This window comes from Camellia sinensis, chromosome 6, assembly GCF_055761805.1.
Source record: "Camellia sinensis isolate YWXY chromosome 6, ASM5576180v1, whole genome shotgun sequence".
NCBI classification, from domain to species: domain Eukaryota; kingdom Viridiplantae; phylum Streptophyta; class Magnoliopsida; order Ericales; family Theaceae; genus Camellia; species Camellia sinensis.
Window position 1 is genome coordinate 61,772,434 of NC_138966.1, and position 72,089 is coordinate 61,844,522.

Genomic DNA, 72,089 nt, shown 5'->3' on the forward strand with positions numbered 1-72,089 from the left:
ACCGGGAACCGGACTCCGAAATGGGCAAAATGGCCTACGGCCACCAAATGTAGCCTACGGACATTGAGAGATAGTCTACGGGACTTCTCCCTCCCCTCAGGAAAAGAAACAGAGAAAATCGAGTCTGGTTCGCAAACCGAGACGAGGCACAGAAAAGGATTCGGGAGTCCGGAGGCAGGGCTCACGGCCGCAACTCCGAAACTTCTGAACAAGCACATTATGCAACATCACGAAGTGCTCAATCGGTGACGTCTGAGTCTTAAGGTCGGTCAAAAATGGGGTGTCTACACCTTGGAGGTGGCATGTCACCTGTACCTGAAAATAATGTCTCAAATAGGGTGAGCCAACGCCCAGTAGAGATATGCTAAACATAGTGTGAGCAATAACAAAAACATTAGCACTTGATAAATGTTTAACTCATAAAAACCAACATACAGTACAATCCAGTTCCATAATCCTTTACTTAACCAATTCTCAACTTGTAAGCACGGCTCAGAACCTGGCCAAACAACTTAAATAAAGCTACATCTCATGCCAACAATACTTCAAACTGCCATTTTACGGAAATTGCGTCCGCGGGATTCGGCACCCATGTGTAATTATTTTTTTGTGGCCATTTTACGGAAATTTTATCCGCGGGACTAGGCACCCATGTATAGATATTTTCGAATTGCCATTTTACGGAAATTTCATCCGTAGGATTCGGCACCCATGTATTCAAATACTCATCATATATAATGACCAATCAATACACATATTCGTTGTATTATTCCAACCGTCATACTCAATGACATACTCGAATTGATTAGTTTTAATTCACCTACTCATCATGCCGTGTCTACAACAATCAAGACTATCCTCTACCGATAGCCCAAAGCAGTTATTTCTAAACAGATAATAAATGCACCAACAGATAAATTATCAATAATTCTCAAAGGTGAGTGATTATTAAATCCAACTCCACCATTCTTTCTTATAACTTCCCAATTTCACTATTTCACAATGAAAGTCATTAATTACACTAATGACCCACTAAAACCCAAATATGGCATTTTCTCCCTTTTTTCCAATATTGACCCAAAGGTCCTAATATTATTATTAAACAACTACAATCTTATTTTAGGACCCAAATAAACATGTATTGGCCCAAAAGAACAAAACCCCTCTTTTCATACTGAAACCCTAACACCCACAATTACCCAACTTCAACATTACATCAAAATGACAACAAGTTTATGTCAAAGACCATAAATATGAGTAGTTATCTCTACCTCAAAGTTTGAAGCCCAAAGGGAAAGATGAAGAAACCCAAAGATGCTCCAAATCAACACTTTTTCGGATGCAAAGATAGCCCAAGCCAAACTCTACCTATTATACAAAGGAACTAAGGTAGAAACACTCTAGATGGATTCTTAGAGAGAGAGATAGTAGAGAGAGAGGCTACCGAAATTAGGGTTTTGAAAAGTTAGAGAGAGAGAGAAAGTTAAAAAAGTGATTTAAAATGGCCCAGCTGCGATCTGATATACGTATGACCCGCTCAAGCGGATAATAGGACGCTCGAGCGTCAGACACAAAAACTTAACCCGTTCGAGTGCAAAAAGACCCGCTCGAGCGCCAAGGCACAACAGCAAAACGCTACCCGCTCGAGTGCAAAAGAAAACCCGCTCGAACATAAATTACACTCTTCTAGTACTTTTACAGACATCGAACACCCGCTCGAGCGCAAGGATACCCGCTCGAGCGTAAAGAAATCAGCTTAAGTGTGAAAAACACATCTGTAGTATTTTTGCAGATGGACAAACTACTGAAGGTATGCAAACTCCGCTCGAGCGCATGAATACCCGCTCGAGCGGATCACTAAAAATCTGGGCAACAAGAGTTGGGACAAAAGCTCAACTAACCTGTTTGAAACACGTCCAAGACAATTCTAAACTCAAATACAAAGAGTTAAAGGACGAAAATGAAATACAGACAACAACAACTATCAACGGAACCGAGTCCAGAATACAGTAAATATGAGAGGAAAAATCGAGATCGGTATAAGGTAGGGATAACTACTCATCTTTATGAGTTTTGACATAGATTTTGAGCATTTTGTATAAATGGTTCGATTTGGATGCTAGGGTTTAAGATTTGGAATATTGAGAAAGAGGGGTTTTGTTATTTTAACCCATAAATGTGTATTTTGGGTCTTAAAATGAGATTAATGATGTTAGTTGTTAATATTTGGACCTTGGGTCAATGTTGAGTAAAGAGGGAGGAAAGCCCTAATTTTGTTATAAATTAATTTATATAATTAATTTGGGAAAAGTTGTGGAAATATGAAATTGAGTTGAAAATAATGAAATTGGCTTATTATGAGATTTAATGGTGGAGTTGGATTTATTAATCGCTCACTTTTGAAATTGTCGATAAATTATCTGTTGATGCATTTATTATCTGTTTAGAAATAATTGCTTTGGGCTATCGGTGAAAGATAGTCTTCATTGTTGTAGACAATGCATGATGATTAGGCAAATTGAAACTAATCACGTTGAATATGTCATTGAGTATGATGGTTGGAATAATACATCGAATCTGTGTATTGACTAATTATGTATATGATAATTGTTTATATACATTGTATTGTGTAGGAGGAGATAGGGGATGTATTCCACGGTTTGGAAGGAGATAGAGGATGGACTCCTAAACCGGATATTGTTTGGGAGGATATAGGGGATGGACTCCATTGATATAGCAAATCTGAGTATCTATTGTGAAGTATGGAAGTGTTTTAATATGTTAATGATACAACAAATCTGTGTATCTATTGTGAAGTATGGAAGTGTCTAATATGAGTGTTATCTCATTTGAATTGTTGATAAATGGAAATATTGTTGATATGAGTTATAATCTCATTAAGTTGTTTGGCTAGGTTCTGAGCCATGTGTATGAATTGAAAATTGGTTAAGTAAATGAAAATAAAATGAACATGGACATTTTGTCATGAAACTGGAATGTGATATGTAACGCCCTCAAAAAAAATACATAAAACCCATCACTTTAGACATGCATTGATATTAAAGAAACTAACCATTTCTATTCATCAGAGTAATTCTTGCACCGTATTACATGTTAACAACAAAAGCAAATGCCCTATGGGTTTACAGCTTTCCAAGTCAACACTTGGTTACACAAAAGAAGAGTACTAACTCTATACAAAATAAGCCCTTGGCTTGATATACAAGTAATACAAACAAAATAAACAAAATATTCTTCAACTCTCATCATCATCCAAGCTATGTCCTTGGAGGTGGCATACTACCTGTACCTGAAAATAATGTCCCATAAAGAGTGAGCCAACACCCAGTAAAGATATGCTAAACACAGTATGAGCAATGACTAAAACATTAGCAATTGATAAATGTTCAATTTCTATAAGCCAATTCATAGCCTATTTCCATTTTATGACCACTATGTTCATGTTTCATTTCAGTTTCCATTTCTTATCAATTTCACAATTTACATCAACGACTCAGAACCTAGCCAACCACTTATATGAGACAGTGACTCATATTAAACATTTCCCATTTTTACAGTAGATAAACATGCTAGTTGTATCAACATCTCAACAGATAAGCATAGAAGTTGTATCCACATTTCAACAGATATGCATATTAGCTATATCAACACTTCCAAAGATAAGCATATGAGCTGTATCAACACTTCCAAAGATAAGCATATGAGCTGTATCAACACTTCCAAAGATAAGCATATGAGCTATATCAACACATTATCTGACAAGCATATGAGCTGTATCAGTGGAGTCCATCCCCTATCTCCTTCCAAACAACATCCGGTTTAGAGGTCCATCCTCTATCTTCCCCTAAACCGTGGAGTACATCCCTTATCTCCTCCCACATACACAACGTATATATACAAAGGTCATATATACAATCAATCAATACATAACGTTAATGTATTCTATCAACCGTTATACTCTATGACATATCCAATTGATTAGTTTTAGTTTGCCTAATCATCATGCATTGTCTACAACAATCAAAACTACCCTCCACTGGTAGCCCAAGCAATTATTTCTAAACAGATAATAAAGGCTCCAACAGATAAAATATCAATGTTTTCAAAAGTGAGCGATTAATAAATCTAACTCCACCATTCAACCATATAATGAGCCAATTTCATTATTTCCAACTCAATTCCATATAACCACCATTTTCTTAAATTAATCATACCAATTAATTTATACAACCAATTAGGGTTTTCTACCCCATTTCCCAATATTGACCCAATGGTCTATATTTCAACAACCAACAACAATATCATTATTTTGAAACTCAAAATACACATTCTTGAAATCAAAATAACAAAACCCTCTTTCAACATTTTGAAACCCTAAGTCCCAAAATTACCCAACTTCAACACTTTATCAAAACAACCAAAAATCTATGTTAAAGACCATAAGAGTGAGTAGGAATCCCTACCGCAAATTCGGAGTTCAAGGAAAGAAGATGAAGAAACTCAACGTGCTCCAAAACTTAATATTCTCGGATCAAAGTGTAGCCCTCGACGATCAACCCAACTTTTACAAAGGCCGAAGGAAAAGGAAACACTCTAACTGGATCAAACCCTAGAGAGAAGGGAGTTTCTAGAGAGAGGAACTCTCAAAAAGTCTTTTTAGAAAGTAAGAGAGAGAGAGAGAGAATGTAAAAAGTGATTTTAAAATGCCCAGCTGCCAACTGATATACGACATTCCCGCTCGAGCGGAGAACACAACGCTCGAGCGTCAAGAACAAAAAACTAGATCCGCTCGAGCGCCAAGACACAAGAATAAAGTACATCCGCTCGAGCGCGAAAACCAGTCCGCTCGAGCATGCCCTTCCAGAACTTACACCAAAAAGTACTACCCGCTCGAGCGCCACCGCTCGAGCGCAAAGAAACCCACTCGAGCGTGAAAAACATGCCTGCAGAAGTTCTGCAGAGCACCAAAATACTGGGAGCGTGCAATCTCCGCTCGAGCGTAAGAAGACCCGCTCGAGTGGACCTCATAAAAACTGGGCAACAAAGAATTGAAACCAAAGCCTAACCAACCTGTAACAACTCTGCCCAATACATCCTAAAACTCAATCAAGTGGAATTAAAGGATGACAACAAGGTATACCACCACCAACATCACGGAACCAAGTCCGGAATACAACAGAATAGCAAAGGGACAACCGGGATCGCTATATGATATATGTTGGTTTATAAGAGTTAAACATTTATCAAATGCGAATGTTTTAGTTATTGCTCATATTATGTTTAGCATATCTTTACTGGGCGTTGGCTCACCCTATTGGGACATCATTTTCAGGTGCAGGTGATATGCCACCTCCAAGGACGTAGCTTGAGAGGCATAGTGGCTGATAGACCTTTTTGATTACTTTTTGTATTACATGTATATCAAGCCAAGGGCTTATTTTGTGTAGAGTTAGTACTCTCCTTTTTGTAACCAAGTGTTGACTTGGAAAGTTGTAAGAGAGTAGGACATTTACTTTTGTTGTCAACATATAATACATTCTGTGAGAATACTCTAATTTATGAAATGTGATATCTATGTCATGGATGTCTGTTTCTTAGGTTTATTTTGAGGGCGTTACACTTTCCACATTGATACCCCAACTTTATATGGAAAAAATGAACCTACCTTTCTGGGTAAACGCCAAGAATATGGAAAAATTGAACGTATCTTTCACGATAAAAGCCAATCCCTCTCTAAAGCTGTGTAACAATCTCCGCATCTCTGCCTTTTTTCCCAAGAATTATAATGGATCAGAAAGTTCTTTTTACTCAACAACCACCACAATCCAAAAAATCCACAAAATTTTCTCAGTTTCTTCGATCCATTTTTGGCAACGAAGGCGGGATTTCGATCCAACACATCGCCAGCGCGAATCCTCCCACAAATTTGATCATAATTTATATGGATTTATACTTATCTTTAAAAAATATTTAAGATAATTACACTTTGGCCTAGTTTTCTAATATAACTATATAAATAAATCAATCCCCAATTAAATTACACTCTATTGTATACGAACAGAAAATTAATTAATTATTTTACTACCACACCCATTATTATTATTATTATTATTATTATTATTATTATTATTATTATTATTATTATTATTATTATTATTTCTATTTATTTACTCATACTTTTATATTTATTTATTTACTATCTTTAACTTTCACTTTGGCCCAACTAATATTATACTTCCATATTTCTATTAATTTGGCCCCAAATAATCTCTAATTAATCTCATATTTGATAATCGAATGCCAAATTAGATTCTGTATTTATTATTATATATTTAATAATATATCATCACATACAACCATAATACTAGTATAAAATTTAAGAGACAACTTAAATTTTCGGGTTGTTACAACTGTAAGGATTAGGCTCTATGAATTGCTTGTTTTTCTATGGAGAGTTACTAGTGAAGGAAATGAAGTTGAAATGGAAACGTCAAAACTTTCCACATTGATACCCCAACTTTACATGGAAAAAATGAACCTACCTTTCAGGGTAAACGCCAAGAATATAGACAAAATGAACCTCTCTTTCACGATAAAAGCCACTCCCTCTCTAAAGTTTTTTAACAATCTCAACATCTCTGTCTTTTTCCCGAAGAATTACAATGGATCAGAAAGTTGTTTTTTCTCAACAACCACCACAATCCAAAAAATCCTCAAAATTTTCTTAGTTTCTTCAATCCATTTTCGGTAACTAATGCGGGATTTCGATCCAACACGTGGCCAGAGCGAATCCTTCCATAGATTTGATCATAATTTATATGGATTTATATTTATCTTGAATAAATATTTAAAATAATTACACTTTGGCCCAGTTTTCTAATATAACAATATAAATAAATTAATCACTAATTAAATTACACTCTATTGTGTACCGACAGAAAATTAATTATTTATTTTACTACCACAACCATTATTATTATTATTATTATTATTATTATTATTATTATTATTATTATTATTATTATTATTATTTAATTGCTCATACTTTTATATTTATTTATTCGCTATCTTTAACTTTAATTTGGCTCAACTAGTATTATAATTCCACATTTCTATCAATTTGGCCACAAATAATAATCCCAAATTAATCCCATATTTGATAATCCAACGCCAAATTTGATTCTGTATTTATTATTATTTATTTAATAATATATCGTCACATACAACCATAGTACTAGTATAAAATTTAAGGGACAACTTAAATTTTCGGGTTGTTACAGCTCTAAAGATTAGGCTCTATGAATGACTTGCTTTTCTATGGAGAGTAACTAGTGAAAGAAATGAAGTTGAAATGGAAATGTCAAAACTTTCCACATTGATACCCCAACTTTATATGGAAAAAATGAACCTACGTTTTAGGGTAAACGCCAAGAATATGGAAAAAATGAACCAACCTTTCACGAGAAAAGCCACTCTCGCTCTAAAATTGTGTAACAATCTCTACATCTCTGTCTTCTTTCCCAAGAATTACAATGAATCAGAAAGTTCTTTTTTGTCAACAACCACCACAATCCAAAAAAATCTCAAAATTTTCCCGGTTTCTTCAATCCCTTTTAGGTAGCTGGGGAAGGATTTCGATCCAACACGTGGCCAGCACGAATCCTCCCACAGATTTGATCATAATTTATATGGATTTGTACTTATCTTTATTAAATATTTAAGATAATTACACTTTGGCCCAGTTTTCTAATATAACTACATAAATACATTAATCCCTAATTATTTATTTTATTACAACACCCATTATTATTATTATTATTATTATTATTATTATTATTACTATTATTATTATTATTATTATTATTATTATTATTATTATTATTATTATTATTATTTATTTATTTATTTACCCATACTTTTATATTTATTTATTTACTATCTTTACCTTTAATTTGACCCAACTAATATTATAATTCCATATTTCTATTAATTTGGCCCTAAATAATAATCCCTAATTAATCCTATATTTTATAATCCAACGACAAAATTACTTTCTGTATGAATTATTATTTATTACTTATTTAATAATATATCATCACATACAACCATAATAGTAGTATAAAATTTATGGGACAACTTAAATTTTCGGGTTATTACAACTGTAACGATTAGGCTCTATGAATTGCTTGCTTTTCTATGGAGGGTTACTAGTGAAAAAAATGAAATTGAAATGAAAATGTCTAAACTTTCCACATTGATACCCCAACTTTATATTAAAAAAATGAACCTACCTTTCAGGGTAAACGCCAAGAATATGGGAAAAATGAACTTACCTTTCACCATAAAAACCACTCCCTCTCTAAAGTTTTGTAACAATCTCTACATCTCTGTCTTTTTTCCCAATAATTACAACGGATCAGAAAGTTTTTTTTCTCAACAACCGCCACAATCCAAAAAATACTCAAAATTTTCTCGGTTTCTTTGATCCATTTTCGGCAGCAGAGGCAGGATTTCGATCCAACAAGTGGCCAGCGCGAATTCTTCCACAAATTTAATCATAATTTATATGGATTTGTACATATCTTTAATAAATATTTATGATAATTACACTTTGACCCAGTTTTCTAATATAACTATATAAATAAATTAATCCCTAATTAAATTACACTTTATCGTATACCAACAGAAAATTAATTATTTATTTTACTACCACACACATCATTATTATTATTATTATTATTATTATTATTATTATTATTATTATTATTATTATTATTATTATTGTGTTTGTTGTTGTTATCAATATTATTTATTTACCCTTACTTTTATATTTTGTTTATTTGTTATCTTTAACTTTAATTTGGTCCAACTAGTATTATAATTCCATATATCTATTAATTTGTCCCCAAATAATAATCCCTAATTAATCCCATATTTGATAATCCAATGCCAAATTAGATTATGTATTTATTATTGTTTATTTAATAATATATCATCACATACAACCATAATATTGGTATAAAATTTAAGAGACAACTTAAATTTTTGGGTTGTTATAACTGTAAAGATTAGGCTCTATGAATTGCTTGCTTTTCTACGGAGAGTTACTAGCGAAGGAAATGAAATTGAAATGGAAATGTCAAAATTTTCCACATTGATAACCCAACTTTTATGGAAAAAATGAACCTACCTTTCAGGGTAAACGCCAAGAATATGGAAAAAATGAACCTCCCTTTCACGATAAAAGCCACTCCCTCTCTAAAGTTTTTTAACAATCTCAACATCTCTGTCTTTTTTCCCAAGAATTACAATGGATCAGAAAGCTTTTTTTTCTCAACAACCACCACAATCCAAAAAATCCTCAAAATTTTCTTAGTTTCTTCGATCCATTTTCGGTAGCTAATGCGGGATTTCGATCCAACACGTGGCCAGCGCGAATCCTCCCATAGATTTGATCATAATTTATATGGATTTATATTTATCTTGAATAAATATTTAAAATAATTACACTTTGGCCCAGTTTCTAATATAACAATATAAACAAATTAATCCCTAATTAAATTACACTCTATCGTGTACCAACTGAAAATTAATTATTAATTTTGTTACAACACCCATTATTATTATTATTATTATTATTATTATTATTATTATTATTATTATTATTATTATTATTATTATTATTATTATTATTATTGTTAGTATTATTATTATTTATTTACTCATACTTTATATATATTTATTTACTATCTTTAACTTTAATTTGGCACAACTAATATTATAATTCCATAATTCTATCAATTTGGCCACAAATAATAATCCCTAATTAATCCCATATTTGATAATCCAATGCCAAATTTGATTCTGTATTTGTTGTTTTTTATTTAATAATATATCATCACATACAACCATAGTACTAGTATAAAATTTAAGGGACAACTTAAATTTTCGGATTGTTACAGTTCTAAAGATTAGGCTCTATGAATTGCTTGCTTTTCTATGGAGAGTTACTAGTGAAAGAAATGAAGTTGAAATGGAAATGTCAACACTTTCCACATTGATACCCCAACTTTATATGAAAAAAATGAACCTACATTTTAGGGTAAACGCTAAGAATATGGAAAAAATGCACCAACCTTTCACGATAAAAGCCACTCCCTCTCTAAAATTGTGTAACAATCTCTACATCTCTGTCTTCTTTCCCAAGAATTACAATGGATCAAAAAGTTCTTTTTTCTCAACAACCACCACAATCCAAAAAATCCTCAAAATTTTCTCGGTTTCTCCAATCCATTTTAGGTAGCTGAGGAAGGATTTCAATACAACACGTGGCCAGCGCGAATCCTCCCACAGATTTGATCATAATTTATATGGATTTGTACTTATCCTTATTAAATATTTAAGAAAATTACACTTTGGCCCTGTTTTCTAATATAACTATATAAATACATTAATCCATAATTAAATTACACTCAATCGTATACCAGCAGAAAATTATTTATTTATTTTATTACAACACCCATTATTATTATTATTATTATTATTATTATTATTATTATTACTATTATTATTATTATTATTATTATTATTATTATTATTATTAATTTACTCATACTTTTATATTTATTTATTTACTATCTTTAACTTTAATTTGGCCCAACTAATATTATAAATCCATATTTCTATTAATTTGGGCCCAAGTAAGAATCCCTAATTAATCATATATTTTATAATCCAACGCAAAATTAGATTCTGTATTTATTTTTATATATTACTTATTTAATAATATATCATCGCATACAACCATAATAGTAGTATAAAATTTATGGGACAACTTAAATTTTCGAGTTGTTACAGCTGTAAATATTAGGCTCTATGAATTGCATGATTTTCTATGGAGAGTTATTAGTGAAGGAAATGAAATTGAAATGGAAATGTCTAAACTTTTCACATTGATACCCCAACTTTATATGAAAAAATTGAACCTACCTTTCAGGGTAAACGCCAAGAATATGGAAAAAATGAACCTACCTTTCACGATAAAAGCCACTCCCTCTCTAAAGTTGTGTAACAATCTCTACATCTCTATCTTTTTTCCTAAGAATTACAACGGTTCAGAAAGTTTTTTTTTTTTCTCAACAACCACCACAATCCAAAAAATACTCAAAATTTTCCCGGTTTCTTCGATCCATTTTCGGCAGCAGAGGCGGGATTTCGATCCAACACGTGGCCAGCGCAAATTCTCCCACAGATTTGATCATAATTTATATGGATTTGTACTTATCTTTAATAAATATTTATAATAATTACACTTTGGCCCAGTTTTCTAATATAATCATATAAATAAATTAATCCCTAATTAAATTACACTTTATCGTATACCGACAGAAAATTAATTATTTATTTTACTACCACACCCATCATCATCATTATTATTATTATTATTATTATTATTATTATTATTATTATTATTATTATTATTATTATTATTATTATTATTATTATTGTCGTTGTTGTTGTGGTTATCAATATTATTATTTATTTACTCTTACTTTTATATTTATTTATTTATTATCTTTAACTTTAATTTGGTCCAGCTAGTATTATAATTCCATATATCTATTAATTTGTCCCCAAATAATAATCCCTAATTATTCCCATATTTGATAATCCAATGCCAAATTAGATTATGTATTTATTATTATTTATTTAATAATATATCATCACATACAACCATAATACTAGCATAAAATTTAAGAGACAACTGATGAGTATAATTCATGTATAAAGAATGGGTATAATTCTTAGTCAAAAAATTCTGCACAACATCACAAACTTTAAAAATCAAGAAACCGTATCAAACGAATGAATTTTCAACTGAAATTTTCACAGTAAATTAATTACATATTGAGTTGCATATCTGAAGTTTTTCAAAGTTTTTGGAAGTCAAAATCTATATAAACTGATGCGTTCAAATTTGTCCAGAAAATTGGTTTAAAACAGTAAATTCGGGAGTGTCGTTCTCTTTCGGTATAAATCCAAAAATTATCAAATTAATGTCATTATAACTGGTTACGAGTCTAGTTTCTTCTATTTTTGGCCTTGTGTTGATTTCTCGTGTATACTAAAAGAACCATTAATTTTTTTTAAAGTGCTGTAGAAAATGACCTGTTTAGATATAATTAATTGTAAATAATTATTTTGATAAGCAAATCAAGTGAGACCAATTGGGTTTGAAACTTAGGATATATTAGTTGTTATCTGGAGGATTTTGAAATTTTTTGAATAACGTGGAGTGGGTTTTTTAATTTTCAAAGTTATCGAATTGATTGGGAAAATTTGTTTAAAACTCTGCTTTATCTTAAAGTTACTTTTAATTAAGTTTCGATTTGAACCCATGTCTTGGGTAATTTTAGACCTTGAATAACATGAACTTAGGTATTATTTAAGAGTAACGATGAGTGGGGTTGAGCTGTGTTAGTACGCTTTAGTGTGGGATACATAATTTATTATTCTCTTTACTATTTTTAAATTAGTAGTGACGTGTAGTTTTCATACTTGGTTCAGGGCACTAGTTGGACTTTCATACTATATTCGAGGATTATATTATTTCATTTTCAGGTGAGTAGTTTCATGCTACAAATTTTTATAAATGTTCTCCTACCTTGAACAGTTGGAAAATTAAATTATGGTTTCAGGACTAAACTGTTTTGATAAAATTATTATATTATCAATGGAATCAAATTATTTCTGAAACATGTGTGAACTTAGCATACTGTAAACAATTGGTTTTGGTCTCATATTTATAATGTTGAACAACCACATTTTGCGATACCAATGTGTATTGATTATTGGGACCATCTGTGTACTTTAGTCCAGGGAAATTAGTCCACTGTGTGTGGTGACTCTGGCCACTAGGGAACAGATCTGGGTTGGGCCGTGAACTTCTGGATATTTTTTTTTTTTCATTTTTGATGAACTTTTTTTGAAAAAAGTTTGCGTTTTAGAATCTACGCGACTATATGGACCAAATAAGTTATAAAAAAAATGAAAAACAATTCATTAAAAATAAAAGTGAAAATAAGTTGGTGATGTTTTTAGATCATTCTACACTAGGTACACAAAAAATATAAAATCTTTGACGCAAATTTAAAAAATATAATATTCAAAAGAAAAAAAAAAAAGAGTTTTTTTGGTTAGTTGCCAACCCTACCAAATGTTATTGATTGAAATAGAAAAAATCATCATTTTTATGTTTTGTAATCATCACCAAGGACTGATCCACAGGGTGCGAAAGTATATTTAGATTTTTAAATTTTCAAGATCCATCCATGATCATAACAATACAATTTTTTTTTTATTTTTATACATGAAAAATAAAAGTTCATCCTTGATCATCACAATATTAATTTTTTTATTTTACTACACGTAAAAAAAAAGAAGAAAAAAAATAGTGGTTGTCCAATGACTTAAACTAAAGCTATAGCCCGAGAACCTACAGGTTCACTAGTTTAGCCTGAGTTCAACTATGCTGGCCACAACCTGAGTTCAAGCGTTGAAGCCATCTATCAACTTTACCATCATCCAACCACTTTGGTGCCCTCGCTTGAGTCGTAAGCTAACGCTTCTTAGCCCCACAATTATTAGATGTCTCAATCACCCCTTATATTCAAACATTATGCGTTGTTTTTAAATGACGTGGGATAAGTTTATGATTATACTACTACCAATATTTAAACTTTACACTATCTTTTTTCTAATTAGATTATGAACGATGTGGGATAGATTTACGATTCTACTACTACCAATATTTAAACTTGACACTATCTTTTTTTCTAATGAGATTATGTTTCTTTCTCTTCCGCAGTAGCCGCCATCGTCCGCCACCATCACCGAACCGTATTTTGTCTTCCCCACCTACAAGGACCATACGACACAGGGAGAGAGAGGTTGAGAGAAAAGAAAATGAAAAAAAAGGGGATGCAAACAGCGAAGAACTTTTGGGTGTGTGGTAGGTCTCTATCTTTCTTCTTCTCTTTGTTTTTGTTCTTTATCCTTACTCTATTATTATTTAGTTCATTGATGGAGAGGTTGTAGGTTTATGTATTTTGTATATATATATATATACGGTTTAATATTTTGATAATAATCATATATGTTAGACTTTTCAAGGAATTAAATGTCCTTTTTTTTTATTATATTATATTAAAGTTTAATATTTTGATAATAATCATGTGTTGGACTTTTCAAGAATTTTTTTTGTTATGCTTGTTCTTAATGCATTAAAGTGTTATTATGAGGGATAATAATCATATGTGTTGGAACTTTTCAAGGAATTCATATGTATTGGGACTTTTCAAGGAATTCATATGTGTTGGATTTCAAAGAATTTTTTTTTATACTTGTTCTTAATGCATTAAAGTGTTATTATGAGGGTAAGACTTAGGGGTTGGGAGAAGTTAATAAATGCAAAGTTTTTTTTTTTTTTTAAATCAAAAAATCAGGAAATTTAGATTGAGAGATTGGAGCTCCCACAAAGTTTGGGGTTAAAAACCCCCTTTTGCTTAATATACAGTAAGTATAGACTAGTGGTTACCCCTGCTATGCACGAGATTTTATAAATTAAAAAAAGTATTATAATTATTTTGAAGTAATTGAATATTTTATCTTGTGGCATATATGAAATTTATAAGTCAACTTTTTAAATTATTAGTTTAAAAAAATTTAAAAAGATATATACATTTAGTGCACTTTTGATAATTTGTATTAAAAAAAAAGTTAAACCTGATTAAATGAGATTAAATGAGTTATGACATGCCTCTTCTTGTTATGAAAATATACAAATTTAAAAGTTATAATTAAGACAAATATACAATTTTATTATTAAATGTGAAGTGAAGTGATATTTAACAATAATTAATATAGTGTTTCTGTTATTAATCTAATAATTTAAGTTACATTTGCTATGCACGGATTGTGTTTACAATTATCTATATATGTGAATTGTGATTTTTAAATGTTTTTTTATTTATAAAATGTCTTCTTTTTTATATGAAAAAATTAAACCTACCTTTCAGGGTAAACGCCAAGAATATAGAAAAAATGAACCTACCTTTCACGATAAAAGCCACTCCCTCTCTAAAGTTGTGTAACAATCTCTACATTTCTGTCTTTTTTCCTAAGAATTACAACGGTTTAGAAAGTTTTTTTTTTCTCAACAACGGCCACAATCCAAAAAATACTCAAAATTTTCCCGGTTTCTTCGATCCATTTTCGGCAGCAGAGGCGGGATTTCGATCCAACACGTGGCCAGCGCAAATTCTCCCACAGATTTGATCATAATTTATATGGATTTGTACTTATCTTTAATAAATATATATGATAATTACACTTTGGCCCAGTTTTCTAATATAACCATATAAATAAATTAATCCCTAATTAAATTACACTTTATCGTATACCAACAGAAAATTAATTATTTATTTTACTACCACACCCATCATCATCATCATCATCATTATTATTATTATTATTATTATTATTGTCGTTGTTGTTGTGGTTATCAATATTATTATTTATTTACTCTTACTTTTATATTTATTTATTTATTATCTTTAACTTTAATTTGGTCCAGCTAGTATTATAATTCCATATATCTATTAATTTGTCCCCAAATAATAATACCTAATTATTCCCATATTTGATAATCCAATGCCAAATTAGATTATGTATTTATTATTATTTATTTAATAATATATCATCACATACAACTATAATACTAGCATAAAATGTAGAAGACAACTTAAATTTTTGGGTTGTTACAACTGTAAAGATTACGCTCTATGAATAGCTTGCTTTTCTATGGAGAGTTACTAGTGAAGGAAATGAAGTTGAAATGGAAATGTCAAAACTTTCCGCATTGATACCCTAACTTTATATGGAAAAAATGAACCTACTTTTCAGGGTAAACGCCAAGAATATGGAAAAAATGAACCTAACTTTCACCATAAAAGCCACTCCCTCTCTAAAGTTTTGTAGCAATCTCTACATCTCTGTCTTTTTTCCCAAGAATTTCAATGGATCAGAAAGTTCTTTTTTCTCAACAACCACCACAATCCAAAAAATATTCAAAAATTTCTCGGTTTCTTCTATCCATTTTCGGCAGCTGAGGCGGGATTTCGATCCAACACGTGGCCCTCGCGAATTCTCCCACAGATTTGATCATAATATATATGGATTTGTACTTATCGTCAATAAATATTTAAGATAATTACGCTTTGGCCCAGCTTTCTAATATAACGATATAAATAAATTAATCCTTAATTAAATTACACTTTATCTTCTACCAACAGAAAATTAATTATTTATTTTACTACCACAGCCATTATTATTATTATTATTATTATTATTATTATTATTATTATTATTATTATTATTATTTATTTATTTATTTATTTACTCATGCTTTTATATTTATTTATCTACTATCTTTAACTTTAATTTGGCCAAACTAATATTATAATTCCATATTTCTGTTAATTCGGCCCCAAATAATAATTCCTAATTAATCCTATATTTTATAATCCAATGCAAAATTAGATTCTCTTTTTATTGTTATATATTTAATTATATATCATCACACAATCATAATAGTAGTATAAAATTTAAGGGATGACTTAAATTTTCAGGTTGTTACAACTGTAAGGATTAGGCTCTATGAATTCCTTGCTTTTCTATGGAGAGTTACTAGTGAATGATATGAAATTGAAATGGAAATGTCTAAACTTTCCACATTGATACCCCAGCTTTATATTAAAAAAATGAACCTACCTTTCGGGGTAAACGCCAAGAATATGAAAAATATGAACCTACCTTTCACGATAAAAGCCACTCCCTCTCTAAAGTTTTGTATGTAACGCCCTCAAAATAATAACAATAAACCCATCAGATAAGACATGCATTTACATTTAAACTAACCACATTCCTTTCATTCATTAGAATTCCATTACATAAGTATTACATGTTAACCTCATAACAAAATGCCCTACGGGCTTACAGCTTTCCAAGTTAACACTTGGTTACAACAAAGAGTACTAACTCGATACACATTAAGCCCTTGGCTTGAAGTTACATGTAATACATCACAAGTAAAACAACAAAACATGTCCGCTTCTAGCCTCCCAGCTATGTCCTTGGAGGTGGCATGCTTCCTGTACCTGAAAATGATATTCCCATATAGGGTGAGCCACAGCCCAGTAGAAATACACTAAACCAACCATGAACAATGACTAAAACATTAGCAATTGATAGATGGCCAACACTGATACATCCACATAAATCACATTTTTATGTCATCCGACTTATGAGTCCAAGTTACTTTTCATTTTCCCTTTTTCAACAGATAAGCATGTCAGCTCTATCATCATTTCAACAGATATGTATAAAAACTATATCTCACATTCAGATAAGCATAAAAGCTATATCCACATTCTCAACAGATATGTATATCAACAATATCCACAGATAAGCATACAAGCTGTATCCACATTCTACAACAGATATGTATATCAACAATATCCACAGATAAGCATACAAGCTGTATCCACACTTCACAAAGATAAGCATATGAGCTCTATCTTCACTTCTCTAGACAAGCATATGAGCTCTGTCTACGGAGTTCATCCCCTATCTCCTCCCAATACCTATCCGGTTTAGAGGTACATCCCCTATCTTCCCCTAAACCGCGGAGTACATCCCCTATCTCCTCCTCTACACATAACGTATACAAACACAAAGGTTCTATATACAATCACTCAATACATATAATTAATGTATTCAATCAACCGTCAAGTTCCAAGACACATTTTATTGATTAGTTCCAGTTTACTTAATCATCAAGCATTGTCTACAACAATCACGACTATCCTCCACCGATAGCCCAAAGCAGTTATTTCTAAACAGAAAATAAATGCACAAATGGATATTCAATCAACATTTCATTCCTCATTTCTCACAATTAATTATCTCAATTAATTAAACAATGTAATTAGGCCATTTTCCATAATTACCATTTCAACCCTTAGGTCCCATTTTCATCAATAATTCAACGTTAATTCCATTCTTCTATGCCAAACATGCATCTAGGTTTGTTATGAATAAAACCCCAACTTTTGTAAAATTACACAAAAGTCCCAATCTTTCACAAAATTACCAAACCAAGCCCAACATCTCAAAATACCAAAATTTAAAGACAAAACCCATAGAGAGGAGTAGGATATCCCTACCTCAAATTCGGAGTCCCAAAGGAGAAGACGACAAAACCCAACGTGCTCCAAAACCCGAGATTTTCAGATTAAAATGAAGCCCTCGACGATCAACAACTTTTTTGTAAAGGCCAAAGGTGAGTAAATCACTCCTACTAGATCAAAACCTAGAGAGAAGGTAGAGTCTAGAGTGAGAGGCTCAACAATGGTGATTTTGGAAAAGTAAGAGAGAGAAGAGAAAGTGAAAAAGTGATTTAAAAAGTCACAACTTCGAAACTTAAACCCAGTCTTCCGCTCGAGCGTAAAACACCCTGCTCGAGCGGCCAGTCACAGATTTCCGCTCGAGCGGCCAACCTCCTGCTCGAGCGCAGAATGCACTCGCCCAGCACTTTCGCAGAACCAGGCCTCCGCTCGAGCTCCCAACTCCCCGCTCGAGCGGCACTCACACAACCCCGCTCGAGCGGACAATCCCACGCTCGAGCGTACAACACTACACAGGAAAAACTGGATGGGTGTATTCCCCGCTCGAGCGCCAACACCTCCGCTCGAGCGGACAGGCCAAAAATCTGGGCAACTAGTTTTGGTTTCTAAACTCAACCAACCTGAAACAAATCCGCCCAACACATCCTATAACTCAAATACGAAGTAAAAGGATGTAAACACAATAATAACCAACTACCAACATCTACGGACACATGTCCGGATCACGGTATAACAAGGGTAAACCCGGGATCGCTATAACCTCCCCCCCTTAAAGAATTTCGTCCCCGAAATTAAGCACAAGTTTGCAAAACAAGTTTTTCTCCATTTACACAATGTTACACTTGAACATTCAACAATTCGACCCATTACCGGTCATCCCATCCCTTTAACAAGAGATATATCACAATGTGTAAACAACATATGTATTTTCAACATGCATTAACATTATGCACTATCTTTCCAATTTCAACAGTATATTCAACATATACATGCTACAATCAACTTCCATATGAGGCAAGTTCCAAACATACTTCCAATAAACCAAACATTCTCAATGTTTCACAACTTAAGACATACATAAAAGCTCTTAAGTTCAACAACATGCAAACTTTAAATACAAGATCACATATCAACAAACAAGTCCGGATATTTCTCACGGACTTCCAACTCACGTTCCCAAGTGGCTTCCTCCACTCCGTGATGTTTCCACAAGACTTTCACCAAAGGAATGGTCTTGCCACGCAGGACCTGATCCCGCCTATCCAAGACCCGAACCGGTCTCTCCTCATACGAGGCATCCTCATCTACCTCTAAATCGCTCCAATCCAGCACATGTGATGGATTTGGCTCATACTTCCGAAGCATACTCACATGAAACACGTCATGCACTCCGGACAACTGCGGCGGTAAGGCTAACCGATAAGCAACCTCGCCAATCCTCTCAAGGATCTCAAAAGGACCAATAAACCGAGGGGATAACTTCCCACTCTTCCCAAACCTCATCAGACCTCGTTTAGGTGATATCTTCAGAAAGACATGATCACCTACCTCAAACGCCAAAGGTCTCCTCCTACGGTCAGCATAAGATTTCTGCCGACTCTGGGCTGTAACAAGCCTCCTACGGATAAGCTCAACTTTCTCCGTCGTCTCCCTAACCAACTCCGGACCCAACAAAGGTGCATCACCCACCTCGGCCCAACAAACTGGAGACCTACACGGTCGACCATACAAGGCCTCAAACGGTGCCATACCGATGCTAGACTGAAAACTGTTGTTGTAGGCAAACTCTACCAATGGCAAGTGCCTCTCCCACGTCCCACTGAAATCAAGGACACAACCCCGAAGCATATCCTCGAGGATCTGAATAGTACGCTCGAACTGCCCGTCAGTCTGAGGATGATAAGCCGTACTAAAGGTCAACTTAGTGCCCAAGGCACTCTGCAAACTCTGCCACAACCTAGCAGTAAAACGAGGATCTCTATCTGAGACGATCGTCACTGGGACCCCGTGCAATCTCACTACGTCCCGAATATACAGGTCGGCAAGATGATCTACCGAATCTCTCACGCGTATAGGAATAAAGTGCGCCGACTTAGTCAACCGGTCTACAACCACCCAAATAGCATCACTACCCCGCTGAGTCCTCGGAAGACCTACAACGAAGTCCATAGTGACATGCTCCCACTTCCACTCGGCAATAGGCAAGGGTTGTAACAAACCCGCTGGCCTCTGATGCTCGGCCTTCACTTGCTGGCAAGTAAGGCACTTCGATACGAAAACAGCCACATCTCTCTTCATACCCCGCCACCAAAACTGGCGACCCAAATCCTGATACATCTTAGTACCTCCCGGATGCACCGCAAGGCGCGAATGGTGAAACTCTCGGAGTACTTCCTCTCGGCAAGACTCCGGTACAAACAAACGGTTTCGGTATCTCACACTCAGGTCGGGATACACCGTCAAACCCTTCTCAACTTTCCCACTGGAGATCTTCTCTCGAAGGGATTCTACCTCAAGGTCACCTCTCTGCGCCTCTAACACTCTAATCACAAGTGTAGGCTGCGCAACAACAGAAAACAAGGCCGCAGCCTCGACAGATTCGCCCAGTAGCAAATCAAACTCGCCAAGTGCTCCCAACATCTCCCATTCCCTGATGGCTATACTAGCTACATCACTAATGGTTTTCCTACTAAGGGCATCGGCCACAACATTGGCCTTTCCCGGATGATAATGCAACTCAAAATCATAATCCTCGATGAACTCCATCCATCTCCTCTGCCTCAAATTCAAGTCTTTCTGTGTAAACAGATACTTCAAACTCTTATGATCCGAGAATACCTCGAACTTCTCACCATAAAGGTAGTGCCTCCAGATTTTCAAGGCAAAGATCACTGCTGCTAACTCTAGGTCGTGTGTGGGGTAATTCTTCTCGTGTATTTTCAACTGACGTGAGCCATAAGCTACCACTTTTCCCTCTTGCATCAACACACAACCCAAACCCTCTCGTGAAGCATCACAATAAACCGCATAACCCAACCCTCTCTCCGGAATAATCAACACCGGAGCGGTGGTTAATCTAACTTTCAACTCTTGGAACGACTTTTCACAAGTCTCACTCCACACAAACTTGACTCCCTTCCGAGTCAGTCTCGTCAACGGTGACGCTAACCTGGAGAAATCTTTCACAAACCGACGGTAATACCCAGCCAATCCCAGAAAACTGCGGATCTCAAACACACTCTTAGGCTGTGCCCAATCTTGCACTGCCTCAACCTTGGATGTATCAACAGACACCCCTTCCCCGGATACCACGTGGCCTAAGAATTTGACTTCCCCCAGCCAGAACTCATACTTCCCAAACTTGGCATACAGCCTATGGGCTCTAAGTAACTCAAGCACCACTCTCAAGTGTGCCTCGTGCTTCTCCTCAGAAGACGAATAGATAAGAATATCGTCCACGAAGACAATCACAAATCGGTCTAAGAACTCCCGGAAAATCCGGTTCATCAAATCCATAAAAACTGCCGGTGCATTGGTAAGCCCAAATGGCATCACCAGGAACTCATAATGGCCATACCGCGTACGGAATGCCGTTTTCGGAATATCCTCATCCCTGACCCTCAACTGGTGGTAACCCGATCTCAAGTCTATCTTAGAGAAACAACGGGAACCCTTCAACTGGTCAAACAAATCATCTATACGGGGCATAGGGTACTTATTCTTAACCGTAGCCCGATTCAACTTCCGGTAGTCTATACACAATCTCAAGGCACCATCCTTCTTTTTAACAAAGAGGGCCGGTGCTCCCCACGGTGAAACACTAGGGCGAACAAAGCCCTTATCGAGCAATTCCTGGAGCTGAACTTTCAACTCAACCAACTCTACCGGAGCAAAATGGTAAGGTGCCATAGAAATCGGCGCCGTACCAGGCACTAAATCAATAGAGAACTCTATCTCTCGGTGAGGTGGCAAACTAACAAGATCTTCGGGAAAGACATCCGAATACTCACAAACCACCCTCGGTAACACAACCTGGGTCTCACCACTCTTACCACTCTCAAAGCTGGCAAGTAGACTACTAAGCTCACTTCGCCCTCGCGAATCATACCCCGGTGGCAAAACACTACCAACCCGGTCTCCCAAGAAATGGAACCACTCCCCGCTCAAGGTACACAATGTAACCCTCTGGCGGTAGCAATCAATAACAGCCCGGTATGACGATAACCAGTCCATACCCAAAATAACATCAAAACCCTTCATGGGCATGACAACAAACGGAAAAGGAAGCCTATAGTCGGCGACCTCTATATCACAACCTCTAACACCCTGTTTCAGAATCAACTCACCACCCAAAGGCGATACCACACAAATAGGAGATGCTAACTGTGCTAACTCCAATTCCAAAATAGATGCAAATGCAGCAGATACAAAAGAATGAGATGCACCCGTGTCTATCAACACATTAGCAACTGAGTTGCAAAACAGAAAAGTACCTCTCACCACTGATGGAGCCGGTACTAAATCCTGCGCGGTAACAGCATACACGCGCCCCGTTGGCCCCTGGTCTGCCTGCTCACCTCTCGGAGCAAAAGACTGCTGCACAGACTGGGATGACGAAGCTCCCGGATTGGCCCTCGAGGCCTGCACAGACTGAGCTGACTGAAAACCCTGCGTCTGCCTAGAACCAGACGCTCCCGAAGTGGCACTCAACTGTGGGCAAAACCTCTTCATGTGCCCAGGTTGTCCACACTGATAACAAGTCAAGAGCTGCCCCCTGCCCAAACTTTGACTCTGCGGCCTAGCTGAAGAAGAAGCAGCTTTCTGACCTCCACCCTTCTGCGGGCAAACAGAAACCTTGTGACCCAACTGGCCACACTTGTAACAGGTGAATTCCCCCTGACCACCCCTCCCTGAGCCCACACTCGGCACTGGGAAGGTCGATCTAGCAACACCACCCTGCGACTGCTGAGGGTTAGAACCCCTCTGCCTCCTGCCATCACTCTGACTATCCTGGCTCCTCTTGGAGCCTCTCTGCCCCTCATCCTCCTCCTGCATCATAAGCTCCATATGAGCTGCAGCATTGACCAGGTGTCTATACTCTCGGATATAGGATCCACCAACTCTCAACTTGAGGCCCCGCCTCAACTTCCGCTCAAACTCATAGCAACGGCGTTCCTCAGACGCCACCAGTTCAGGTGCAAACCTGGACAAACTGGTAAAAGTAGCCTCAAACTCGGCCACTGACAAGCCCTGCTGATTAAGCCGGCTAAACTGATCCCTCAGCTTCTCCCTAGCTACTGCAGACAAAAACCTCTCCTGAAAAGCATTCACAAATGCCTCCCAAGTACCACCAACACGAGCCTTCTCGTACTTCCACCATTGACCCGCATCTCCCTTCAGTTGGAAGGATGCCAAGGTCACTTTCAATGCTCCGTCCTCGATGCCAAGCATCTCAAACGTCTTCGTTGTCTGTTCGAGCCATTCATCTGCCTTAAGCGGTTCTTTAGGATCCTCGATAAACTCGTCCGGATTACACCGAAAGAACTCCCTCTTCAAGAAGGAAGGCCCTGCCTCAACTGCCTGATTCTCAGCCCTAAGAATACCCAAAGCTCCTGCTAACTCTCTGGCCAAGGCACCCATAGCCTGCTGACCCACTGGCTCGGCCACATTGGCCTGCCCAATCCCCTCCTGCACTGCCGGAATCTCACCCTGCAACGGTACTTCCTGCCTCGCAGGTCTACCACGTCTAGCACCTCTTCCTCGTCCTGACATCCTAATAAAGGCAACACAGAACGTTAACACATTCATAAGTGTGCCAAAACTAAACACTCACGTCCTAATGCATGGACAACTGTAATTCATTCCACATAAGCACATAAACACATAAGCACTTACGAATTTCATTTCCGGATAATGATAGTCCCGAGGCGTTACTAGAGTTCCGGTTAGAAATAGCATTGATCAAGTGCTTTTCCAACAAGACTCCCAGAAACTCAAGGATCCACTCAACATCCTAGAAATTAAATCCCATACCCACATAGTCACATAAGCATGTTATCAAATAAACACATAGCATATGGTACTACATCTACGTCTCTATCAAGCGAGACAAACCCATTGTGATCCTAATCACTTCCCACGTACCCAAAGTATTCGAACCCGGTACGCTCTGATACCAAGTTGTAACGCCCTCAAAATAATAACAATAAACCCATCAGATAAGACATGCATTTACATTTAAACTAACCACATTCCTTTCATTCATTAGAATTCCATTACATAAGTATTACATGTTAACCTCATAACAAAATGCCCTACGGGCTTACAGCTTTCCAAGTTAACACTTGGTTACAACAAAGAGTACTAACTTGATACACATTAAGCCCTTGGCTTGAAGTTACATGTAATACATCACAAGTAAAACAACAAAACATGTCCGCCTCTAGCCTCCCAGCTATGTCCTTGGAGGTGGCATGCTTCCTGTACCTGAAAATGATATTCCCATATAGGGTGAGCCACAGCCCAGTAGAAATACACTAAACCAACCATGAACAATGACTAAAACATTAGCAATTGATAGATGGCCAACACTGATACATCCACATAAATCACATTTTTATGTCATCCGACTTATGAGTCCAAGTTACTTTTCATTTTCCCTTTTTCAACAGATAAGCATGTCAGCTCTATCATCATTTCAACAGATATGTATAAAAACTATATCTCACATTCAGATAAGCATAAAAGCTATATCCACATTCTCAACAGATATGTATATCAACAATATCCACAGATAAGCATACAAGCTGTATCCACATTCTACAACAGATATGTATATCAACAATATCCACAGATAAGCATACAAGCTGTATCCACACTTCACAAAGATAAGCATATGAGCTCTATCTTCACTTCTCTAGGCAAGCATATGAGCTCTGTCTACGGAGTTCATCCCCTATCTCCTCCCAATACCTATCCGGTTTAGAGGTACATCCCCTATCTTTCCCTAAACCGCGGAGTACATCCCCTATCTCCTCCTCTACACATAACGTATACAAACACAAAGGTTCTATATACAATCACTCAATACATATAATTAATGTATTCAATCAACCGTCAAGTTCCAAGACACATTTCATTGATTAGTTCCAGTTTACTTAATCATCAAGCATTGTCTACAACAATCACGACTATCCTCCACCGATAGCCCAAAGCAGTTATTTCTAAACAGAAAATAAATGCACAAATGGATATTCAATCAACATTTCATTCCTCATTTCTCACAATTAATTATCTCAATTAATTAAACAATGTAATTAGGCCATTTTCCATAATTACCATTTCAACCCTTAGGTCCCATTTTCATCAATAATTCAACGTTAATTCCATTCTTCTATGCCAAACATGCATCTAGGTTTGTTATGAATAAAACCCCAACTTTTGTAAAATTACACAAAAGTCCCAATCTTTCACAAAATTACCAAACCAAGCCCAACATCTCAAAATACCAAAATTTAAAGACAAAACCCATAGAGAGGAGTAGGATATCCCTACCTCAAATTCGGAGTCCCAAAGGAGAAGACGACAAAACCCAACGTGCTCCAAAACCCGAGATTTTCAGATTAAAATGAAGCCCTCGACGATCAACAACTTTTTTGTAAAGGCCAAAGGTGAGTAAATCACTCCTACTAGATCAAAACCTAGAGAGAAGGTAGAGTCTAGAGTGAGAGGCTCAACAATGGTGATTTTGGAAAAGTAAGAGAGAGAAGAGAAAGTGAAAAAGTGATTTAAAAAGTCACAACTTCGAAACTTAAACCCAGTCTTCCGCTCGAGCGTAAAACACCCCGCTCGAGCAGCCAGTCACAGATTTCCGCTCGAGCGGCCAACCTCCTGCTCGAGCGCAGAATGCACTCGCCCAGCACTTTCGCAGAACCAGGCCTCCGCTCGAGCTCCCAACTCCCCGCTCGAGCGGCACTCACACAACCCCGCTCGAGCGGACAATCCCACGCTCGAGCGTACAACACTGCACAGGAAAAACTGGATGGGTGTATTCCCCACTCGAGCGCCAACACCTCCGCTCGAGCGGACAGGCCAAAAATCTGGGCAACTAGTTTTGGTTTCTAAACTCAACCAACTTGAAACAAATCCGCCCAACACATCCTATAACTCAAATACGAAGTAAAAGGATGTAAACACAATAATAACCAACTACCAACATCTACGGACACATGTCCGGATCACGGTATAACAAGGGTAAACCCGGGATCGCTATATTGTAACAATCTCTACATCTCTGTCTTTTTTCCCAAGAATTACAATGGATCAGAAAGTTCTTTTTTCTCAACAACCACCGCAATCCAAAAAATACTCAAAATTTTCTCGGTTTTTATAGCGATCCTGGTTTTTCCTTCCTTATTTACTGTATTCCGGACTCGGTTCCGTTGATAGTTGTGGTTGTCTGTATTTCATTTATGTCCTTTAATGCTTTGGAATGGAGTTTAGAATTGTCTTGGGCGTGTTTCGAACAGGTTGGTTGAGCTTTAGTCCCATTCCTTGTTGCCCCGATTTTTGGTGGTCCGCTCGAGCGAATCCATTCGCGCTCGAGCGGAGTTTGCACACCTTCAGTAGTTTGTCTGTCTGACAAAATACTGCAGATGTGTTTTTCACGCTCGAGCGGATTTCTTTACGTTCGAGCGGGTCGCGCTCGAGCGGACCTTTTTGCGCTCGAGCGGGTGTTCTTTGTCTGTAAAAGTACTGGAAGAGTGTAATCTACACTCGAGCGGGTTTCCCTTTGCGCTCGAGTGGGTGTGTTTTGCAGTTGTGTCTTGACGCTTGAGCGGGTATTCTTGCGCTCAAGTGGGTCTAGTTTTTGTGCTTGACGCTCGAGCGTCCTATTCTTCGGTCGAGCGGACTAGTCGTATATCATATGGCAGCTGGGTGATTTTAAATCACTTTTTCAACTCTCACTCTCTCTCTTACTTTTCAAAACCTATTTTGAGAGCTTCTCTCACTACATTTCACCTTCTCTCTAAGGTTTGATCTAGTTCTAGTGTGTTTCTAGCGTAGTCCGTTTGTAAAAAAGGTTGTGCTTGGTGTGAGCTTCACTTTGATCCGAAAATCTCTTGGTTTGGGGCACTTCAAGTTTTCTTCAACTTCTCCATTTGGTCTCATCTTTTGAGGTAGGGATAACTTCTCATTTTTATGAGCTTTAACCAAAATGTTGAGCTTTTTGTATAAATGGTTTGGTTTGGAAAGTTCGGGTTTGAGATGTGTTATATTGGAAAGAGGGGTTTTATTCTTTTGATTCAAACATTTGTGTTTCGGGTCTAAAAAGGAGGTTATTGATCACTACTACAAAAATAGTTAAAGATCACACTTTGACAAAAAAAAGATCTCACTTTTATTGAAAGTGTGATAAAAAAAATTAGGTTGATACTTTAATCACACTTGATTTGATTGAGTGTGATAATATTTATTTTTTATGTCACTTTTCAATTAAGTGTGATTATATATATATTTTTTAATCACACCTTCTAATTAAAGTGTGATTATATATACACTACTACTTTTTAATCACACTTTTTAAACAAGTGTGATTATATATATATTTTTTAATCACACATTCTAATTAAAGTGTGATTATTTATATATTTTTAATCACACTTTTTAATTAAAGTGTGATTATATATACACTACTACTTTGTAATCACACTTTTTAAGTAAGTGTGATTATATATATATTTTTTAATCACACATTCTAATTAAAGTATGATTATTTATATATTTTTTAATCACACCTTCTAATTAAAGTGTGATTATATCACTATTACAAAAATAGTTAAAGATCACACTTTGATAAATGAAAATATCTCACTTTTATTAGAAGTGTGATAAAAAAAAATTATATTGATATTTTAATCACACTTAATTTAATTGAGTGCGATAATATTTATTTTTTATGTCACTTTTTAAATAAGTGTGATTATATATATATATATATATATTTTTTTTTTAACCCACTACAGCAAAACTGAGTTTTTGCGGCTTCACATCAACGACATACAGTAAATGCAAGCCGTGGTTTCTCACTTTTACGGCTTGTTTTTTTTGCATGTCGTAAATAATTTTTCAACCACGACTTGTCTATTGTGTAGGTCGTGAATGCTAATAACAATGACTTTTTAAAGGCTTGCAATGTTAGCCGTAGACTTTTTTACGGCTTCACATCAACGACATACAGTAAATGCAAGCCGTGGTTTCTCACTTTTACGGCTTGTTTTTTTTGCATGTCGTAAATAATTTTTCAACCACGACGTGTCTATTGTGTAGGTCGTGAATGCTAATAACAATGACTTTTTAAAGGCTTGCAATGTTAGCCGTAGATAATAAAACTTTTTATAACATGCATATGGCATGCCGTTAATAAATTAATTATAAAAATATTGAACATTTCACGACGCACAAAAAGTCAGTCGTTAAAAATTACACTTTCCACGACGTAGAAAAGCCAGCCGTTTAAAATATTATGCTTTCCACGACATGCAATTGCTGTCGTGAAAGGTATGATCAGGAAAATAATAATAATAATACAAAAATGTTTCAGCCCCATTTTCTCCCACCCCCTTTGACCCCCTCTCTCTCTTTCATTGGTTACATTTTTTTTTTCCTGCTCCTCCAATCACCATCCGCCACGTGTGTATGGAGTCATAGAGGTGGCGATTGAAGGAGGTCTCTATCATGGCTCATAATAATAATAGAATAAAGGTTGAGACCCCCTTTGGGGGTCACCCCCTTGACCCCTTTAGTTTTGATTGGTCAACTTTTTCTTTTTTTATTTTTTCTTCTCACCCAATCCCCAACCTCCATGTGTGTGAGAGATTATGGGGTGGATGTTCTAAGGGAGTCTAAATCAATGCCCATAATGCCAAAATAAAAATTTCGAGCGCTAAAATGAAAAATTTAGCGGCAAATTAAACCCCCCCAAAAAAATAAAAAATCCAAAACAACACCAGCACCATCAAAATTAAAAGAAATAAAAATGAAGAGACACATATGGAGAATAGCATAACCATTTTCTCCATCATCGACTAAAGTTCGTCGGCGACTAGTGCTTCCGTCGGCTACTATTACTTCCATCGGCCTCCTTTTTTTCCATTGTCAGGTATGTAATTACATCATTCTTTGTATCGCAGTGCCTCTTCTAAGTCCTCTTTGTCCAAATTTGAGGTAATTCGTGATGAGGCATAAGGAAATTGAAGCCAATGCCTCAACACTTTGAAGCTATTTTCTGAATCTTTGAAACTATTTTCTGAATCTTTGAAGCTTTTTTTTTTTTTTGGGTAAATGAATCTTTGAAGCTATCTAATATCTATCTATGTTTTTCTCGCATGGCCCTAAAGTTGTTCAACATCAATCGGTTTAGGGTAAAGAGAAATTGCGACTTTTATTCTTGAACAGAGCTTCGATTCTTCTTCAACATAGCTTCGACTTGCAGTCCTAACAGGTTAGTTTCGACGTTTCTTCTTCTTCTTCTTCTTGTAATTTGAAAATACTGCTACAAAGTTCGGTTTTCATTATTTATTTATTTATTATTGTCATTATTGAGTTCAAGCATGAGTTGTTGATGAATTTCACTTATCTTTCTCCATTTTTCTAGTTTTGTTTTTTAATCTAACATTGTGGTATGAATTACCTTTGACAAATTTGGTCAAATTTGTTAAGTTGATCCCAGTCCTCCTAAGGAAGATGGCTTAGAAGAATGCCCTTGTTCAGAAATTTCCTAGTGTTGAAATTCTTGGCTGCACAACCGTGATTTGTTCTCAGCTTCATTCTTCATCTCAATTGATGAAATGTAAGGAAGCTAGTTACAAGGGTTTTGATTTTTCTGAATTTTCTTTTGCAATTTTGTGGCTGAGAATCTGTAATCTAATGATGAATTATGTGTTAAGGGGAGCTAGTTACAAGGGTTTTGATTTTCGTGGATAATTTGTAAATCTAATGATGAATTGTCTGTTTACTTTGTCATATTCTATTGAGAATTTGCCATATTTACTTCACAAATGATTATTCTCGTAATTTTCTACAATCTTCAGCAATCAAAATAGCATTGATTATTATTATTATTATTATTATTATTATTACTTTTGAATTGAAATATAAAGTGCTTTAGTAGATGTTTAATATTCTGTTGGGAATGGACACATTTCATTATGCAGGATAATATGACAATGGATTTTGATGAGAGGTACTTACATGGGAAACCACAAAGTAGCTTCCACAAAGCAGTGAATATCCCTGATGTGGCAGTTTTTCCAAGGTGAGATTGGGCTTTTTTTAACTTGGAAACTATAATTTTGTTTATTTTTATAATTTGGCACTTGTATTTATTTTCATTATTTTCCATTTTTGTTGTGTTGGTCCCAGTTTACACCATGAGCTCGTGCATTCAAAAGAAACGCGACATTTTATTTGTTCACTAAATGCTCATAACTGATATGTTGCTTCTGTTTTCATCTACTCTTGAGAAAATCTATGTATGATGCAGTTCCTATTTTAGCTATTGATAGTGGTCATAGATTTGACTTGTGTCTTGAATTTGTTCATTGTTGATTCATAGGCTATTACTTCAACATTTCATGATATACATAGAATTTTCATCTAACTTGAACTAACACATGCAATCCTTGGTGTTAGTTTGGTTGTTATCACAAATATGAGATACGGGATAAGACTGTCTATTGTAAAGATGGTTCATCAAGCTATTTTTTAGTAGTCCTTTCTCCATTTTTTTGTGGTCTGCTCAGTAGTACATTGTGTAGTGTTAGTTTTCTCTCCAAAATGCACCTTAACTGTAGTTTGTGCGTGCAGGAATGCAGAGGAAGTGTCCAAGATAGTCAAATCTTGTAACAAGTATAAGGTCTGAGCTCCTTGCTTTTGAGGGTTGTCTGATTTTTCTCTTTTTCTTTCAATTGTTTTTTATTGTTTTTCAGTTGCTAATATATAATGTGAATGGGTAACTCTTCTTTTACGCATTTGAGTTTTGGGCTATTGGATTGTTCAAACTGATAATTATTTGTATCCATTCATTAGGCATGAAAATCCAAATTTGAAATGCAGAAAAGAACCAAATATAATGATTGTTTTTATTTAACATATACATATTCACCATAAATAATTTTGACAACTGGCTTATTTATTTGAACTTTTCTTTTATTTTTTTTTATAATTTATTTTTTGGTTTAATTTGATGAGCACGTCCCTATGGTGGAGCCACATCACTCGAGGGTCATACATTATCACCTCATGGAGGTGTTTGCATTGACATGAATTTGATGAAAGTATGAGCCTGTTTCTTGTTATAAATCACGCCACATGATTTTAAGGCCCCTTTTATCAATAAAATTTAGTTTATTGACATTCATTAATAACTTGATTTTGTTTTAGCTATCAACCATACATTTTGGTGCTTTCTAATGCATTTTAATCTCAACATAGGGTTCGCATATGTTTGTTTTATAATGGAGATTATTTTGAATACTTTTCTTAGGTCTATTTTGGCCCTTTGGTGATATAATGTGTAGTTCATGTCACTTATGTTTCACTAGGTGCAGGGATCCCATTTGTAGATTTTGGCTCAATCAATAAGGCCTACTTGTTTCATGTTAGTGGTGAAGCTTGTGCAGGCTCACCTTATTGCTTTACTTCGGGTCTGTGCGGTCGTCTCTGATTGAATGCCTTGGAGTGGAGACTTTCTACTAGTTTCCTTTCTTGTGAGCCTCTCTCTCTCTCTCTCTCTCTCTCTCTCTCTCTCTCTCTCTACTTTATTTTATTTTATTTTATTTTTTTTGCAATTTTTGAGTTATATAAATTGTGATATCTTTTGTTAATGGAACCAAAATGGCTCTCTCTCTCTCTCTCTCTCTACTCTAGTTTTTTTTTTTTTCCAATTTTTGAGTTATATAAATTGTGATATCCTCTGTTAATGGAACCAAAATGCGTTCTCTGTATTGTCTACAAACATTTTTTTTTTAACTTTCCTTCAAATTTTTTATTTTATATGATCTTTTATTCCAAAAATCCTAAATAAGATGATCCAAAATCTCAAAATGGGCAATTTGTTAAATGGGATTTGTATTTGAGATGATACTATCATCATTGCTCTGCCAATTTTTTAAGTACCCATTCTAATTTATTCTAAACTTTGAGTAGGGTTAACTGGACATAAAAATAAAAAGGGCATTCAATATTTGGTGTTATGAGCTCACATCGACAACTAAGGTGTTCAATTATTTTTTTGAGGGATAAAAATGGCATTCTAATCAGCTCAAGATGTTGATTTTTTTTTCCCGAAGGTGACAATTGATAATCCAAGCAACTCAAGGTATTCAAAAATTTCTTTTAAGGATGAAAAATATAGAAAATATAGCGATCCCGGTTGTCCCTTTACTGTTCTATTGTATTCCAGACTCGATTCCGTGAAGTTGGTAGTTGTATCTATCTTGTTGTCGTCCTTTAATTCCGCTTGATTGAGTTTTAGGGTGTTTTGGGCAGAGTTGTTACAGGTTGGTTAGGCCTTGGTTTCAATTCCTTGTTGCCCAGTTTTTAGGCGGTCCGCTCGAGCGGGTATTCTTGCGCTCGAGCGGGTATTGCACACCCCCAGTATTTTGAGTCCCTGCAAAACTTCTGCAGGCGTGATTTTTACGCTCGAGCGGGTTTCTTTACGCTCGAGCGGTAGTGCTCGAGCGGGTTTGTTGGCGCTCGAGCGGGTAGCACTTTCCGGGTATAAGTTCTGGGAGGGGGAAATCTACGCTCGAGCGGACTGGTTTTCGCGCTCGAGTGGATGTGCTTTATTCTTGTGTCTTGGCACTCGAGCGGGCCTTCTTGCGCTCGAGTGTGTCCAGATTTTTGTTCTTGACGCTCGAGCGTTGTGTTCTCCGCTCGAGCGGGAATGTCATATATCAGTTGGCAGCTAGGCATTTTAAAATCACTTTTTGCATTCTCTCTCTCTCTCTCTCTCTTACTTTCTAAAAAGCCATTTGAGAGCTTCTCTCTCTAGAACCTTGCCTTCTCTCTAGGTATTGATCTAGCAAGAGTTGTGTAACGCCCTCAAAATAATAACAATAAACCCATCAAATAAAACATTCATTAACATATGAAATAACAACATTCTTCTATTCATCGGTGTTTCATTACAAAAGTATTACATGTTAACAACAAAGCAAAATGCCCTACGGGCTTGCAGCTTTCCAAGTTAACACTTGGTTACATCAAAAGAGTACTAACTCATACACGTTAAGCCCTTGGCTTGTATTTACATGTAATACATCAAAAAGTAAAATGACAACATTATGTCCGCCTCAAGCCTCCCAAGCTATGTCCTTGGAGGTGGCATGCTACCTGCACCTGAAAATGATATTCCCATATAGGGTGAGCCACAGCCCAGTAGAAATACACTAAACCAACCATGAACAATGACTAAAATATTAGCAATTGATAGATGGTCAACACTGATACATTCACATAAATCACACATTTATGTCAACCGACTAATGAGTCCAGGTCACTTTTCATTTTCCCCTTTTTAACAGATAAGCATGCTAGCTCTATCATCATTTCCACAGATATGTATAAAAACTATATCCCACATTCAGATAAGCATATAAGCTAATCCACATTCTACAACAGATATGTATAACAACAATATCCACAGATAAGCATATAAGCTATATCCACACTTCACAAAGATAAGCATATGAGCTCTATCTTCACTTCTCTAGACAAGCATATGAGCTGTATCTACGGAGTTCATCCCCTATCTTCTCCCAACGCTATCCGGTTTAGAGGTACATCCCCTATCTTCCCCTAAACCGCGGAGTACATCCCCTATCTCCTCCTCTACACATAACGTATATAAACACAATGGTTCTATATACAATCCCTCAATACATATAATTAATGTATTCCATCAACCGTCAAGTTCCATGACACACTTCATTGATTAGTTTCAGTTTGCCTAATCATCATGCATTGTCTACAACAATCACGACTATCCTCCACCGATAGCCCAAAGCAGTTATTTCTAAACAGAAAATAAATGCACAATGGATATTCAATCAACATTTTATTTCCTCAATCCTCACAATTAATTATCCCAATTAATTAAACAATGTAATTAGGTCAATTCCCATAATTAACATTTCAACCCTTAGGTCCCATTTTCATCAATGATTTAACATTCATTCCATTTCTCTAAGCCAAACATGCCTCTAGGTTTATTATGAATAAAACCCCAACTTTTGTAAAATTGCACAGAAGCCCCAAACTTTTACCAAATTACGAAATCAACCCTAACATCTCAAAATACCAAAATTTAAAGACAAAATCCATAGAGAGGAGTAGGATATCCCTACCTCAAACCCGGAGCCTCAAAGGAGATGAAGATCAAAACCAAAATGCTCCAAACCTCGAAATTTTCAGATCAAAAGGAAGCCCTCGACGATCAACAACTTTTTTGTAAAGGCCAAAGATGAGCAAATCACTCCTACTAGATCAAAACCTAGAGAGAAGGTAGAGTCTAGAGTGAGAGGCTCAACAATGGTGATTTTTAGAAAAGTAAGAGAGAGAAGAGAAAGCAAAAAGTGATTTGAAAAGTCACAATTTCGGGACTTTAACCCAGTCTCCCGCTCGAGCGTAAAACACCCCGCTCGAGCGGCCACTCACAGACTTACGCTCGAGCGGCCAACCTCCCGCTCGAGCGCAGAATGCACTCGCTCAGCACTTTTGCAGAACCAGACCTCCGCTCGAGCTCCCAACCCTACGCTCGAGCGTACAACACTGCACAACAAATACTGGATGGGTGTATTCCCCGCTCGAGCGCCAACATCTGCGCTCGAGCGGACAGGCCAAAAATCTGGGCAACTAGTTTTGGTTTCTAAACTCAACCAACCTGAAACAAACCCACCCAACACATCCCATAACTCAAATATGAAGTAAAGAGGATGCAAACAAGATAATAGTCAACTACCAACATCTACAGACACAAGTCTGGATCACTATACAACAAGGGTAAACCCGGGATCGCTATAACCTCCCCCCCTTAAAGAATTTCGTCCCCGAAATTAAGCACAAGTTTCTCAAAAACAAGTTTTTTCCTCCGTTTTACACAATGTTACACGTTAACATTCAACAATCCGACCCATTACCGGTCACCTCATCCCTTCAACAAGAGACATTTCACAATATGTAAACAACATATGTACTTTCAACATGCATCCACATTATGCATTATCTTCCCAATTTCAACAATATATTCAACATATACCATGTTACAATCAACTTCCATACGAGGCAAGTTTCCAAAACATACTTCCAATAAACCAAACATTTTCAATGTTTCACAACTTAAGACATATATAAAAGCTCTTAAGTTCAACAAAATGCAAAATTTAAACACAAAATTACATATCAACAAACAAGTTCGGATATTTCTCTCGGACTTCCAACTCACGTTCCCAAGTGGCTTCCTCCACTCCGTGATGTTTCCACAAGACTTTCACCAAAGGAATGGTCTTGCCACGCAGGACCTGATCCCGCCTGTCCAAGACCCGAACCGGTCTCTCCTCATACGAGGCATTTTCATCTACCTCTAAATCGGTCCAATCCAACACATGTGATGGATCTGGCTCGTACTTCCGAAGCATACTCACATGAAATACGTCATGCACCCCGGACAACTGCGGCGGTAAGGCTAACCGATAAGCAACCTCACCAATCCTCTCAAGGATTTCAAAAGGACCAATAAACCGAGGGGATAACTTTCCACTCTTCCCAAATCTCATCAAACCTCGCCTAGGTGATATCTTCAGAAAGACATGATCACCTACCTCAAACGCCAAAGGCCTCCTCCTACGGTCAGCATAAGATTTCTGCCGACTCTGGGCTGTAACAAGCCTCCTACGGATAAGCTCAACTTTCTCCGCCGTCTCCCTAACCAACTCCGGACCCAACAAAGGTGCATCACCCACCTCGGCCCAACAAACTGGAGACCTACACGATCGGCCATACAAGGCCTCAAACGGTGCCATACCGATACTAGACTGAAAACTGTTGTTGTAGGCAAACTCTACCAAGGGTAAGTGCCTCTCCCACGTCCCACTGAAGTCCAGGACACAACCCCGAAGCATATCCTCGAGGATCTGAATAGTACGCTCGGACTGCCCATCAGTCTGAGGGTGATAGGCCGTACTAAAGGTCAACTTAGTGCCCAAGGCACTCTGCAAACTCTGCCACAACCTAGCAGTAAAACGAGGGTCTCTATCTGAGACAATCGTCACTGGGACCCCGTGCAATCTCACTACGTCCCGAACATACAAATCGGCAAGATGATCCACCGAATCTCTCACGCGCATAGGAATGAAATGCGCCGACTTAGTCAACCGGTCTACAACCACCCAAATAGCATCACTACCCCGCTGAGTCCTCGGAAGACCTACAACGAAGTCCATAGTGATATGCTCCCACTTCCACTCGGCAATAGGCAAGGGTTGCAACAAACCCGCTGGCCTCTGATGTTCGGCCTTCACTTGCTGGCAAGTAAGGCACTTCGATACGAAAACCGCCACATCTCTCTTCATACCCCGCCACCAAAACTGGCGACCCAAATCCTGATACATCTTAGTACCTCCCGGATGCACCGCAAGGCGCGAATGGTGAAACTCTCGGAGTACCTCCTCTCGGCAAGACTCCGGTACAAACAAACGGTCTCGGTATCTCACACTCAGGTCGGGATACTCCGTCAAACCCTTCTCAACTTTCCCGCTGGAGATCTTCTCTCGGAGGGACTCTACATCAAGGTCACCTCTCTGTGCCTCTAACACTCTAATCACAAGTGTAGGTTGTGCAACAACAGAAAACAAGGCCGCAGCCTCAACAGATTCGCCCAGTAGCAAATCAAACTCACCAAGTGCTCCCAACATCTCCCATTCCCGGATGGCTATACTAGCTACATCACTAATGGATTTCCTACTAAGGGCATCGGCCACAACATTGGCCTTTCCCGGATGATAATGCAACTCAAAATCATAATCCTCGATGAACTCCATCCATCTCCTCTGCCTCAAATTCAAGTCTCTCTGTGTAAACAGATACTTCAAACTCTTATGGTCCGAGAACACCTCGAACTTCTCACCATAAAGGTAATGCCTCCAGATTTTCAAGGCAAAGATCACAGCCGCTAACTCTAGATCGTGAGTAGGGTAATTCTTCTCGTGTATTTTCAACTGACGTGAGCCATAAGCTACTACTTTCCCCTCTTGCATCAACACACAACCCAAACCCTCTCGTGAGGCATCACAATAAACCGCATAACCCAACCCTCTCTCCGGAATAATTAACACCGGAGCGGTGGTTAATCTAACTTTCAGCTCTTGGAACGACTTTTCACAAGTCTCACTCCACACAAACTTGACTCCCTTCCGAGTCAGTCTAGTCAACGGTGACGCTAGCCTGGAGAACTCTTTCACAAACCGACGGTAATACCCAGCTAATCCCAGAAAACTGCGGATCTCGAACACGCTCTTAGGCTGTGCCCAATCTTGCACTGCCTCAACCTTGGATGTATCAACAGACACCCCTTCCCCGGATACCACGTGGCCTAAGAATTTAACTTCCCTCAGCCAGAACTCACACTTCCCAAACTTGGCATACAGCCTATGGGCTCTAAGTAACTCAAGCACCACTCTCAAGTGTTCCTCGTGCTCCTTCTCAGAAGGCGAATAGATAAGGATGTCGTCCACGAAGACGACCACAAATCGGTCTAAGAACTCCCGGAAAATCCGGTTCATCAAGTCCATAAAGACTGCCGGTGCATTGGTAAGCCCGAATGGCATCACCAGAAACTCATAATGGCCATACCGCGTGCGGAATGCCGTCTTCAGAATATCCTCTTCCCTGACCCTCAACTGGTGGTAACCCGATCTCAAATCTATCTTAGAGAAACAACGGGAACCCTTCAACTGGTCAAACAAATCATCGATACGGGGCATAGGGTACTTATTCTTAACCGTAGCCCGATTCAACTTCCGGTAGTCAATACACAATCTCAAGGCACCATCTTTCTTTTTAACAAAGAGGGCCGGTGCTCCCCACGGCGAAACACTAGGACGAATAAAGCCCTTATCGAGCAATTCCTGGAGCTGAACTTTCAACTCAACCAACTCTGCTGGAGCAAAACGGTAAGGTGCCATAGAAATCGGCGCCGTGCCAGGCACTAAATCAATAGAGAACTCTATCTCTCGGTGAGGTGGCAAACTAACAAGATCTTCGGGAAAGACATCCGAATACTCACAAACCACCCTCGGCAACACAATCTGTGTCTCAACACACTCTCTACTCTCAAAGCTAGCGAGTAGACCACTAAGCTCACTTCGCCCTCGCGAATCATACCCCGGTGGAAAAACACTACCAACCCGGTCTCCCAAGAAATGGAACCACTCCCCGCTCAGGGTACATAACGTGACCCTCTGGCGGTAGCAATCGATAACAGCCCGGTATGACGATAGCCAGTCCATACCCAAAATAACATCAAAACCCTTCATGGGCATGACAACAAACGGAAAAGCAAGCCTATAATCGGCGACTTCTATATCACATCCTCTAACACCCTGTTTCAGGATCAACTCACCACCCAAAGGCGATACCACACAAATAGGAGATGCTAACTGTGCTAACTCCAATTCCAAAACAGATGCAAATGCAGCAGATACAAAAGAATGAGATGCACCCGTGTCTATCAACACATTAGCAACCGAGTTGCAAAACAGAAAAGTACCTCTCACTACTGATGGAGCTGGTACTAAATCCTGCGCGGTAACAGCATACACGCGCCCCGTAGGCCCCTGGTCTACCTGCTCACCTCTCGGAGCAAACGACTGCTGCACAGACTGGGATGACGAAGCTCCTGGATTGGCCCTCGAGGCCTGCACAGACTGAGCTGACCGAAAGCCCTGCGTCTGCCTAGAACCAGACGCTCCCGAAGTAGCACTCAACTGCGGGCAAAACCTCTTCAGGTGCCCAGGCTGTCCACACTGATAACAAGACAAGGGCTGCCCCCTGCCCGAACTCTGACTCTGCGGTCTAGCTGAAGAAGAAGCAGCTCTCTGACCCCCACCCTTCTGCGGGCAAACAGAAACCTTGTGACCCAGCTGGCCACACTTGTAACAGGTGAAATCTCCTTGACCACCTCTCCCGGAGCCTGCACTCGGCACTGGGAAGGTCGATCTAGCAACACCACCCTGCGACTGCTGAGGGTTAGAACCCCTCTGCCTCTTACCATCACCCGGACTATCCTGGCTCCTCTTGGAGCCTCTCTGCCCCTCATCCTCCTCCTGCATCATAAGCTCCATATGAGCTGCAGCATCTACTAAGTGTCTATACTCTCGGATATAAGACCCACCAACTCTCAACTTGAGGCCCCGCCTCAGCTTCCGCTCGAACTCATAGCAACGGCGTTCCTCAGACGCCACCAGTTCCGGTGCAAACCTGGACAGACTGGTAAAAGTAGCCTCAAACTCGGCCACTGACAAGCCCTGCTGATTAAGCCGGCTAAACTGATCCCTCAGCTTCTCCCTAGCCACTGCCGATAAAAACCTCTCCTGGAAAGCATTTACAAACGCCTCCCAAGTACCACCAACACGAGCCTTCTCGTACTTCCACCATTGACCCGCATCTCCCTTCAGTTGGAAGGATGCTAAGGTCACTTTCAGTGCTCCGTCCTCAATGCCAAGCATCTCGAACGTTTTACTCATTTGCTCTAGCCACTCATCAGCCTTCAGTGGCTCTTTCGGATCCCCAATAAACTCATCCGGATTACACCGGAAGAACTCCCTCTTCAAGAAAGAAGGCCCTGCCTCAGCGGCCTGATTCCCAGCTCTAAGAATACCCAATGCTCCTGCTATCTCTCTAGCCAAGGCACCCATGGCCTGCTGACCCACTGGCTCGGCCACATTGGCCTGGCCAACTCCCTCCTGCACTGTCGGAATCTCCCCCGGTAACGGTGCTTCCTGCCTCGCAGGCCTACCACGCCTAGCACCTCTTCCTCGTCCTGACATCCTAATAAAGGTAACACAGAACATTAGCACATTCACAAATGTGCCAAAACTAAACACTCACGTCCTAATGCATGGACAACTGTAATTCACTCCACATAAGCACATAAACACATAAGCACTTACGAATTTCATTTCCGGATAATGATAGTCCCGAGGCGTTACTAGAGTTCCGGTTAGAAATAGCATTGATCAAGTGCTTTTCCAACAAGACTCCCAGAAACCCAAGGATCCAATCAACATCCTAGAAACTAAATCCCATACCCACATAGTCACATAAGCATGTTATCAAATAAGCACATAGCATATGATACTACATCTAAGTCTCTACCAAGCGAGACAAACCCATTGTGATCCTAATCACTTCCCACGTACCCAAAGTATTCGAACCCGGTACGCTCTGATACCAAGTTGTAACGCCCTCAAAATAATAACAATAAACCCATCAAATAAAACATTCATTAACATATGAAATAACAACATTCTTCTATTCATCGGTGTTTCATTACAAAAGTATTACATGTTAACAACAAAGCAAAATGCCCTACGGGCTTACAGCTTTCCAAGTTAACACTTGGTTACATCAAAAGAGTACTAACTCATACACGTTAAGCCCTTGGCTTGTATTTACATGTAATACATCAAAAAGTAAAATGACAACATTATGTCCGCCTCAAGCCTCCCAAGCTATGTCCTTGGAGGTGGCATGCTACCTGCACCTGAAAATGATATTCCCATATAGGGTGAGCCACAGCCCAGTAGAAATACACTAAACCAACCATGAACAATGACTAAAATATTAGCAATTGATAGATGGTCAACACTGATACATTCACATAAATCACACATTTATGTCAACCGACTAATGAGTCCAGGTCACTTTTCATTTTCCCCTTTTTAACAGATAAGCATGCTAGCTCTATCATCATTTCCACAGATATGTATAAAAACTATATCCCACATTCAGATAAGCATATAAGCTAATCCACATTCTACAACAGATATGTATAACAACAATATCCACAGATAAGCATATAAGCTATATCCACACTTCACAAAGATAAGCATATGAGCTCTATCTTCACTTCTCTAGACAAGCATATGAGCTGTATCTACGGAGTTCATCCCCTATCTTCTCCCAACGCTATCCGGTTTAGAGGTACATCCCCTATCTTCCCCTAAACCGCGGAGTACATCCCCTATCTCCTCCTCTACACATAACGTATATAAACACAATGGTTCTATATACAATCCCTCAATACATATAATTAATGTATTCCATCAACCGTCAAGTTCCATGACACACTTCATTGATTAGTTTCAGTTTGCCTAATCATCATGCATTGTCTACAACAATCACGACTATCCTCCACCGATAGCCCAAAGCAGTTATTTCTAAATAGAAAATAAATGCACAATGGATATTCAATCAACATTTCATTTCCTCAATCCTCACAATTAATTATCCCAATTAATTAAACAATGTAATTAGGTCAATTCCCATAATTAACATTTCAACCCTTAGGTCCCATTTTCATCAATGATTTAACATTCATTCCATTTCACTAAGCCAAACATGCCTCTAGGTTTATTATGAATAAAACCCCAACTTTTGTAAAATTGCACAGAAGCCCCAAACTTTTACCAAATTACGAAATCAACCCCAACATCTCAAAATACCAAAATTTAAAGACAAAATCCATAGAGAGGAGTAGGATATCCCTACCTCAAACCCGGAGCCTCAAAGGAGATGAAGATCAAAACCAAAATGCTCCAAACCTCGAAATTTTCAGATCAAAAGGAAGCCCTCGACGATCAACAACTTTTTTGTAAAGGCCAAAGATGAGCAAATCACTCCTACTAGATCAAAACCTAGAGAGAAGGTAGAGTCTAGAGTGAGAGGCTCAACAATGGTGATTTTTAGAAAAGTAAGAGAGAGAAGAGAAAGCAAAAAGTGATTTGAAAAGTCACAATTTCGGGACTTTAACCCAGTCTCCCGCTCGAGCGTAAAACACCCCGCTCGAGCGGCCACTCACAGACTTACGCTCGAGCGGCCAACCTCCCGCTCGAGCGCAGAATGCACTCGCTCAGCACTTTTGCAGAACCAGACCTCCGCTCGAGCTCCCAACCCTACGCTCGAGCGTACAACACTGCACAACAAATACTGGATGGGTGTATTCCCCGCTCGAGCGCCAACATCTGCGCTCGAGCGGACAGGCCAAAAATCTGGGCAACTAGTTTTGGTTTCTAAACTCAACCAACCTGAAACAAACCCACCCAACACATCCCATAACTCAAATATGAAGTAAAGAGGATGCAAACAAGATAATAGTCAACTACCAACATCTACAGACACAAGTCTGGATCACTATACAACAAGGGTAAACCCGGGATCGCTATAAGTTGTTTCCTCACCTTTGGCCTTTACAAATAAGTTGTTGATCGTCGAGGGCTATCTTTTGATCCGAGAAACTCGTGGTTTGGAGCAAGTTCGTTTCCACCTTCTTCTTCGTTGGGTGTCATCTTTTGAGGTGGGGATTCCTACTCACAACTATGGGTTTTGACCTAAATATTTGGGTATTTTGTTAAATGGTTGATTTTGGGAAGTTAGGGTTTGAAAATGTAAAAAGGGGGTTTTGTTATTTGATTCAAAATTATGTGTTTCGGGTTTCAAAATAATGATGTTGTTGTTTGTTGTTGATATATAGGCCATTGGGTCAATATTGGGAAATGGGGTGGAAAACCCTAAGTTGTTGAATAAATTAATTGGTATAATTAATTTGGGAAAATTATAGCCATGTGGAATTGAGTTGGAAATAATGAAATTGGTTCATTATATGGTTGAATTGTGGAGTTAGATTTATAAATCGCTCACATTTGAAAACATTGATATTTTATCTGTTGGAGCTTTTATTATCTGTTTAGAAATAATTGCTTGGGCTACCGGTGGAGGGTAGTTTTGATTGTTGTAGACAATGCATGATGATTAGGCAAACTAAAACTAATCAATTGGATATGTCATAGAGTATGACGGTTGATAGAATACATTAATGTTATGCATTGATTGATTGCGTATATGACCTTTGTGTATATATGTTGTGTGTGTGGGAGGAGATAGGGGATGTACTCCACGGTTTAGGGGAAGATAGGGGATGGACCTCTAAACCGGATGTTGTTTGGGAGGAGATAGGGGATGGACTCCACTGATACAGCTCATATGCTTGTCAGATAATGTGTGGATATAGCTCATATGCTTATCTTTGGAAGTATTGATACAGCTCATATACTTATCTTTGGAAGTGTTGATATAGCTAATATGCATATCTGTTGAAATGTGGATATAGCTTGTATGCTTATCTGTTGAGATGTTGATACAACTAATATGTTTATCTATTGAAAAATGGAAAGTGTTCGATATAAGTCATCGTCTCATATAAGTGGTTGGCCAGGTTCTGAGCCATTGATGTAAATTGTGAAATTGATAAGAAATGAAAATTGAAATGAAACATGAACATAGTGGTCATGAAATGGAAATGGATTATGAATTGGTTTATGAAAGTTGAACATTTATCAATTGCTAATATCTTAGTCATTGCTCATACTGTGTTTAGCATATCTCTACTGGACGTTGGCTTACCCTTTATGGGACATCATTTTTAGGTACAGGTAGCATGTCACCCCCAAGGACATAGCTTGGATGATGATGAGAGTTGAAGACTCTTTTGTTTATTTTGATGTATTACATGCAAATTCAAGCCAAGGGCTTAATATGTATTGAGTTAGTACTCTTCTTTTTGTAACCAAATGCTAACTTGGAAAGCTGTAAGCCCGTAGGGCATTTGCTTTTGTTGATTAACATGTAATACTTTTGTAAGGAACTACTCTGATGAATAGAAGAATATTTATCTTTTATACCGACACATGTCTATGATGATGGGTTTTAATGTTAATATTTCGAGGGCGTTACAGAAAATACATCCATTAAATGTATGAAAAAGAAAAAAGTTGAAAATGAATACCTTCTCACATGCGTGGTGCCGCCTGTCTACAAATATCATGCCATTTGTGTCTTTTGAGTTCTTATGTGATAATTAAACGTTCCAAATCCACAAAACAATAAATAAAATAAATCAAACACAGAGAACACAGAAATACGTGATTCGGCCTAACGCCTTGGTCCTCCAGCCTCCGTAAAACATCCCTGCAGTAAATCTGAGCATTAAAAAATACACAACCCCTCACAGCACGAGTGTTATAGGCTGTTTGCAATGAGCATCTAATCTAACCCAATTTTTGGTTGATATTCTTAGTAGTTAGTTGTCTAATCTTATCTTTATTTATTCTCGGGGCATAATTCTTGGCACATGACCCACAGTCTAGGCTATAAACATGATGATTGATGCGAGGTTTGGTGCGAGTTAGTGACAGAGAGTTCTTGAGAATGCTAACGGACCACTTTCTAGCCTCGAATACCTTCCTTTTGCAGAACAAATGAACAATTGGGCTTTTGCTTTTTCTTTATGATGAATCTTTTTCTTTTTTCTTTTTTTTTGGGGGGGGGGGGTCTAGATCCTGTATAATGACTTAGCTTTTCTTTGTGGATTACTTTTTCTAATTGTTTTTGACTCCTCTAAGTGCAACATTTCTGCCAGATACATCTTGATCTATATTAAAAAAAGTGACCTTTATTTTTATTTCCTCTATTTTAAAGTCAACCAAGAACATTTTTGCATCTTGCTTTCTTATTTTTTTCCCAAATCTTCAACCTAAAGTGCACATTGATAATTTTTAACCATGTTCATTGATGTGCCCTATTTTTGTAGAAAATAGGAGTTTCTTTCACAGGGGTCATGCGTTATACTACCCACGGGGGTCATGTATTATACTACCCTGACATTCTTCTTTAGGTTATAAAGCTAGGTGTCCTTGTATGTAAGGGAGAAGATTATTAGATTGAAATCTGAAGGGTCTCAATTAGAGTTACAATTACAATGTCAAAAAGGAGTAAAATAAAATATCCTAATACCATAATTTCTCCACATGAAGCACTGGACTTAAAAAAATTAAAATTGAGGGTTGGCTCATCTTCTATAAGGAGGGTCTATGTTCCAGTTCTTTCTACACTTGATGTTGCTTTTGTACTAGTTATAAACTAAAGAGTAGTGGAGTTCTGTTTCTCTTTAAAATAATAGTTCTCCTTTTTAACAGTGGTGGAGTTCTATTTCCCTATGTTCCCAAACTTTAAGTTTTCAATTTATTTTCAAAAAGATTTTCAATAGTGGAAATAAAAAGATAAAATCAGCTTTACTTTCCATTATGAAGAATAGCTACAACAGAAATTCAAACTGAAATGTAAATAAATGATCATTTTGTTAACTTCTCAACTCTTAACTTCTTCAATGCTTCACTTCATTTGACGGTTCTTGGCTTCAAGACTACAATCAACTGAAACCATGCTTAAATGCGCAGAAGGGGAAGAAGTATAAACAATAAACTTTCAAATTTAAAGGTACTATAAAGCAAGAGTTAGAGAGAATATTGGTGCTAGTTGTATGATTTAATTTTAACTTCTCGTGGTGATAAGGATAGAATTGGGAATATTTCTTAGAAGCTATGCTTTTAATCAATCATGGACAGAATTTTGTGTCCTCGTTTTCTGCAGGATGTTCACAGAAGCAATATCTTCTTTTGTTTCTGTCCCCTAGCATGCCCATTATGTTCAAATTTGTGGTGGTGTTTATCTGAGGTTGCTTTCGTTCTTTAGTTTTTTTTTTTTTTAATCTTTGCAATATCGTTTCTGCTTCATTGGAAGATATTCAATCTTTTTTTTTTTTTTTTTTTTTTTGCAGTTGGACCTCATTTATTCAATTTCTATCAATGCTCAAAAATTGTTTTGCATTTCTTTTCCTATGCTTCTAATAAAAAACAGAGTAGTTGTATTCTTATCTTTACTAATATTGTTGCTTCCTCCAGATACATGCATGATGAGCTAATTCATTGCAAGGTATCCATTGTTGAACCAGGAGAGTAAAAAGAGTTGCTGAGGTCATATTCGAATCATTGATATGATTAGCATATACCCCACACTGAAGCTCCTCATGAAGCTCCAATCCTTTCAAGTGGTTACTTCCATTTTTATCCTATTGAAGCTCCTCATGAAGCTCCAATCCTTTGAAGTTGCTGCAAAGCAATAAATATTGAGCTGAAGCAATTTTCTCATCATGAGTGTTTATGTTTTTTCAGGTTATGGTTGAGAAAATGGGACTTCCTGATGGATTGGATTCTGGTACATCTAAAGGTTATGGTGATGTTCTACGTAAGTTACAATTATAACTTATGTTTTTGTTGTTTACTAAACGTGTTTACGTGGCTGCTAATGTGTACCATTTAATTTTATGTAATTGAAGGTTGTTGTCGGACGTGGAGTAAGATTGAAAGACGGATTGCCACTCTTGAGTTTGACCGTGATAGGAAATCGATGGGAGTTATAGTGAGTTCCAGCTCAAGAAGAAAGTCATTGCTTGTAAAAGTGCATACACCACCTTTTCCCTCCCTCACTCTTCTTTCATTTAGCCATGTGGAGTTTTATAGTTTTTAATTCGATATATTGTCACATAGGAGAAACTGATTTTCTGATAAGAATTGCAAAACTATAAAATGTGGTTCCACCATTTTAATCTTTGTTTCAATTTTTTTTGTCTCTTTGCTAGTATTTTTTGCAACTTCAATTTGCGTGCGAGATAGATTGTGAACAAATTTACTTGGAACTTTAATGGGGAAGAGTATGATGAATGGGTGCTCAATGAACAAATAGAAAAAGGGTTGATGGACGATGGGATCTTGCTACAATTTCTACACTTCTAACACTGATTTGGAAGCACTATGTTAGATATAGAGAAAATATTTTTTGGTTGAAAAGTTCATATCTAATTTATAAAATGTACAAAATGAAAACTAGAAGAAAGTGAATATTGGCCCTGCGTGGGAAAGTAAACGTGTATGACATGTAGATGATTTTGGTTGAAAAATTCATATCTAACGCATTAAAGTGAACATTGATTTTGATTCTTTTAGGAGTTGTAGTAGATTGTTGATATCTATCTTATACCTCAAACACCACTAGCTTGTGGGATTACTGTTATTACTTCCTTTTAGTCTAATATATAAATTAATGTATTAAATCAATATTCAATTATTGAACACAAGAATGACTGAGTAAAGCAGAGAAATATTTCAGTGAAGGGACTATCTAGTTTTAATTAATTCATTCAGCAAATTTTAGATTAGTAACACATTTTTAGCAGATTTTAGATTAGTAGGAGCCAAAGAATTGGGTCAGTAAAAATACTTTTGGACCTTTTTAGGTTCTGAAAATGAACAGAAATATGGAATAATAGGTTTACTTTCATTCCCAATTTCAGAATTTGCATAACCTAACCAGAATTTTTATCTATAGGCCCTACACCATATTCTGTCCAGATTTGACACACTTTTAGGAAAATGAGCTTTTGCATCAAAGTAAAGGGAGCATTTAATGCCAGAAATCAAACCTTTTGCATCAAAGAAAAGAGCTTCAAGTCACTTCTTGGGACTCCATATGCTAGGTAAGCCTGTTCATCAATAAAGATCCTTTTCTTTTGTTGATTTAAAAAAAAAATGCTCATTTAATTTGATTAATAGGTTAGTTTTTGATTAATTACATCTATACATATATATATATATATAAATATACGTATATGAGAATTAGGCAAAGAAATGCACAAATTATGTTTATATTATTGTATTGATAATTCCAAGAATGTTCATAACATGAAAAAACAAATACTTGTATCTAAATGATGTATTAATTTATCATATGTTATCCTTTTCTAAATTTATCATACTCATGTGAATTTTATTGTATAAATGAGGTGACAGATGGATCTAGTGGCATTCACCAGGCTTCTCCACAAACACATCAGAGATCCTCTTTTGGAAGTCATGAAATGCAACCTTTTAATCGGGGTAAGTATTTCACTTATATATATATATTTTATGGAATAGAAAAATCAATATTTTTCTCTTTTTTAATGTCATTTTCATGTTTCAAGTAAGTCACCATTACAAATTTTAATATCAACATCAATCTCTAATATGAAATCAAAAAATAGACCCTTGGATGTTTTTGTTGGTTAGTTGATTAGTGGCTGCTACAAACCCAACCTTTGGCATTGTTTGCATGAAGTGGCTGCCCTCAGATTATAATCTACAGTCCAATCATTTACCATTCCACAAAGCAATTTTCCATATATATGGTATCTGCGTATGTGTATACAAACAGTGTAAAAGCATACGTACCTGTATATAAGCAGTGTAAAAGCATACATGAATGAAATGGTAGGTCTATCCCAGAACTTCCGGAATTCATGTCAAATTGAATATAGATTGAGGTGTGATCACTGTAGCACATATACAAAGAATGAGCATGAGATACATATATTACTCAGCAATGTTACGGTAAGGGTTGGCATAGATTGCTCAGTTAGAAGATAGAATGTGATAGATTTAATTGACAATTATAGGTCATCCTTCTTTTTACGAAATGGAACATACTTTCACTCTTGGCAGCATGTCTGGTTGAATTGATATGATTTGTTAATTGAGATTGGGAGATTGTTGGTGTTAGTGTTTCATACTAGGAAGCTTTTCGGGTAGTTCAAGAGTTATTTCTTGAGGACAACAAGTAGAGATGATGTTACTTTGCTTTTCTGGGTTGAACTATTGGCAGATTTATGTGTTTGGGTTGTTTAGTTTTCTGTTAAAATTATTAGAGCAATTGATGACTGTAGTGTTCTGTTTGACCTTAGTCTCACCACACAACCTCCAATCTTCTTCTTTATCACTGTATATATATATTGAAAGTGCCCAGTTTCACTTTTCCTTTTTAACTTCGAGATATTAGCTATATAGGTTGCATATGTTTGATTGTTTGCTTTCAAATGTTTTATTTTTATTTTTTTCATTTCCTTTTGTTTTTGTTTTTGAACTAAATGTTGCGATTGTTAAATATATAAAAATTTCATGGAGCTTCTTTGATCTTTCAATAGAGATGCTTCGTCTCTGTAATTTCTTCATTTTTATAGAATCTTTATTGCTCATGAATGCTTGATCTGCACAAAATGTGATTCAAATGCATGAAAATTGTAAATTTCTTATAGATTAGCAGTTCAAGCTCTTCAGTTTTGATGATTTTATCTTCAGTTTTGATGATTTTATTATGTGTTGTTTAATGATTTTTATTTTTATATTTTTTCCCATTTTCTTGGGTGTAGAAGAAAGTTTGAAAATTTATAGCACTCTAATTGTTTGTTCTAAAGCCTAAAAAGAGACTCATTGATGTCTTTGGTTTATCAAAATAACTTGTTTGAATTTTGAAACTATACCCTTATTTGGTCTGTGTTGTTCTCAGTTTTCGATTCGTCGATTTGATTGGCTAATGGTGATATTTGTTTGTAACAAGGGAATTTAGTGCTGTTCTAGGAAGAAAACCTAAACCATGTACTGTTTTTTATTCTTCTTACCAGTGTAGGTAACCCATGTTCATTGAATGATAAATTTTAGTGAAGGAACGCATTTTCAAAATTTGGCATATTTATGAAGGGCTACAGGCTAGGGTTGCCTAATTGTTAAGTGTTTTTGTATGGGACACGAACATTCAACACACCACAGATATCTGAAATGCAGTCAAAGTATTTGCACAATCAATATTGAATTGCATTTCTTTTGTAGAACATTAAATATTTGAGATGGATATAGCCTCTTAAATTAAGTTGTTAGTTATAGTAAAATTTCTGTTGAACTTGCAACTTCTATGGGTAAAGTGACATTTTGTTTTTACATGTTTCATGTCATGGCAGAGGTATTTAATGTTAAGACATTTGAAGGGGTGTGATTGGTCGGACTTTATCTTTTGTAAGACTAGAACAATCTCTGCAAATAGTTAGTTTATTCATATGCTTCTAGTGGTGTCTGAATTAATTTGTGTTTTTATTTTTTAGGTTAGAAATTTTTTGGAGAGATGCAAAATATGGTCAAAGAATTCAAAGACTTAGTTTTTCAAGTTTTTATTTTTTATTTTTTAATAAATGTAAGCCGAGTCTAAAATTTTTTATTTAATTCCTTTGTTTATACTTTTGAACATATTTAATTTTCATTTAATATATGTAAGCACAGTCTAAATTCCTTTCCATTGAATATGTGGTTATGATTCAAAGTATAGTATATAGTGTGTATTACATTCCTGAAATGTGCGTACAAAAATAATATTGATTATTTTTCAAATATGTCGAATCTTTTTAGTAATTAATCACACTTAAAAGATATAATCTAAATGTTATTAATTACACTTGAAAGATGTGATTTAAAGTTTTTATCACAGGTTTTATTAGTTTTTAATCACACTTAAACGATGTGATCTAAATGTTATTAATCACACTTAAAAGATGTGATCTAAAGTTTATTATCATAGGTTTTATTAGTTTTTAATCATACTTAAAAGATGTGATCTAAATATTTTTAATCACACTTAAAAGGTGTGATCTAAATGTCATTAATCACACTTAAAAGGTGTGATCTAAAGTTTATTATCACAGGTTTTATTAGTTTTTAATCACACTTAAAAGATGTGATCCAAATATTTCTAATCATACTTAAAAGGTGTGATCTAAATGTTATTAATCACACTTAAAAGGTGTGATTAAAAAAGACCCCTTTTAATCACACCCCCAAAGATCACACTTTAATAAAACTTAAAAGGTGTGATTAAATAATAAACATCACACAAAAAAAGTGTGATATTTATTTGTTTTTGTAGTAGTGGATGTTGTTGATAATATTTAGACCTTTGGGTCAATGTTGAGAAAATGGGGAAAATGCCATGTTTGGATATATGTGGGTCATTAGTGTAATTAATGACATTTATTATGGGAATATGAAATTGAGTGGAGAATAATGAAATTGGCTCGTTATTTAGTAGAATGGTGGAATTGGACTTAATAATCACTCACCTTTGAGAATTATTGATAATTTATCTGTTAGTGCATTTATTATCTGTTTAGAAATAACTGCTTTGGATTATCAGTGGAGGATAGTCTTGATTGTTGTAGACACTGCATGATGATTAGGTGAATTAAAACTAATCAATTTGAGTATGTCATTGAGTATGACGGTTGGAATAATACAACCAATTTGTGTGTTGATTGATCATTGTATATGATGAGTATTTGTATACATGGGTGCCGAATCCCGCGGATGAAATTTCCGTAAAATGGCAATTCGATAATATCTATACATGGGTGCCGAGTCCCGCGGATAAAATTTCCGTAAAATGGCCATAAGAAAATAATTACACATGGGTACCGAATCCCACGGACGCAATTTCCGTAAAATGGCAGTTTGGTGTATTGTTGGCATGAGATGTAGTCTCATCTAAGTTGTTTGGCCGAGTTCTGAGCCGTGTTTATAAGTTGAGAAGTGGATAAGTAAAGGATTATGTAACTGGATTGTACTATATCTTGGTTTATATGGGTTAAACGTTTATCAAGTGCTAATGTTTTAGTTACTGCTCATATTATGTTTAGCATATCTCTATTGGGCGTTGGCTCACCCTATTTGGGATATCATTTTCAGGTGCAGGTGACATGCCATCTCCAAAGACGTAGCTTGGGAGGCTTAGTGGTTGAAGGCTCTTTTTGATTACTTTTTGTATTACATGTATATCAAGCCAAGGGCTTATTTTGTGTAGAGCTAGTACTCTCCTTTTTGCAACCAAGTGTTGACTTGGAAAGTTGTAAGCCCGTAGGGCATTTACTTTTGTTGTCAACATGTAATACATTCTGTAAGAATACTCTGATTTATGAAATGTGATATCTCTTTCTTGTATCATGGATGTTTGTTTTTGGGTTTATTTTGAGGGCATTACAGTTTCTTCGAACCATTTTCGGCAGCTGAGGCGGGATTTCGATCCAACACATGGCCATCACGAATTCTCCCACAGATTTGATCATAATTTATATGGATTTGTACTTATCTTTAATAAATATTTATCATAATTACACTTTGGCCCAGTTTTCTAATATAACTATATGAATAAATTAATCTCTAATTGAATTACACTCTATCGTATACTAACAGAAAATTAATTATTTATTTTACTACCACACCGATTATTATTATTATTATTATTATTATTGTTGTTGTTGTTGTTGCTGTTGCTGTTGATGTTGTTGTTACCAATATTATTATTTATTTACTCATACCTTTACACTTATTTATTTACTGTCTTAAACTTTAATTTGGCCCAACTAGTATTATAATTCCATATTTCTATTAATTTGGCCCCAAATGATAATCCCAAATTAATCCCATATTTGATAATCCAATGCCAAATGTGATTCTTTATTTATTTTATTTATTTCATAATATATCATCACATACAACCATAATACAAGTACAAAATTTAAGGGACAACTTAAATTTTCGGGTTGTTACACCTGTAAAAATTTGGCTCCATGAATTGCTTGCTTTTCTATGGAGAGTTACTAGTGAAGGAAATGAAGTTGAAATGGAAATGTCAAAACTTTCCACATTGATACCAAAACTTTATATGGAAAAAATGAACCTAACTTTTCGGGTAAACGCCAAGAATATTGAAAAATGGAACCTATCTTTCACGATAAAAGCCAATTCCTCTCTAAAGCTATGTAACAATCTCCACATCTCTGTCTTTTTTCCCAAGAATTATAATGGATCAGAAAGTTCTTTTTTCTCAACAACCACCACAACCCAAAAAAATCCTCAAAATTTTCTCAGTTCTTCGATCCATTTACGGTAGCTAAGGCGGGATTTTGATCCAACACGTGGCCAGCGCCAGTCCTTCCACAGATTTGATCATAATTTATATGGATTTATACTTATCTTTAAAAAATATTTAAGATAATTACACTTTGGCCTAATTTTCTAATATAACTATATAAATAAATCAATCCCTAATTAACTTACACTCTATTGTATACCAACAAAAAATTAATTATTTATTTTACTACCACACCCATTATTATTATTATTATTATTATTATTATTATTATTATTATTATTATTATTATTATTATTATTTCTATTTATTTACTCATACTTTTATATTTATTTATTTACTATCTTTAACTTTCATTTTGGCCCAACTAATATTATAATTCCACATTTCTATTAATTTGATATCAAATAATAATCTCTAATTAATCCCACATTTTATAATCGAATGCCAAATTAGATTCTGTATTTATTATTATATATTTAATAATATATCATCACATACAACCATAATATTAGTATAAAATTTAAGCGACAACTTAAATTTTCGGGTTGTTAAAACTGTAAAGAATAGGCTCTATGAATTGCTTGCTTTTCTATGGAGAGTTACTAGTGAAGGAAATGAAATTGAAATGGAAATGTCAAAATTTTCCACATTGATACCCCAACTTTATATGGAAAAAATGAACCTACCTTTCAGGGTAAACGCCAAGAATATGAAAAAAATGAACCTCCCTTTCACGATAAAAGCCACTGCCTCTCTAAAGTTTTTTAACAATCTCAACATCTCTGTCTTTTTTCTCAACAATTACAATGGATCAGAAAGTTCTTTTTTCTCAACAACCACCACAATCCAAAAAATCCTCAAAATTTTCTTAGTTTCTTCGATCCATTTTTGGTAGCAAATGCGGGATTTCGATCCAACACGTGGCCAGCGCGAATCCTCCCATATATTTGATCATAATTTATATGGATTTATATTTATCTTGAATAAATATTTAAAATAATAACATTTTGGCCCAGTTTTCTAATATAACTATATAAATTAATTAATTCCTAATTAAATTACACTCTATCGTGTACCAACAGAAAACTAATTATTTATTTTACTATCACACCCATTATTATTATTATTATTATTATTATTATTATTATTATTATTATTATTATTATTATTATTATTATTATTATTATTGTTATTATTATTATTATTATTATTATTGTTATTTAATTACTCATACTTTTATATTTATTTATTTGCTATCTTTAACTTTAATTTGGCCCAACTAGTATTATAATTCCATATTTCTATCAATTTGGCCACAAATAATAATCCCTAATTAATCTCATATTTGATAATCCAATGCCAAATTTGATTCTGTATTTGTTATTATTTATTTAATAATATATCATCACATACAACCATAGTACTAGTATAAAATTTAAGGGACAACTTAAATTTTCGGGTTGTTACAGCTCTAAAGATTAGGCTCTATGAATTGCTTGCTTTTCTATGGAGAGTTGCTAGTGAAAGAAATGAAGTTGAAATGGAAATGTCAAAACTTTTCACATTGATACCCCAACTTTATATGGAAAAAATGAACCTACGTTTTAGGGTAAACGCCAAGAATATGGAAAAAATGAACCAACCTTTCACGATAAGAGCCACTCCCTCTCTAAAATTGTGTAACAATCTCTACATCTCTGCCTTCTTTCCCAAGAATTACAATGGATTAAAAAGTTCTTTTTTCTCAACAACCACCACAATCCAAAAAATCCTCAAAAATTCTCGGTTTCTTCAATCCATTTTAGGTAGCTGAGGAAGGATTTCGATCCAACACGTGGCCAACGCGAATCCTCCCACAGATTTGATCATAATTTACATGGATTTGTACTTATCTTTATTAAGTATTTAAAATAATTACACTTTGGCCCAATTTTCTAATATAACTATATAAATACATTAATCCCGAATTAAATTACACTCAATCGTATACTAACAGAAAATTAATTATTTATTTTATTACAACACCCATTATTATTATTATTATTATTATTATTACTATTATTATTATTATTATTATTATTATTATTATTATTATTATTATTATTTATTTAGTCATATTTTTATATTTATTTATTTACTATCTTTAACTTTAATTTGGCCCAACTAATATTATAATTCCATTTTCTATTAATTTGGCCCCAAGTAATAATCCTTATTAATCCTATATTTTGTAATCCAACGCAAAATTAGATTCTGTATTTATTGTTATTTATTATTTATTTAATAATATATCATCACATACATCCATAATAGTGGTATAAAATTTATGGGACAACTTAAATTTGCGGGTTGTTACAACTGTAAAGATTAGGCTCTATGAATTTAATGCTTTTCTATGGAGAGTTACTAGTGAAGGAAGTGAAATTGAAATGGAATTATCTAAGCTTTCCAAATTGATACCCCAACTTTATATGAAAAAATTGAACCTACCTTTCAGGGTAAACGCCAAGAATATGGAAAAAATGAACCTACCTTTCACGATAAAAGCCACTCCCTCTCTAAAGTTGTGTAACAATCTCTACATCTTTGTCTTTTTTCCCAAGAATTACAACGGATCAGAAAGTTTTTTTTTCTCAACAACCACCACAATCCAAAAAATATTCAAAATTTTCTCAGTTTCTTCGATCCATTTTCGGCAGCAGAGGCGGGATTTCGATCCAACACGTGGCCAGCGCAAATTCTCCCCCAGATTTGATCATAATTTATATGGATTTGTACTTATCTTTAATAAATATTTATGATAATTACACTTTGTCCCAGTTTTCTAATATAACTATATAAATAAATTGATCCCTAATTAAATTACACTTTATCGTATACCAACAGAAAATTAATTATTTATTTTACTACTACACCCATTATTATTATTATTATTATTATTATTATTATTATTATTATTATTATTATTATTATTATTATTATTATTATTATTATTATTATTATTATTATTATTATTTTTATTATTATTATTATTGTTGTTGTTGTTGTTGTTATCAATATTATTATTTATGTACTCTTACTTTTATATTTATTTGTTTATTATCTTTAACTTTAATTTGGTCCAACGAATATTATAATTCCATATATCTATTAATTTGTCCCCAAATAATAATCCCTATTTAATCCCATATTTGAGAATCCAATGCCAAATTAGATTATGTATTTATTATTATCTATTTAATAATATATCATCATATACAACCATAATACTAGTATAAAATTTAAGGGACAACTTAAATTTTCGGGTTGTTACAACTGTAAAGATTAGGCTCTATGAATTGCTTGCTTTTCTAGGGAGAGTTACTAGTGAAGGAAATGAAGTTGAAATGGAAACGTCAAAACTTTCCACATTGATACCTCAACTTTATATGGAAAAAATGAACCTACCTTTCAGGGTAAACGTCAAGAATATGGAAAAAATGAACCTACCTTTCACGATAGAAGCCACTCCCTCTCTGAAGTTGTGTAACAATCTCTACATCTCTGTCTTTTTTCCTAAGAATTACAATAGATCAGAAAGTTCTTTTTTCTCAACAACCACCACAATCCAAAAAATCCTCAAAATTTTCTCAGTTTCTTCAATCCATTTTTGGCAGCTGAGGCGGGATTTCAATCCAGCACGTGGCCAATGCGAATCCTCCCACAGATTTGATCATAATTTATATGGATTTATACTTATCTTTAATAAATATTTAAGACAATTACACTTTGGCCCAGTTTTCTAATATAACTATATAAATAAATTAATCCCTAATTAAATTACACTCTATCGTATACCAATAGAGAATTAATTATTTATTTTACTACCACACCCTTTATTATTATTATTATTATTATTATTATTATTATTATTATTATTATTATTATTATTATTATTATTATTATTCTTTATTTACTCATACTTTTTATTTATTTATTTACTATTTTTAACTTTAATTTGGCCCAACTAATATTATAATTCCATATTTCTATTAATTTGCCCCCAAATAATAATCCATAATTAATCCCATATTTGATAATCCAATGCCAAAGTTGATTATGTATTTATTTTTATTTATTTAATAATATATCATCACATAAAACCATAATACTAGTATAAAATTTAAGGGACAACTAAAATTTTCGGGTTGTTACAGCTCTAAAGATTCGGCTCTATGAGTTGCTTTCTTTTCTATGGAGAGTTACTAGTGAAGGAAATGATGTTTAAATGGAAATGTCAAAACTTTCTGTAATGCCCTCAAAATAATACATATAAACCAATCATTCAAGACATCCATAGCCGTAAGAGAATAACACATATTTCCATTTATCAGAGTATTTAGTACAAAAGTATTATATGTTGACAACAAAAGTAAATACCCTACGGGCTTACAATTTTCCAAGTCAACACTTGGGTTCAACAAAAGAGAGTTCTAACTCTAAACACTACCTTTTTGGATCACTTTTTCAACTCCATTTCTCTCTCTTACTTTTCAAAATAGCCATTGGAGAGCTTCTCTCACTAAAACCTCCACTTCTCTCTAGGGTTTGATCTAGTTAGAGTAATTTCTCACCCTTTGGCCTTTGTAAAAAGTGTGTTGATCGTCGAGGGCTACATTTTGATCCGAGAATTTTGGGATTTGGAGCATCTTCGTTTTCTTCATCTCCTTCGTTGGGTTTCATCTTTTGAGGTAGGGATTCCTACTCATCGTTATGGGTTTTAACCTAAATGTTGGGCCTTTGTATAAATGGTTTGGTTTTGGGATGTTAAGGTTTGAGATGTATAATGTTTAAAAGGGGCTTTTGTTTATTTGGCTCATACGTATGTGTTTTGGGTCTAGAAAGGGGATTGCTGTAGTTGTTGACAATATTTGGACCTTTGGGTCAATATTGAGAAGATGGGGAAAAATGCCACATTTGGGTATATTTGGGTCATTAGTGTAATTAATGACATTTGTCATGAAATTGAGTTGGGGCATTTATTATCTGTTTAGAAATAACTGCTTTGGGCTATCGGTGGAAGATAGTCTTGACTGTTGTAGACACTGCATGATGATTAGGTAAATTGAAACTAATCAAGTTGTGTATTTGAATACATGGGTGCCGAATCCCGCGGATGAAATATTCGTAAAATGGCTATAAGAGAATATAAATACATGGGTGCCGAATCCCGCGGACGCAATTTTCGTAAAATGGCAATCTGAATATATATACATGGGTGCCGAATCCCGCGGATGAAATATCCGTAAAATGGCCATAAGAAAATGAAAATACACGGGTGCCGAGTCCCGCGGACGCAATTTCTGTAAAATGGCAGTTTGTAGTATTGTTGGCATGAGATGTAGTCTTGTTTAAGTTATTTGGCCAGGTTCTAAGCCATGTTTATAAGTTGAGTTTGTTAAGTTAAACATTTATCAAGTGCTAATATTTTAGTTATTGCTCATATTATGTTTAGCATATCTCTACTGGGCGTTGGTTCACCCTATATGAGACATCATTTTCAGGTACAGGTAGCATGCCACCTCCAAGGATGTAACTTGAGAGGCTTAGTGGCTGGGACATCTTTTGTGATTACCTTTGTGTATTACATGTATATCAAGTCAAGGGCTTCTTTTGTGTAGAGTTACTACTCTCATTTTGTAACCAAGTGTTGACTTGGAAAGTTGTAAGCCTATAGGGCATTTACTTTTGATAACATGTAATACATTTTGTAATGAATACTCTGATGAAATGTGATTAGGCTTCATTCTCTTATGTTTAAGCATGTCATATAGCGATCCCGGGTTTACCCTTGTTGTACAGTGATCCGGACATGTGTCCGTGAATGTTGGTAGTTGTTTATTTCCTAGTTTGCATCCTCTTTACTTTGTATTTTGAGTTATGGGATGTGTTGGGCAGGTTTGTTACAGGTTGGTTGTGCTTGGGAGCCTAGTGTTGCTGCCCAGATTTTTGGTCCTTCGCTCGAGCGAGGAGGTTGTCGCTCGAGCGAGAGTAGTGTTGCCCCGGTTCTGGACCTGAGAGTTGTAGTTTCTGGCTCGAGCGAGCTTTTCGTGGCTCGAGCGGTCTGGGTTTTTCTTCGCTCGATCGAGAACTTCTTGGCTCGAGCGAGAGTTTTCTGTGTCTGGTCGCTCGAGCGACCAACCCTTCGCTCGAGCGAGAGTGTTTTATATCAGCGGACAGCAGCGTCTAAAACATCACTTTTTCACCTCTTTTCTTTGAGCAAAACCTAAATCCGAGCCTCTCTCACTCTAAACTTACACTCTCTCTAAGATTTCATCTCCCTAGAGTGTGAATCTAGCCTAGGGCCTTTGTTAAAAAGATAGAGGGTGTTGAGAGCTTCGTTTTAATCTGAAAAAGTTGGGATTTGGAGCAAGTTGATCTTCGGGCCTTCATCTCCTTTTTGGCTTAAACTTTGAGGTAGGGATAACCTACTCCTCTCTATGGGTTTTGTCCTTAAATTTTGGTATTTTGAGATGTTGGGCTTGGTTTGGTAATTTTGTAAAAGTTTGGGGCTTTTGTGTAATTTTACAAAAGTTGGGGTTTTATTCATAATAAACCTAGATGCATGTTTGGCATAGAAAAATGGAATGATTGTTGAATCATTGATGAAAATGAAACCTAAGGGTTGAAATGTTAATTATGGGAATTGACCTAATTACATTGTTTAATTAATTGGGATAATTAATTGAGAAGAATGAAGAAATGAAATGTTGATTGAATATCCATTGTGCATTTATTTTCTGTTTAGAAATAACTGCTTTGGGCTATCGGTGGAGGATAGTCGTGATTGTTGTAGACAATGCATGATGATTAGGTAAACTGAAACTAATCAACGAAATGTGTCATGGAACTTGACGGTTAATTGAATACATTAATTGTATGTATTGTGTGATTGTATATAGAACCAATGTGTTTATATACGTTATGTGTAGAGGAGGAGATAGGGGATGTACTCCGCGGTTTAGGGGAAGATAGGGGATGTACCTCTAAACCGGATAGGTATTTGGAGGAGATAGGGGATGTACTCCGTAGACAGAGCTCATATGCTTGTCTAGAGAAGTGAAGATAGAGCTCATATGCTTATCTTTGTGAAGTGTGGATACAGCTTGTATGCTTATCTGTGGATATTGTTGATATACATATCTGTTGTAGAATGTGGATACAGCTTGTATGCTTATCTGTGGATATTGTTGATATACATATCTGTTGAGATTGTGGATATAGCTTTTATGCTATCTGAATGTGAGATATAGTTTTTATACATATCTGTGGAAATGATGATAGAGCTAGCATGCTTATCTGTTGAAAAAGGGAAAATGAAAAGTAAATGGGACTTGTAAGTCGTTGACATAAATATGTAATTTATGTGATTGTATCAGTGTTGACCAACTATCAATTGCTAATGTTTTAGTCATTGTCCATGGTTGGTTTAGTGTATTTCTACTGGGCTGTGGCTCACCCTATATGGGAACATCATTTTCAGGTGCAGGAAGCATGCCACCTCCAAGGACATAGCTGGGAGGCTAGTGGCGGGCATAGTTTTGTCGTTTTACTTTTGATGTATTACATGTAATTTCAAGCCAAGGGCTTAATGTGTAAACGAGTTAGAACTCTTTGTTGTAACCAAGTGTTAACTTGGAAAGCTGTAAGCCCGTAGGGCATTTTGTTATGAGATTAACATGTAATAGAAGGTGGTTAGTTTATCTATCAACGCTTGTCTTATTTGTTGGGTTTAATGTTATTATTTTGAGGGCGTTACATGTCAAGAATGTATGATTTATGGGTTTATTTTGAGGGCGTTACATATTAAGCCCTTGGCTTGAATTACATGTAATACAAAAGATAATCACAAAAGTAAGCCTTCAGCTTCTACAACCTCCCAAGCTACATCCTTAGTGGCGGCATATCACCTGCACCTGGAAATGATGTCCTATATAGGGTGAGCCAAAGCCCAGTAGCGATATGCTAAACCAAATATGAGCAATAACTAAAACATTAGCATTTGATAAATGTTTAACTCATATAAACAAGCGTACATAGCTTTCATAACCAATCCATATTCACAAATATATTTCAATCCTCTTTCTGTTTCATTGTCCAAACCAATTCATAGATATGGTTCTCTGTTCATCTAGACCGTTTATAATGAGACTACAACTCATATTAACAATACTTCGATCATGATCACTTAATATGAGACTACAACTCACATTATTAACAACACTTCAATTCATATTCGAACATTTCAAATGAGACTACAACTTATATTATTAACATTTCAATACTTCAATTCAGCTACGTTATGCAAACGCAATTGGGATTTCGGGACTTTCACCCTGGACACTCCCGCCAACTTAGTTATCAATGGAGTCCATCCCCTATCTCCGCCCAAACAGGTTTGAGAGTACATCCCCTATCTCCTCTCAAACCATGGAGTACATCCCCTATCTCCTCCTAAACAAGATACATATACAATGTATTTAAACACTATATCATATACAATGATTAATTCAGGTACATATTAAATGTGTTGATTCAACCGTCATATTCAATGACATAACTCATTTGATTAGTTTTAGTTTTCCCTAATCAACATACAGTGTCTACAACAATCAAGACTATCCTCCACCGATAGCCCAAAACAATTATTTCTAAATAGATAATAAATTCATCAAACAGATAAATTATCAACAATTTCATAGGTGAGTGATTAACTAATCCAACTACACCATTCAATCTCATAACTTCCCAATTTCATAACTTTCAACCCAATTTCATATTTCCATATTCCTCAAATTAATTATACAAATTAATCTATCACATTAAATTAGGGCTTTTTCCCTTTTTCTCAAATATTGATCCTAAGACCAAATTCCACCAATTCGACTCACAAACCCTCATTCCCAAGGCCTCATAGGCACATGGAGCTTTAAACCACAAAACCCCTCTTTATATAGTTTCAATACAAACCCTAACTTCCCAAATTAGCAAAACTTCACCATTTATACAAAATGACTAAAATTTAGGTCAAAACTCGTAGTAAAGAGTAGATCATCCCTACCTTAAAAGAAGAAACTCAAAGGAGATGAAGGTGAAAACCCAAGATGCTCTAAACCCAATGTTTTTCATATCAAAGCGAAGCCCACACCAAGCTCTATCTTTTCTTCAAAGAGACTGGGGTAGAGACACCCAAGAACTAAGTGTTTTTCTAGAGAAAAGATGTATTATAGAGAGAAAGACAGCCGATCTAGGGTTTGAGAAGAAAAGGAAATCAAAAGTGATGGAGAAGACTACTGCTGCGATCTGATATATTCGAGCCTCGCTCGAGCGAAGGAGTGGTCGCTCGAGCGACCAGACACAAAGAAACCTCGCTCAAGCGCACAAAGCCTCGCTCGAGCGAACAACACGAAGCTTCAAGTCTGTAACCCAGAAGCACGCTCGAGCGAAGAAAAGTTCGCTTGAGCGAAGAAACCCAAAACATAGTCCTCGCTCGCTCTAGCGAAGGAAAGCTCGCTCGAGCCAAGAAACACAACCTTCAGTTCCAAACTAGACGCAAATGCACACTCGAGTGCAAGAATGCTCGCTCGAGCCAACAAACTGGAGACCTACACGGCCGGCCATACAAGGCCTCAATTGGTGCCATACCAATACTGGATTGAAAACTGTTGTTGTAGGCAAACTCCACCAAGGGCAAGTGCCTCTCCCACGGCCCAATAAAGTCAAGGATACAACCTCGAAGCATATCCTCAAGGATCTGAATAGTTCGCTCGGACTGCCCATCAATGTGAGGGTGATAAGTCGTGCTAAAGGTCAATCTAGTGCCCAAGGCACTCTGCAAACTCTGCTACAACCTAGCAGTGAAACGCGGATCTCTATTTGAGACGATCGTCACTGGGACCCCGTGCAACCTCACTATGTCCCGAATATACAAATCGGCAAGATGATCTACCGAATCTCTCACGTGCATAGGAATGAAGTGCGCCGACTTAGTCAACCGGTCTACAACCACCCAAATAGCATCACTACCCCGCTGAGTCCTCGGAAGACCTACAACGAAGTCCATAGTGACATGCTCCCACTTCCACTCAGCAATAGGCAAGGGTTGCAACAAACCCGATGGCCTCTGATGTTCGGCCTTCACTTGCTAATAAGTAAGGCACTTAGACACAAAAACTGCCACATCTCTCTTCATACCCCGCCACTAAAACTGGCGACCCAGATCACGATACATCTTAGTGCCCCCAGGATGCACCGCAAGGCGTGAATGGTGAAACTCTCGGAGTACTTCCTCTCGGCAAGACTCCGGCACAAATAGACGATCTCGGTATCTCACACTCAGGTTGGGATACACAGTCAAACCCTTCTCAGCCTTCCCGTTAGAGATCTTCTCTCGGAGGGATTCTACCTCAAGGTCACCTCCATGTGCCTCTAACACTCGATTCACCAGTGTAGGCTTCGCAACTACAGAAAACAAGGCCGCAGCCTCAACGGATTCGCTCAGAAGCAAATCGAACTCGCCAATTACACCCAACATCTCCCACTCCCGGATGGCTATACAAGCTACATCACTAATGGATTTCCTGCTAAGGGCATCGGCCACGACATTGGCCTTTCCTGGGTGATAGTGCAACTCGAAATCGTAATCCTCAATAAGCTCCATCCATCTCCTCTGCCTCAAGTTCAAGTCTCTCTGAGTAAACAGATACTTCAGACTCTTATGATCCGAGAACACCTCCAATCTCTCACCATACAGGTAGTGCCTCCAAATCTTCAAGGCAAAAATCACGGCTGCTAACTCAAGGTCATGTGTAGGGTAGTTCCTCTCGTGTATTTTCAACTGACGTGAGCTATAGGCTACCACTTTCCCCTCTTGCATCAACACACAACCCAAACCCTCTCGTGAGGCATCACAATAAACCACATAACCCAAACCACTCTCCGGAATAATCAACACTGGAGCGGTGGTAAGTCTAACTTTCAACTCCTGGAACGACTTTTCACATGCCTCACTCCACACAAATTTTACCCCTTTCCGTGTCAATCTAGTCAACGGCGAAGCTAGTCTGGAGAAAATCTTCATAAACCGGCGATAGTACCCAGCTAATCCCAGAAAATTGCGAATCTCAAAAACACTCTTAGGCTGTACCCAATCCTGCACTGCCTCTATTTTAGATGTATCAACAGACACCCCTTCCCCGGAAACTACATGGCCAAAGAACTTAACCTCCCTTAGCCAGAATTCACACTTCCCAAATTTGGCATACAGTCTATGGGCTCTAAGCAACTCGAGCACCACTCTCAAGTGTTCCTCGTGCTCCTCCTCCGAAGGTGAATAAATCAGAATGTCTTCCACGAAAACGACCACAAAGCGATCTAAGAATTCCCGAAAGATCCGGTTCATCAAATCCCTAAATACTGCCGGTGCATTGGTGAGCCCAAATGGCATCACCAGAAACTCATAGTGGCCATACCGCGTACAGAATGCCATCTTCAGAATATCCTCCTCCCTGACCCTCAACTGGTGGTAACCCGATCTCAAGTCTATCTTAGAGAAACAACGGGATCGTTTCAACTGGTCAAACAGATCATCTATACGGGGCATAGGGTATTTGTTCTTAACCATAGCCCGATTCAATTTTCGATAATCGATGCAAAGTCTCAAGGCACCATCTTTCTTTTTAGCAAAGAGGGTCAGTGCTCCCAACGGCGAAACACTAGGGCGGACAAAACCCTTATCTAGCAACTCCTGGAGTTAAATCTTCAACTCACTCAACTCGGCTGGGGCAAAACGATAAGGTGCCATGGAAATCAGTGCCATACCAGGCACTAAGTCAATGGAGAACTCGATCTCTCGATGAGGTGGTAAACTAATAAGGTCCTCGGGAAAAAAATCTGAATACTCGCAAACCACTCTCGGCAATACAGCCTGGGTCTCATCACACTCACTGCTCATAAAGATAGTGAGGAGACCACTAAGCTCACTCCGCCCTCGTGGATCATATACTGGTGGTAACACACTGCCAACGCGATCCCCCAAGAAATGGAAACAATCCCCGCTCAAGGTACATACAGTGACCCTCTGGCAGTAACTATCAATAACTGCCTAGTATGACGATACCAGTCCATACCCAAAATCACATCAAAACCCGACATAGCCATAACTACAAAAGAGAATGGAAGACGGCGGTCGGCGACCTCTATGTCACAACCTCTACATCCTTGTTTCAAAATCAATTCGCCCCCAACAGGCGATACAACACATATAGGAGATGCTAACTGTGCCAACTCCAACCCCAAAATAGATGCAAATGCAGCAGATATAAAGGAATGGGATGCACCCGTATCAATCAACACATTGGCAACCGAGTTGCAAAACAAAAAGGTACCTCTCACAACAGATGGAGCCGGTACAAGATCCTGCGCGGTAATAGCATACACGCACCCAGTAGGTCTCTGATCAACCTGCTCACCTCTCGGAGCAAAAGACTGCTGCACAGACTGAGACGATGAAGCCCCCTGATTGGCCCTTAATGCCTGAACAGACTGTGCTGACTGCGAACTCTGCGTCTGTCTCGAACTAGACCCACCTGGTGTACCACCCAACTATGGACAGAACCTCTTCAGGTGCCCCGCCTGACCACACTGGTAACAGGAGGACGACTGGCCTCTACCCTGACTCTGGCTCTGAGGTCGAGCCGAAGATGAAGCTACTCCCTGACCTCCTCCCCTCTGCGGGCAAGGTGGAGACTTGTGGCCCAGCTGACCACATTTGAAATAGGTAAAGTCTCCCTGGCTGCCTCTCCTAGAACCCGAACTCGGTACTGGAAACGTAGATCTCACCAAAGCACTCTGGGACTGCTGAGGGTTAGAACCCCTCTGCCTCCTACCAACCCCCTGGCCATCATGACTCCTCTTGGAGCCCCTCATCCTCTCCTCCTCCTCCTGTATCATAGTCTCCATATGGGTCGCGGCATCCACAAGACGTCCATACTCCTGGATCATGGATCCCCCAACTCTGGTCTTGAGCCCATGCCTCAACTTCTTCTCGAACTCAAGACAACGGCGTTCCTCAGACGCCACAAGCTCAGGAGCAAACCTGGATAAACTAGTAAAAGTGGCCTCAAACTCGACCACTGGCATACTCGGCTGCTTGAGCTGACAAAACTGGTCCCTCAGCTTCTCCCTGACAGCTGGAGATAAGAACTTCTCCTGGAAAGCATCTACAAAGGCCTTCTATGTGCCACCAATACGACCCCTTATGAACTTCCACCACTGACCCGCATCCTCCTTAAGCTGGAAAGATGCCAAGGTCACCTTCAATGCCCCGTCTTTGATGCCAATCATCTCGAATGTCTTAGTCATCTGTTCCAACTACTCATCAGCCTTAAGTGGCTCTTTTGGATCATCGACAAACTCATCCAGATTTGACCGGAAGAACTCCCTCTTTAGAAAAGAAGGCCCTACATCAACAACCTGGGCCGAGACTTGATTCTCAGCTCTGAGAATGCCCATGGATTCCCTCAAAGCTCCTGCTATCTCGCGGGCTAAGGCGCCCATGGCCTGCTACCCTACTGGCTCGGCCACTTGGCCTGACCAACACCCTCATGCTATGCCGGAATCTCATCCGGTATAGACATCTCCTGCCTCCTAGGCCTACCTCGCCTACCACCATGTCCTCATCCTGACATCCTAATAAAGGTAACGAAGAACATTAGCACATTCACAAATGTGCCGAAGCTATAACACTCGCGTCCTAATGCAATGGACAACTGTAATTCACTCCACGTAAGCACATAATCACATAAGCACTTATGAATTTCATTTCTGGATAATGATAGTCCCGAGGCGTTACTAGAGTTCCGGTTAGAAACAGCATTGATCAAGTGCTTTTCCAACAAGACTCACAGAAACCCAAGGATCCAATCAACATTCTAGAAACTAAATCCCATACCCATATAGCCACATAAACATGTTATCACATAAACACATAACACTGCATCTAAGTCTCTAACAAGCGAGACAAACCCATTGTGATACTAATCACTTCCCACGTACCTAAAGTATTCAAACCCGGTACGCTCTGATACCAAGTTGTAACGCCCTCAAAATAAACCCAAAAACAGACATCCAAGATACAAGAAGGAGATATCACATTTCATAAATCAGAGTATTCTTACAGAATGTATTACATGTTGACAACAAAAGTAAATGCCCTACGAGCTTATAACTTTCCAAGTCAACACTTGGTTACAAAAAGGAGAGTACTAACTCTACACAAAATAAGCCCTTAGCTTGATATACATGTAAAACAAAAAGTAATCAAAAAGGTCTCTCAACCACTACGCCTCCCAAGGTACGCCCTTGGAGGTGGCATGTCACCTGCACCTGAAAATAATGTCCCAAATAGGGTGAGCCAACGCCCAGTAGAGATATGCTAAACATAGTATGAGCAATAACTAAAACATTAGCACTTGATAAATGTTTAACTCATAAAAATCAGCATACAGTACAATCCAGTTCCATAATCCTTTACTTAACCAATTCTCAACTTGTAAGCATGGCTCAGAACCTGGCCAAACAACTTAAATGAAACTACATCTCATGTCAACAATACTTCAAACTGCCATTTTACGGAAATTGAGTCCGTGGGATTCGGCACCCATGTGTAATTATTTTGTTATGGCCATTTTACGGAAATTTCATCCGCGGGACTTGGCACCCATGTATAGATATTTTCAAATTGCCATTTTACGGAAATTTCATCCACGGGATTCGGCACCCATGTATTCAAATACTCATCATATATAATGACCAATCAATACACATATTCGTTGTATTATTCCAACCATCATACTCAATGACATACTCAAATTGATTAGTTTTAATTCACTTAATCATCATGCAGTGTCTACAACAATCAAGACTATCCTCCACCGATAGCCCAAAACAGTTATTTCTAAATAGATAATAAATACACCAGCAGATAAATTCTCAATAATTCTCAAAGGTGACTGATTATTAAATCCAACTCCATCATTCTTTCTCATAATTTCCCAATTTCACTATTTCACAATGAAAGTCATTAATTACACTAATGACCCACTAAAACCCAAATATGGCATTTTCTCCATTTTTTCCAATATTGACCCAAAGGTTCAAATATTATCATTAAACAACTACAATCTCATTTTAGGACCCAAATACACATGTATTGGCCCAAAAGAATAAAACCCCTCTTTTCATACTGAAACCCTAACACCCACAATTACCCAACTTCAACATTACATCAAAATGACAACAAGTTTATGTCAAAGATTATAAATATGAGTAGTTATCCCTACCTCAAAGTTTGAAGCCCAAAGGGAAAGATGAAGAAACCCAAAGATACTTCAAATCAACACTTTCGGATCCAAAGATAGCCCAAGCCAAACTCTACCTTTTATGCAAAGGAACTAAGGTAGAAACACTCTAGAGCTAGATGGATTCTTAGAGAGAGAGAGAGAGAGTAGAGAGAGAGGCTGCCAAAATTAGGGTTTGGAAAAGTTAGAGAGAGAGAGAGAAAGTTGAAAAAGTGATTTAAAATGGCCCAGCTGTGATCTGATATACGTATGACCCGCTCGAGCAGATAATAGGACGCTCGAGCGTCAAACACAAAAACTTAACCCGCTCGAGCGCAAAAAGACCCGCTCGAGCGCCAAGGCACAACAGCAAAACGCTACCCGCTTAAGCGCAAAGGAAAACCCGCTCGAGCGTAGATTACACTCTTCCAGTACTTTTACAGACATCGAACACCCGCTTGAGCTCAAGGATACCCGCTCTAGCTCAACCCGCTCGAGCGTAAAGAAATCAGCTCGAGCGTGAAAAACACACTTGCGATATTTTTGCAGACGGACAAACTACTGAAGGTATGCAAACTCTGCTCGAGCGCAAAAATACCCGCTCGAGTGGATCACTAAAAATCTGGGCAACAAGAGTTGGGACAAAAGCTCAACCAACCTGTTTAAAACACGTCCAAGACAATTCTAAACTCAAATGCAAAGAGTTAAAGGACGAAAATGAAATACAGACAACAACAACGATCAATGGAACCGAGTCCGGAATACAGTAAACATGAGAGGGAAAATCGGGATCGCTATAAGGTAGGGATAGCTACTCATCTTTATGAGTTTTGACATAGTTTTTGAGCATTTTGTATAAATGGTTCGATTTGGATGCTAGGGTTTAAGATTTGGAATATTGAGAAAGAGGGGTTTTGTTATTTTAACCCATAAATGTGTATTTTGGGTCTTAAAATGAGATTAATGATGTTAGTTGTTAATATTTGGACCTTGGGTCAATGTTGAGTAAAGAGGGAGTAAAGTCCTAATTTTGTTATAAATTAATTTATATTATTAATTTGGGGAAAGTTGTGGAAATATGAAATTGAGTTGAAAATAATGAAATTGGCTTATTATGAGATTTAATGGTGGAGTTGGATTTATTAATCGCTCACTTTTGAAATTGTCGATAAATTATCTGTTGATGCATTTATTATCTATTTAGAAATAATTGCTTTGGGCTATCGGTGGAGGATAGTCTTAATTGTTGTAGACAATGCATGATGATTAGGGAAATTGAAACTAATCGCGTTGAATATGTCATTGAGTATGATGGTTGGAATAATACATCAAATCTGTGTATTTACTAATTGTGTATATGATAATTGTTTATATACATTGTATTGTGTAGGAGGAGATAGAGGATGTACTCCACGGTTTGGGAGGAGATAGGGGATGGACTCCTAAACCGGATATTGTTTGGGAGGAGATAGGGGATGGACTCCATTGATACAGCAAATCTGTGTATCTATTGTGAAGTATGGAAGTGTTTTAATATGTTAATGATACAGCAAATCTATGTATCTATTGTGAAGTATGGAAGTGTCTAATATGAGTGTTATCTCATTTGAATTGTTGATAAATGGAAATATTGTTGATATGAGTTATAATCTCATTAAGTTGTTTGGCCAGGTTCTGAGCCATGTGTATGAATTGAAAATTGGTTAAGTAAAGGAAAATAAAATGAACATGGACATTTTGTCATGAAACTGGATTGTGATATATGTTGGTTTATATTACTTAAACATTTATCAAATGCTAATGTTTTAGTTATTGCTCATATTATGTTTAGCATATCTCTACTGGGCGTTGGCTCACCCTATTTGGGACATCATTTTCAGGTTCTGATGACATGCCACCTCCAAGGACGTAGCTTGGTAGGCTTAGTGGCTGAGAAACCTTTTTGATTACTTTTTGTATTACATGTATATCGAGCTAAAGGCTTATTTTGTGTAGAGTTAGTGCTCTCCTTTTGTAACCAAGTGTTGACTTGGAAAGTTGTAAGCCCGTAGGACATTTACTTTTGTTGTCAACATGTAATACATTCTGTAAGAATACTCTGATTTATGAAATGTGATATCTCCTTCTTCTATCATGGATGTCTGTTTTTGGGTTTATTTTGAGGGCATTACACTTTCCACATTGATACCCCAACTTTATATGGAAAAAATGAACCTACCTTTCCGGGTAAATGCCAAGAATATGGAAAAATTGAACCTATCTTTCACGATAAAAGCCAATCCCTCTCTAAAGCTGTGTAACAATCTCCACATCTCTGTCTTTTTTCCCAAGAATTATAATGGATCAGAAAGTTCTTTTTTCTCAACAACCACCACAATCCAAAAAATCCTCAAAATTTTCTCAGTTTCTTCAATCCATTTTCGGTACCTAAGGCGGGATTTCGATCCAACACGTGGCCAGCGCGAATCCTCCCACAAATTTGATCACAATTTATATGGATTTATACTTATCTTTAATAAATATTTAAGATAATTACACTTTGGCCTAGTTTTATAATATTACTATATAAATAAATCAATCCCCAATTAAATTACACTCTATTCTATACCAATAGAAAATTAATTATTTATTTTACTACCACACCCATTATTATTATTATTATTATATCTATTTATTTACTCATACTTTTATATTTATTTATTTACTATCTTTAACTTTCACTTTGGCCCAACTAATATTATAATTCCATATTTCTATTAATTTGGCCCCAAATAATAATCCCTAATTAATCCCATATTTGATAATCGAATGCCAAATTAGATTCTGTATTTATTATTATATATTTAATAATATTTCATCACATACAACCATAATACTAGTATAAAATTTAAGGGACAACTTAAATTTTCGGGTGGTTACAACTGTAAGGATTAGGCTCTATGAATTGCTTGCTTTTCTATGGAGAGTTACTAGTGAAGGAAATGAAATTGAAATGGAAATGTCAAAATTTTCCAGATTGATACCCCAACTTTATATGGAAAAAATGAACCTACCTTTCAGGGTAAACGCCAAGAATATGAAAAAAATGAACCTCCTTTTCACGATAAAAGCCACTCCCTCTCTAAAGTTTTTTAACAATCTCAACATCTCTGTCTTTTTTCCCAACAATTACAATGGATCAGAAAGTTCTTTTTTCTTAACAACCACCACAATCCAAAAATTTCACAAAATTTTCTTTGTTTCTCCGATCCATTTTCGGTAGCTAATACGGGATTTCGATCCAACACGTGGCCAGTGCGAATCCTCCCCTAGATTTGATCATAATTTATATGGATTTATATTTATCTTGAATAAATATTTAAAATAATTACACTTTGACCCAGTTTTCTAATATAACTATATAAATAAATTAATCCCTAATTAAATTACACTCTATCGTGTACCAACAGAAAATTAATTATTTATTTTACTACCACACCCATAATTATTT

At 36.7% G+C, this 72,089-nt stretch overlaps 1 protein-coding gene across 16 annotated transcripts; it reads left to right on the forward strand.

Annotated features, from left to right (window-relative positions):
• The first annotated feature begins 29,958 nt into the window (after window positions 1-29,958).
• Window positions 29,959-50,491, forward strand: LOC114312355 (calcium-transporting ATPase 1, endoplasmic reticulum-type-like). 16 transcript variants are annotated; one of them, XR_014332382.1, is made up of 11 exons: window positions 29,959-30,117; window positions 30,482-30,582; window positions 31,134-31,182; window positions 31,949-32,035; window positions 46,343-46,414; window positions 46,613-46,667; window positions 46,777-46,898; window positions 47,826-47,973; window positions 48,287-48,373; window positions 50,266-50,320; window positions 50,407-50,491. XR_014332382.1 is itself a non-coding variant. In XM_082873879.1 (11 exons), the coding sequence occupies exons 5-8, from the start codon at window positions 46,435-46,437 to the stop codon at window positions 47,871-47,873; spliced, it is 282 nt and encodes a 93-aa protein (XP_082730005.1). In that variant the 5' UTR covers window positions 29,960-30,117; window positions 30,482-30,582; window positions 31,134-31,182; window positions 31,949-32,035; window positions 46,343-46,434; the 3' UTR covers window positions 47,874-47,973; window positions 48,287-48,373; window positions 50,266-50,320; window positions 50,407-50,491. The 16 variants fall into 16 exon arrangements, 14 of the variants coding, with proteins under 14 accessions (XP_082730005.1, XP_082730009.1, XP_082730008.1 ...); XR_014332381.1 differs by having other exon boundaries at window positions 29,960-30,117; window positions 46,613-46,685; XM_082873879.1 differs by having other exon boundaries at window positions 29,960-30,117; window positions 46,343-46,491.
• The last annotated feature ends 21,598 nt before the right edge of the window (window positions 50,492-72,089 follow it).

Bases quoted from the DNA above. Each gene is read 5' to 3' on its own strand.
- LOC114312355 (XM_082873875.1), top strand. From the start codon at position 46,435: ATGATTAGCATATACCCCACACTGAAGCTCCTCATGAAGCTCCAATCC. The intron at 46,686-46,776 runs GTAAGTTACAAT...ATGTAATTGAAG, and splicing joins AGGTTATGGTGATGTTCTAC to GTTGTTGTCGGACGTGGAGT. The intron at 46,899-47,825 runs GTGCATACACCA...TTTTATCTATAG, and splicing joins GAAAGTCATTGCTTGTAAAA to GCCCTACACCATATTCTGTC.